At 41.2% G+C, this 72,089-nt stretch overlaps 3 protein-coding genes across 7 annotated transcripts in view; all 3 read right to left on the reverse strand.

The window, feature by feature from the left end:
• Positions 1–2,452, reverse strand: part of IL26 (interleukin 26) — a 6,998-nt gene extending 4,546 nt beyond the window's left edge. Inside the window, exons 1-3 of the mRNA XM_055712521.1 lie at positions 2,267–2,452; positions 1,831–1,887; positions 247–378 (exon numbers count right to left, since the gene is read on the reverse strand). Of these exons, the coding sequence (XP_055568496.1) occupies positions 247–378; positions 1,831–1,887; positions 2,267–2,437 (360 nt within the window). The 5' untranslated portion in view covers positions 2,438–2,452. The remainder of the gene's footprint in view (positions 1–246; positions 379–1,830; positions 1,888–2,266) is intronic.
• A 14,956-nt stretch (positions 2,453–17,408) lies between these two features.
• Positions 17,409–26,971, reverse strand: IL22 (interleukin 22). Its single transcript, XM_005431871.4, has 6 exons — positions 20,311–26,971; positions 19,974–20,231; positions 19,113–19,178; positions 18,871–19,014; positions 18,587–18,652; positions 17,409–18,181 (listed from the first exon to the last, which is right to left on the reverse strand). The coding sequence occupies exons 2-6, from the start codon at positions 20,175–20,177 to the stop codon at positions 18,068–18,070; spliced, it is 594 nt and encodes a 197-aa protein (XP_005431928.1). The 5' UTR covers positions 20,178–20,231; positions 20,311–26,971; the 3' UTR covers positions 17,409–18,067.
• A 4,271-nt stretch (positions 26,972–31,242) lies between these two features.
• MDM1 (Mdm1 nuclear protein) lies at positions 31,243–58,863 on the reverse strand. Of its 5 annotated transcripts, none has more exons than XM_014280843.3 (15): positions 58,629–58,851; positions 57,594–57,699; positions 54,817–55,178; positions 54,215–54,346; positions 52,014–52,169; positions 49,820–49,953; positions 47,577–47,676; positions 42,552–42,590; positions 42,015–42,190; positions 39,380–39,658; positions 37,458–37,606; positions 37,204–37,334; positions 35,967–36,225; positions 34,815–34,883; positions 31,243–32,537 (listed from the first exon to the last, which is right to left on the reverse strand). In XM_014280843.3, exons 1-15 carry the CDS (start codon positions 58,674–58,676, stop codon positions 32,431–32,433), a joined length of 2,247 nt encoding a protein of 748 aa, XP_014136318.2. In that variant the 5' UTR covers positions 58,677–58,851; the 3' UTR covers positions 31,243–32,430. The 5 variants fall into 5 exon arrangements, with proteins under 5 accessions (XP_014136318.2, XP_055567818.1, XP_027666006.1 ...); XM_055711843.1 differs by lacking the exon at positions 58,629–58,851 and adding an exon at positions 58,015–58,137; XM_027810205.2 differs by lacking the exon at positions 42,552–42,590 and having other exon boundaries at positions 58,629–58,863.
• Positions 58,864–72,089: the final 13,226 nt, after the last annotated feature.

Here is a 72,089-nt window from a genome sequence, read left to right on the forward strand (position 1 = left end):
GTGGTTTGTCTCCATGGTGTCCCCACCACCTTGCCCACACCCCCTGGGCTCACTCTGGGAAGAAACGAGTGGTGTTAAACTTCTCTGGCCCCAGTGAGGAAGCCCTCAGGAAGCTGGGTCCTCTGTGGTGTGGGGCACGCAATAACTGAATCACCCTTTCTTTCTATCTGCTGAAAAACTGTGACGGAGCCCTTTCCTAACCTTTCGGCTGAACAAAGTTAGTTTGGCTCTCAGGAATATACTTACACAGGCGTTCATGTTTGCTTGCAGGACCTGGAAGGCGTTAATAACATACAACTTGTCACTTCCTACTCCAAGATGACTGAAAACATTTTTCATATAGAAGGAGAGGAGCTGATCTCGAACACTGCAGTTTGTCTGGAAACAAAGCAGGTAAAGAGTTGCCAAATGAAAATCTCACAAGTCAACTTTAGCCTAAAACTTCATCCTCATAAAAATATGGGTCTTTAGAAAGCATACAATTAATAAAAACATTTTCATGAGGTTTGCTATCCCATTGGATTGCTTCCTTTTTTTTTAAGCAACTCAACGTGTGTCTGTGGTTGCTGGAGGAAAGGCAGGAGGATGTTGTGCTGGCAGCCAAAGGACTATGGGTAAAAGCAAACATGAATAGAAGTGACACCAACAAATCTATTGAACACTCAAAGAAGAAATGGAAGATACACTGAGGAGTTAAGCCAGACCATCTTGCCCAAACGGCAGGAGTCATTGTGGGTGTCATTGTTCCATTCCTCCACATCAGTGTCCCATACCATTCAAGATGCTGTAGGGTATCCTAGCGACCCCCAGCTGCTGCTCCAGAAGAGACCAGTCATCCTGTATACCCTGTGTCCTATCTGCCTGGCCTGTGGGATCTCTTGGATACCCAAAGGTATTTCAAACAGCTATTTTTAGGCAATGGAGCCAAGTATCAGGTGTGAAATACCCACCAGCAGGGTAATGCAACTGCAGATTAAGCCACCCAAATGCAAGTGTTGTTGTGTAGGTCCCACAGGCAGGCAGGGAGCCTTCACTCCCAAGGTAATCAATGGGGGAATTCAAAGGCCAGTGGGTCTCTGTTTAAGGATAAACTGACTCAGTTGGCCCTGCTGACTAGATCTCTGTGTTAAGGAAGCTAAAATACCTCACACACTTTGACTCACTTAAAAATGTGCACCCCAAGTTTAGTGTCTCGCTGCCATGCTGAATCACACACTGGGGACCTCTGATTTTCCTTTTCCAGTGCATCTGCAAATGTCAAAGCCCAGAGCAGCTCCTTGGGTGTCCCAGCTGCTCTGCAGCATCCCTGGGCTCTCAGTAGTACCACACACACTCAGCAGAAGGTGCCTAAGCTGGCGGGACAGTGGCTGTGGCCCTGACCCTTATGTGAATGGACTTGTACCTGAAAGTGTTGCTGGGGAGGGTCGCATATAGCCAGGTGCTCGCAGGAGGAGCAAATCCTACCAAGAACACACTCCCCCTGACACGGCAAACACCATCACCCCAACCCCCCTGGCAAAGCAACACTGCAACCACCTAGAGAGAAGTCCCTCCAGCCAGGCTTTCTGAATCCACCTTTCTCCCCATACCACACCCAACTCTCCCCTCATGTCCCAGGGGAATATCCCTTTCTATGGGGCAGAGGTAACACTCTTCCTCTAAGTGGAGGACTTCATTAAATGTATGGCTTTCATAAATACAACGTCCTTCCTAATTAAATACAAGTGATTTTTGTGTTGGCTGTCATTCCTTTAGATCATGCACTCCTACCTCTACTGACAAAAGGAAAGTTGAAGTAATAAAATGGAAAAACAGTAGTATAAATCTTACCATAAACAGCATTTTTGTTGTCTTTTTAAGCAGCCTTGTGTCCTTGATGAGATCCTTCTGCAAAATACAATGTTCTAGTATTAATTAACCTAAGCAGAGGAAAGGAGACAGAGTCTTAAGTCTGGTTTGTACAAAACTTAATAGTAATAATAATAATCAGCACCTGTATTCAGATGTAGGATGAGAACTCAGCAAATCTGTGTTCCAATCCCAGCCTAGCTACAAACTTCTTTCATGGCAAACTCCTCGGCAAACTCATCTCACCTCTCTGCATCTTCTTTTTTCCTGTCTTTACAAAAGGAGTAGCGGCATTACCTTGCCTCTCAGGACTGTAGAGATCATTTGGCTTATTAAAGTTTCCAGGTGCTCAGTAACGAAGCCAGTAAAGAAGCATCTATAAATAAAATAAACTTTTCAACCAGTGGGATCCACTTACAGGAACAGATGATTTTAAACTAGTTGCCTTGGTATACAGGTTCTCCGTCACTTGGGAGAGGAGTCCTTTTCGGCAGGTATACTTTCCCGTAGGTGACTTTTTGCCTTCCACAGTGAAAAGACAAAGCAGAACTAAAAAACGCCCGGATCTGAAAATAGAATATGCTTTCATCTTCGCTCCCAAATCTTCGTGCCTCTACAGTCACAGCAGCATATGTGATACAGCAAGACTGGTTAGATGACAGAGGTTAACCTAATTTTGTTAACCCTCAAAGCAGCTTCTGCACTGAGATGCTCACACAGATAACCTATTGCTCGTGTGCTTGCTGATCAGTATTGTTGCTATGCTTTTTTATACATCTTGCTCCACTTTCAACAGATTTGACCACAATCATCTGTGACGTTTTTCTAAATGGTATCTCCATATTTACTGGTAGCAGGGTCAAGGTTTCCAAGAAAGAAGAACTTCCCTCTCATATGAGAAGTCTTCTTTCATTTAAGTGGTGGTCAAGCCAGGAAAAAGTAGTTGAGCTGGTTAGTTTGGTTTCATAACAAAGTATACCAAATGTGTGAATTTTTTTTTATTATTATTTTCCCACAAAACCTTATGGCAGCACTTTTCTGAAAGGTAATGGCCCAGAAAGGAAAAAATCTTTGCTAATTTACTCTTAGAAGCATTAGAAAATCCATTATCTATAAGGAAGTTGGACTGTGCTGCCTTTAAAACTTCACTGTCCAGTCTTTCAGAAGTGTACAGGAGTAAAGAAGCTAGCAGCAAAGCAGCTTGCTGCCTATTTTAATCTCTGTAATTAGTCTTTTTCCAGGGCAGGATTTGCCCCAGTAGAAGCAGCAGGTAGTTTAGCATGAAAGGGAGGGCTCCAGGGAGGGCTCTGTTCAAGGTCCAGAGCATGCTTGGCTATGAAGTTGCCTTAAGAGTTCACCGAGAGCCACAGGCACTGGGAAATAATATGCAAAGTTCTAACGTACCCACCACAGAGATGTTTAAAGCAAAACCAAAGAGTCAGATGGCCACTCTTCTACAGAGGTGCTCAAACAGAGATTGGGCGATCTGTGGCTCTGGCCTGCTTCTGAGATAGCCAAATGCTGAGGGTTTCTCAGGTACCACTCCAGACATGCAAGGAACACAAGAATAGCCTTGGAAATCCTGAAGTGACAGAAGCACTGAGATGCTGTTAAGCCAAGGATGGGTGTAAGCCAAATGTCAAAGTCCCTAGAACTGTCTGAGGTGTGTGAGAAGAGGGAGAAAGCAGGTTTTGGTCTAGCACAGCAAGACTTCAGCCTACTGCAATACCATTTTTGTTGGAAGTAAAAGCAAGCTCTTGAAATGTTCACCCAGGACAGAGGGTTTTGCTCCTTTGATGTTTAAAAGTGACACAGAAGGGCTTAAACAGATCAGAGAAAATTACTTGAGCTACAACTCAGAGGGACCTTGAGTTGCCAGAGCCAGCAGCAGAGCTGTGCCCCTCTATGGCACCACCAGTGAGCCTGCGCCAGGGGCATGAGCCAGCTCTGGGAGGAAGAAGGGTGAGACAGGCTGGATAATAAACTCACCCCAGCCTTGATCCCACTGACTGTTCACACAAACATGCATGCAGCCTCCAGGCCAAGCTGGACTTGCATCCAACTTCAAGGACCCCACCTGTACCAGCTCTGGGAAATGCATTTTACTGCAGGACTATCCATACATTGCAGTAACTTCACCAGCACTGAAATGCTGATGGGGTCCATCCAAAAGGGAGACCAACAAGGGGAGGAGAGCTTACACTTTTGGAAGGTGGAGATGATGGAGACATGAGGCTCTATGTCCATTTTCGTGCTTACTTGAACTGTAGTCCGTACCTGAGCTCTCTAAATGCTGTTAGATTTGCCAGATGAGGTGCACCAAACCTCAGCAAACAAGGTATGTGGACAGCAGATTAGCCACTTACTCCTGGTTTGTTCCTAGAAGAGTTTCTCAGGCAACAGCAAGAGTAGAGTCAGAATGCAAAACCGCCTTGGGTTCCCCAAGGTGTGGTACCCCCCTCACTGGTCAACAGTCATTCCAACCTATAAATGGAATAAATGGGTCATGTAGCCAGTCTGTAATGGCTTTTCACAAGAAAATAATTTTCAGCATCTCTGAAACTTCTGATGTTTCTGGAAAACCCTTGAGCCCACAAGTTTCATTTTGTCTGTTCTGTGAGCTCCTATCACCGAGCTTAGAGGGCTGTAGCAGTGACACTGTTGCATTGGACTCAAGCCCTTCACATGTGAACCAGGAAACACCTTATTGAATCGGCTAACTTTTCAACTGGGTGGTCTAAAAGGATGCAGATGGATGCAAATACATGGTGACCATGTTTTAATAAAATAAAATAAAATAATAAAATAAAATAAATAGGGCTTTCCTATTTTTGTCATAGAAGGATGGTGGGTACCATTTAATACCTGACCCTGTAAAATCGGTTACACTTCCACCTTTTTTGATATACTGAGTTAATTACTAGTCATACAATAGCCAATATTCTTTAATCAGAGCAAAGGGTTTTTTTGGGGGGGGTCTGATGTAGCACTTTGTACACTGGATTTTAGTGCCACTTTGGCACTCAGACATGATTATGGTACAAATAATAAAGACAGAATACCAAAGAATCAGTATTATTCAGTATTTAAAGTTATATGAAGCAGAGGAAGAAATGAATTCAGGGACTCTGACTCTTCTAGCAATAAAGACAGAGAAGATCTGCAAAGTTCTGTATAGGCAGTGGAACTGTTATATCCACAGCTAGTCTGAGGACAACAACAAAACACACCACCAAGCACGCCGATTTCCAGACCTAGGCTGGGAACCACAGGAGCCGAAGGAGCCTGCCCTAAAGGAAATGGGCTCTCTCTATATGGGAAAATTTTGCATGTAGAGTGTCGATGAATACTTAAGGAACAATACGATACTGATAACACGTGTGAAGTTCATGTGTTACATTAATACGAACTGTGTAAAGTTTATGATCATGAGAATGAAAGAGAAGGAAAATAACTAAGAAAGAAAGAATAAGAAAAACTAAAAGAGCATCCAGCTTATTAGAGAAGAAAATCTTGCCTGATTTACCCTGGCTAGGGACTAAATTTCAAAGGAGGCTGTGTGTGATCTGTGCTCCACGTGAGTATATGAGACCACTAGCCTGGAGGATCCTTTCTTCACTGTCTTATTGTGAATCGTGGAATTACTTGATCTATATGAGTTCAGTAGATATTATTAATATTAAATTACCTTGCTCTATATAGAATGAACAGATACATCTACCACTGCTGCAAGCTTCTGATAGTCTATTTAAGGTAACAATCGTATCTACTGGTCCTTTTGCAGCTTAATTGTTTTTTTGATCTCCATCCATAAAAAGCCTCATCTAGTTTTTTACTTCTAAATCTTCTCACTTTTCACATTTTCAGTTTATTTCCTGTTAGTATAACTAGAACTAAATTAGTCGTGTATTTCCTATAAACATTACTCATATTTGCTTAGTTGCTGTTAATGTTATACTGCCTCTTAAGACTATTCTCTAGTATTGCTTTTGTTCCCTTATTCTGTTTAATTTGGTCTTCTGAAAAATAACACGTCTATGAAGAGGTGCAGTATTTGTGTCCCAAAATGTGATTTGATGAGTAGCAATGAAGTCTAGTGAGATCTTCCAGAAACTGAGGGTGACAATACTACTGTAGGACATAAAAAATTGAGATACCCTAGTGCCTCTGTTGGAGAGAGAAGTTTGGAATGCAGCAGCTCCTAGTGTCAAAAACTGATTCTGCAATGTTCTGAACATGATTGTAATGAGCATAGGCACATAGGTAAGCACAAAATACCCGCCAGTGTTTAAACACTGTTTCTTGTAACCTCCTAATATTATAATAGGGAACTTTGGAACTGCCATAGATTTCATACAATTACTGAACAATTATGAATCTATTTTTTTGGACACAGATACCTAAATTACCCATGCAAACTCAGCACATAGTCACCCAATGATTCACTGCCATTGGCTTCAATAGTCATAAAAGGCAGAGTAACAACAGAATAACGTGAACAGATGACACTAGGAGCTCCTGCCTAAATATTGTACATACACAGCTCTGGTTAGGAAAAATCCCTACATAACTGAAATCGGGACAGTGTAAATAAAATTAAAACCGTGGCTGCCTAGGGTTGGATGTCAGTCTGGTGCCTTTCTCATTCCTAAACACAAAATCACTACACTTGCTCCCATGACACACGCACGCTACATGGTACCTGTCCAGGAGCTCCTCAACTGCTTTTGTTGAGGAGCAACAAATGTTGAGGTTGGAAGGGGCCTCTGGAGGTCATCTTGTCTAACCCTCCTGCTCAAGCAGGAACGGCTAGAGGCAGCTGCCCAGGGTTGTGCCCAGTCTGGTTTTGAATATCTCCAAAGATGGGACTCCACAACCTCTCTGGGCAACCTGTGCCAATGTTTGGTCACTCTCACAGTAAAAAATTGTCTTCCTGTGTTCAGATGGAATTTCATGCATTTTAATTTGTGCCTATTGCCTCTTATTCTGTCACTGGGGACCACTGAGATGAGCCTGGCTCTCTTCTTTACTCCACCTCCCACCTCAGGTATTTATACAGATTGATAAGATCTCCCTGACCATTCTCTTCTCCAGGCTGAACAGTCCCAAATCTCACTGCCTCTCCTCAGAGGAAAGATGCTCCAGTGCCTTAATAATCTCCGCAGCCCTCCACCACCAAGGCCACATATCCACCACACTCAGAATTTTTTCACTCTATGCTTTAGACAAACTTCATAAAATTTTAAGGTGTTGAGTAAAGCAGAAATCCCTCAAGCTTAGATGAAGAAGACAAACAAAAGCAAACCATACGCACAAACAAAAAAAAAAAAACCAAACAAAAAACCTACAAAACCCCAATTACTTTTCCTCTGGGCATTTGCATCTCTTTGCACTTTATGAGTAACATCTTTTGAGTAAGCCTTAAATGTGAATTGCTATAAAACATATTGTTAATCTGCTCTCATCCTCAAGAAATGGCACAGACTGATTCAAGTGGTGCTGCTGTCCTGGTTCTGTGTTTTACTTCGGTGACAGATGGCCAACAATTGTCTGTCAAGCTAGTTTTACTTCAGCCATCTGACTGGAAGGTTTCAGCACATTCCATCTTTTCAGAGACAGATTACAGAGTATATTCAGGGTCCAGTTTGAAATCACCAAGGTACTAAAATCAAAATTTTGCCTCTGTGCACAGAACAAAGACAGCAGTTTGAGTTTTCAAAGCAGTAGTAATTTTTATAGCCAACAATTAGCCGCTTTGAAAGAATGCTCAGCACTCCCTGAATATCTCAAGATGCCTTTCAAATGTCTCCAGCTGTGTAATTAAAAATCAATAATCAACTCATGGCTAGACGAGGAGCTGAATTTGACATAAAACTTTCATGTATATAGACTTTACTAGTCACATTCTTGTAGTCTTGAGATTATGAAAGAAAGAGCTGTGAAAAAGTGCTCAAGCATGTTCACATTGTTCCCATCAACCAGTCTAGTGATCTCACTTAATGACAGAGATTCAGTCCCTGAACTCTTTAGAAAACATTTGTCTACTACCACCAAACTCGCCCTAGGAAACCCCTGTACAGCGCTATTACTGCAGTGTACAGATGTGCTCGGCAGTAGCAGACAGCTCAGCTTGCCCACGTAGGCAGGCAGCCATTCCAGACTCTTCGCGTTCTCTTGCGACATAGAGGAGTGTTCAAGAGTCTGTGACCTGCTTTCTCTTGTAATTTCATCATGGCTTTTCAAAAAGGTTGTGCTAAAATCATGAAAGGAAAAAGCCAACTACATGGAAACCTGGGCCCAGTTCTGGGGGAGGAGGATGCTCCCCCAGAGCAGCTGTTAGGCTGATAGAAGTGGGTCAGTTCGTACGGCACCACTCTTATACTGAAAAGCTTCTCTTTCCTTCTACCTTTGTGCACCATTTTTCAGTTTTCTCTCTCCCCTTGTTTTTGTTTTTTTTTACCTTTCTTGATTGCTTCTCTTTTCAAATTTAATTTTTAAAGGTTTTCCCCATCTGTTCTTTTAAACCAGGACATACCTGAGCATCTTGGCAATGCCAGCACAGGGTGCCCATACTGCTCTACGAGTAATGTCAACTGGGAGCTGACCAAGAAGATTGTGAAGCTGCAGAAACTACACCCTCCATCCTGGAAAAATTTCTGGGTGTTGGAAAAGAACATTATTTAAGATGTGAATTGACCAGACTGCTCAGAGGTAGCTGTGTCCTGTGAGAAATAAATTTTGAGATGCAATTTAAAATAGCAGTGAAATAGAATTTCTGGACAATATTCAGACACTACAATAAGTTAGGACGTACAGAGGTATAAGTAACCTAACCAGACACTGGTGAACGATACTGGCATTGAATCTTCCAGCTGGCTTGGCCATGGTAATGGCAGGAAGCAAAACAAACCACATTAAGAAAAATAATTACAGTTGATATTTATTCGCAAGAATAGTCTTTTATTAAAAAAAAAAAAAAAAACAACACACAACCTATTTAAGAAATGTTTGTTTGCAGTGTATTTCCAGAGTTTCAGTAGAGAACTGAAGTCACACACTTTGTTTGAAACTAAAGGTTTTCTGTTTGCCGAAAGCTGAATCTGTTTTAGCCTGCCACTTTTAAACCCCAGTTAAACCTCCAGCAAATACTTGCCAAGCCATCCCTCAGGACACTTTTCTCTCTCAAGCGAGATTTGTGCCAAAATCCTGGTTGCTGTTGGACCAACTGCCGCAGAATGGCCGCAACCTTCATTCTCCAGTAGTAGCACCAGAGAACAAAAGCAAGGGAGGCATCAGCGCGTGGGCAACACAATGATACAATGATGTTCCAGAGCATCGTTCCATTGGAGATGCCATTCTCCCTCCAGCCAACTTAAACCTATTGGTGTTAAATATGCTTCCCTCTGTTACCTTTCCCTCAGCAGTAGTCCTCAAGCCCTGAGAAGTCTGTGACCTTCAGTCCGATATTGCTGCCATGGTGCCATGTCCCCAGCTTTCATTCAACAGCCCCTTCATGTCTCCAGACTTCTCCACTTTCCACTGTGTAGTACCTCTTTTGTAAAGCGGTGTTTTCAATGAATCTCATCAGTAGGGGCATTTTCTGTGGAAAGTTTACTTACTTATCAGATTTGATCACATCTGGCACGTTTTTGCTAGAGAAGATAAAGCAGCCAAACAATTAATTACTCATGAAAGGTTCATTTTCCAAAGTATGTAAAATCCTGTGGCACAGGCCACTAGAGAAGTACTTGAGGGTACAGTAAAATCTGAGTTTCTTGTTGGCAGTACTTATAAAAAAGAGATTGTATTGTAAAGACTCCTAAAAGTTATAGAAAAATAAAACATTACAAAATATCTGTGGCATTTCAAGAGAAAGAGCAGATGCCACGTGTCAAAATATGCATTGAGATTTTCGCTTTAGATCAGGGAAGGTTTGATGGTTTTTTTCCAATTAAAATGATGGGGAAGCTTTGTTACCATCTAAGAGAAAGCATTGCTTATTGCAATTAATATAAATAAGTCTAATTCAGCAGATATTAATTATGACAGTGGTTAGTTTTAGAAACCAAGAAGATAATAATGAAGTTGATATTGCCTACATTATCAATATTTTATTTTAGAAACTTATAAAAAAGTAAAATACTAGTTATATCTACCTTTGGATAGCTTGCTTGTCTGCAGTTTCACTCTTCAGCCTATGTTTAGGCTTTACTCTTAGTCTTTAGCACAATATGTAAAATCATGTGCAATGTTATAAGTTATGGAAGACATGTTTTAACAAACACCTTCTTTAAGAGCTTCTTAAACAAATCAGAAATAATCCATCTTTTATCATTTGTAGATTTAGTAAAGTTTTTAGGGAATCCTTATGTGCAAAATTATAATTAGAGACCTAAGCATTGACCTTACAAATTCCCATACAGCCAATTAATTTTGTAACTGTGAGAGAAGTTTAAATCATCTAATATGCTTGTGGGAGTGAAGTGAAACTAAACAGAAAATTGTTGATGTTCTCCATATGAAAATAGCTACTTTTCATTTTTTAAAATATGGATCTATAGTTTCCAGTGAACAACCAAAGAAAACTCTTTTTCTTTTTTTCTCTCTTTTTTTTTTTTTTTTTTTTTTTTTGCAAATTAATATCAGTACTGGGCTTTTCAGTTCTTGAGTTTCCAGAAGAAAATCATCACTTATGTAGAAAAGCAGCAAAAGCACCAATTTCTTCACAAAACCAATTTTCTACCAGCAGAAAAAAGAAAAAATTCTAATGGAAAAAGGCTTCCAGTCTTAATCAAAGCTTCAAAGCTACCATTTGCTACAAAAAAAAGGAAAAATATTTCCTTTGCCATGATTCTTCTGATTATTTGTTGTTGTTGTTGTTGCATCAGCAGAAAGAGGTTACATCTACAGCCCTCTGCATGGGCTGGGAAAATCACATGGCAGCCTTGATTTTAATTACTTGTTTCCCATCTCTAATAAAAACTTCCAGTACCTGTATCCATTTGGGAAGAAGCTTTTATGAGTCTCATTGCAAACTTTAGTGAATTTTGACCACCAAATAAGCTCTTCAGGGACTATAAAATGTTTCCTCTCATTTCCAGGTTCAGATTAGATTATGTGAAACCAAATTTTTGCACATGAGAATTCCTTTGCTCAGGAAGGAGCATTTTTCTAGCAGATTTCCCTTCATTCAGCTTAGCAGTTCCACAAAAATCAGATTTATTGACTTGATAATCAGCCAACCTGTTTCAAATCTTGCAGGCAAGTCCTGAAAAGTATCCTCTGTCTGAAATGTTTGCCCAAGCCTCTGAACACACCGAGGTTTATTTTTACTAATCTATCACTTTTGAAAATCAAACATTTTATTTATCGTATACTTCTGTAACCACACAGCAAAGAACAGGAGACAATTTACCAATCTGCAACCTCTCTCTTTATCTCGGTTCTGATAATGAGGTTACGGCACAAACCCAACCCTCCCAGCCAAAACTTTGTACTGCGGCTCTAAGAAATTCTCTGTTTTACTTTTCAGAAGTATAGAAAAGATGAGTTGTTCCCTTCTTCCTATTTTCAGAGAAACCTCACATTTGTCTCACCTAAAACACATTCTTTATTATGTATTAATTTCCAGTGTCACTTGATTACCAACATAAATTGAAGTTCCTAACTGCTAGTGTAAAAAGTACCAACAGAACACAGTTAAGAAATGAAAATCGAAATCTAAATTCACATTCTTATTGCCAAAAGGTTTCCAAAGTAAAATGGCATTGAAAAAGCTGTTTGTTCCTGCTTCTTTCTCTTGCCAGGAGCTTGACCCACAAGCAACGTAAGACCCTGAAGTCTATGCCTGGGATTTGTCACACCCAACCATAGACCACTGGAGGTTGGACGTCTCAGTCTGACGGAGAGGACCAGGTCTCAGAGGACACCTCCCCTCACATGCCTAACACCCTTGCTGCTGATGGAGCCAGAGGTGGGCTCTGCAGCTGCCTGTGGGCAGCACCTCAGAGTCTGCTGGCTCGCTTTCTGGCACCAAAGCTAGGGCAGACGACTCATACAAGGCTGTTATCAAAATGAGGGAAAATTGTGGTGTTTTACCAATTCACAGCATCAGAGTTGGTCACTGATTTGTTTTGCTCTCCCAGTCACTGCCCAGAAGTCCTTGTCATGTAACAACTGAATCTCTGGCAGATTAAAAATGAGAGCACAATGCTAAGGCTGAGCAGCTCCCTGTTTTGGAGGCTTTGACCTCACATGTCATGTTAAACCAGACATTTCATGTGCAAGTAATTGTCTTGCATTTTCTGGTACACACGTGTCCCTTCAAAACAAGATGCTTTCATAAACTTAATGGAATCTGTTACATACAGGAGCAATGATCACCATGTTGAAATTGACATGTTAATGCCTACAAAACAATCATATTGTTTGCCAAATGCTGTGCTTGACAAAAAAGTATTCTCCATTTTTGAGTTAGCAGAGTAAAAAAGAGCATCAGAGTTTATAACCCCTCACTCTGGGATTACCTACCTAAAAATTCTGTTATCTTTTTTTTTTTTTTTTTTTTTTTAAATATAAAAAGAAAAAAGACAGAATCTGAATTTTCTTCTATTCAAGACTGGTAGGCGTCAAATTATAAACTGCTAAAGGAGAAAGGTTGTTCAAACCAGAAATTTTAAATTTTAGAGACATGTTTGATAAGAAGTATTAACCTAAGACAAAGCCTGGATAGTTTTAAAACAACAAAAAAAGTCAATGCAATGATAAGCATTGTCCAATGTTTATTTTGGAACTTCTGCTTCCCAAGAAAGTGTCAATATATTGGACTTTCTGGAACAAGCCTTTTATCGGAGCAGTCCAATTCATCACTTCCACCTTAATATCTGTGTTGAAATTTTTCATCTTTTCTTTGTAACATAATTAACTTGATACACTCACGAACTACAAGCCTGGTCTTACACGCTTTGAAGTCAGTAGGAGTATTATTTCTGCCTTCTGCAGAGCAGGGCGAGAAACATGATGGGCTAAACCATTGGGGAGCTCTTACCTCTCAAGGCCTAATGCAAAAGACAAATCAGAAAGTCAGTCTTCACGACTGCACAGCTTTTAGGCTTTACCACGGATACCTGATTTCCCCTATCCCTTTCACAGCGTTATGAACATCATCTCCACTCCTTACATGTGCTGCAGGCACCAGGAGCAACCCACTTTTGGAAAACTATCAGGCAAAATAGACTTTAAATCAGTGCAACTTTGTAGTTTTTGGAAAACTGTATCATTTTGAATGCCATCGCTTGAAACTAGGGCTACAGTTTCCATTGAAGAACCTTAGTGGTTCTTGCAGAAACAGCCATACAACAGTTTCAAGTCAGTTAGTCAAAGGCACGATTTTCAGTCTGTGTTTTTCAAAGTATTTTGATTCATGTTGCCCTGAGCAAAACAGAAGAGGTTTCTCATTTAGTAAGATTTGTCCTTTCTCTTTATCAGTCCTAGGGAAGAAAAATGGGCTGATCTTGGGAATATGTAATGCTGTGCCTTAATCCTTCATACTCAAAAAATGCTTACAGTTGGGTTTCATGAGTTAAGTTGCTGAAGATAGACAGTTAGTTCTCCTCAAAATTATTTTTTTTCTCCCCTTAAAGGAGGAAAGATGTAGGAATATCTTCTTTTCTAAACCATACATCAGTGAATTCCACATTAAATTATAGCAAATGGTATCTGCAAATTTGGCCAGGGATTTGGAATTTAAAAGTTAAACAGAAAGAGTGATTTCCTAGACTTCAGAAGAAATTTTTTCACTTGCATTGTTGTTTAACACTTTTGCTAGCGATGGTATTCATACAGTTCATCTGATAAGGTCTGAAGCTGCATGTTAACCAAGAAAAAGGTGTTACAAATGGAAATGTGTTAAGAAGCATGAGTAGCTCCAGAAATGTCATCAGCTTTAGCATAGTTTGTGTTTTGTAATTTACCTCACAAATAAAACTTCCTAACAAATTCTTGAAAGGCACAGCATCCTGGTCTGGATCCCCTGAGAGGCTGCATTACTTTCCATCCTAAATATGTTATTTTATGTAACATCGGATTGGGTAGTAGCCTGGCAAAAATACCCTGGGTCCCACGGAACTGCATTGTATGTTTTCCTTCTTTCCACGGTCATTACCTTCTCTCTGGCAGCATCATTCATAAGCCTGAAATTGACTGTAATGTCTCTGCCAGTCCTGCTTCGCATCAGCAGGCCAGTTCTGCTCCGGGTTACACCAATTCTACAAACATCGATCCAGTACTGATGACGGCTGTGACTGAAAAGGTTATCAGGCATTTGCTGTTGTTCAATTGCAGCCCATACCTTCTTCAAAGCAGCTAATTGTTTAGCTAATTGTGCTTCAAAACACAGACTGACTTAATCCCATGCCTCTGGCTTACCATCAGGATAGCTTCGGTTCTTTTTGTATTGTCTAGAATACACTTCCAGTAGCAAATTGGAAATATCAACCTTCTGTTATTCTAGGTCACTTAAGGAGTATATATTCGGGCATTAAATATGTAAATCTCATAACTGAGTAACTCTCCATGCAATGTATTTAAGAGAAGTTTCTTAAACTGTCACCAGTACTTACTCAGCAGGATGTGGAAACTTCTATTCATGCTTTGGGTTCCTTTATCTTCAAAATATGAAGTTTCAGAGGTAGTTTAAATGTTTTATAATTATCTATGCAGGAAAAAAAATGCCTGTTCTTGTCACCTAATGTAAGCAAAGGAGAGGAAGAGCCAACAAAATGCAAATTTAGCAGTAGGTGGCTCTGTCAGTTTTTGTTCTGGAAGAGGTTCTCCAGCCTCTGCAATGGAGGTGTCCTCGATGAAGGATGTGAGGCAGGTGCCTTCCCTAACAGTGATAGGTCAAGGACTTCTGGGAATTACAAATAGTCCATGACTTGGAGGTGGTGTGAGAAAAGGAAAATAGGGCAACGGAAATTAGAATTTTGTGAACAACAGAGTTTCTCTTTGGTGACCCAACTGAAAAATTAAACCAAAAAAATTCATTTTGGGGTCAACCCAAAGCACTTGTCCAACTCAAAACGAAACAGCTCATTTTGCTTTCAAATCTCTTTTCAAACTTTGAAAGAAAATGTACATAAAATTCTAAACCAAAACACTATTTTGAAGTGTAAAGCCGAAATAATTTTATTTAGAAAATGTCAGAACAAAACATTTCAGCATGATTTTCCTTGTTTGAGCTATAACTATTGACTGAATTGAAAATCAGCTTGCCTGACAGGAACTACATCTTTATTTTCTTTTGGTCAGTAATTGTTTGTCCCAGACATTTCCCCTGGCTGTAAGGGAAATCTCCTCCGACTTCTACTTCCTTTGTCTGTTCACAATTGACCATCACCTGCCATCCTTCACACACCCACAAGTCACATGTGCCCTGCAAGAAAACCTATGGTGGAAATTCTGCAAAATTTGCTGTGTGGCATTTCCAGGGCTCCAGCTCATGAAGTTCCCATGATAGAGTCTTCTAGCTAGTGGTTTTCAGGGTTGGAGAAGTTAATAAATAGTTGACGTGTTTACATTTTTGCAGACAAATGAGTTTTCATCTGGGTTTAGCCCCAGTGTAGAAAGCTTGAGAGATAGATTTGACATTTCTGAGTAGGACAGCCCAACAAGGACAAGGTGGAAGAGCCCTAAAGGAAGTAGAAGAAGGAAATAAGTTAATTATCCATTTGTGAAAGATGAGCTCAACAACGGACAGTATGTGTGGTTCACAGTCTAGACTCTTTATAATCAAGGAAGAAAACACGTACTTTTACAGCAAAGTCTCGTTATTCCGTCCAAAGGCACAATCTTTATAAACCTCTAATGCAGATGAGATGAATGACACCTGGATAATTCCTATTTCCCTCCACCGACTGTAAAGGGAACCGGGTGTTGCCTAGGGATAGGCAGTGTCTGTCAAAGGTCAGTGAGATGAACTCCCCGTTTGGTGCTTACCTTCCTCCTTTGCTGTCAGCTGTCACAATGATAAGAGAAATTATCAAATGATAAGAGAAATGATGTTGGCTAACAGCTCTTGACAACATCATCCCTATGAATGCTGTCTGTCACTGTTGGGTCATTTCTGCCTGGACTGTGAACAGGTATGTAATTCATATGTTGTGAGATGCAAATGGAAGTGTGAAGTAAACTATGTTGATTGCATCTAGTGTGACAGGTAACAGGCACCCATGACCCAGATGGATCATATACCAGTCTACTATGTGGGTTCCCACAAGGAAGTGTTATAACTTCAATTCACAGAAAGCTTGTTCACATTAGGTATGGGTGGATGCTTTTGTCTCAAAAATTGTCTGGTTCAGGAACAAGACAGGATAGTTTAATTTCACTTCAATGCCATCTAACTTCAATATCTGATGTAAGACGTGTTGAGACTATTTTTGGTCTAACTAATTTCTCTTTCAATTTAATTTATGAAGCTGCCAAGACAGGTCAAGGTAGGTTTCCTGCCAACATTTTTCTCATATTACAGTATCTATTCATGGGGTGACTTCTAGATAACCTTTTAGCAAGAATTTTTGCATTTGTATGTTCCAGATACTCTGTGTTTACAAAATTCACTCTCCTCACCTGCAGTGCCGCCCTGAGTCCTTTATTTGAGGATGTTTGCAGTGCTTTTTCAGACCCGGACAGGATGCCTGTTGCCCTGATAAATAAATGGTAAAGCCTTGCTGAAGAAGTTTTCACCAGTTGCTGAGAATCTGCTATTACATATTTCCTCTGGCTTTCTCACTATTTGTATGCTTTTCATCTCTTTAACTTTCCTTGGTCCAGCCACCAGTGTCCCTGGCTGCACTAGAGGAACTCCTTTGTCTTTGCCCAGGGGACATTGTTGAAGGACTTGTAATGATAGAATAAACTGTTCTTCAGTGACTTGGATTTTTTCCTCTGTCTGGGAACTTGTGTCAAGAGTAGGCACCAAGCACTTCTTTTCTGAAGCACTCTCAAATCCCTGATGCTGCAGAGCACCACACCGTTTGTCCTCAGCATGCCTATGGGGCACAAGAAGGCAGCACTCTGAGTTTTCAGTAGCAGCTGCTGCCTGACTGTCTCCATCTCATCTAACCCAGGGGGGACTTTTCACCAGCAGCTGTTCAAGATGGGATCTTGTCTATGGGCATACTGAGGCAGAATCAATGAACCAAACCAATGACTCTCAGGAGTGATGTTATTTTTCCCGCCACCCCGCACAAGAAAAGTTGACCCACATGTTCCCTGCTAAGCCCTGGCCTGTGACAAGTTGAAATTGCAGCCTTATTGTGAAGAAGCATGTCCCAGACCGAGCTCGCAGCCTTTCTGGATATAGAAATACCAGAATACATAAGAATACAGCCACTGGCCCAGTAGCCCCACAGGCACAGTAGCCCCACAGGCACAGTATGTAAATGACGCATATTGTGTGGCTGACATATATAGATGATCCTTTGCATTTGAGTAAAAGAGAAAAGCTCTGTAAATGGCAACATTTGAGGACCAAAATATTTATTATAATAACTTAAAGAGTAAGCATTTATAAAACAATCCATCTGCATATAAATATCACACAGCATTTTCTTTCTAATTTCATAGTTCACTTAAAAGCCTCTGATACAGCTTCATAAATACATTTCCTTGGATATTTTTCAATCAACTCTATAAATAAAATTACTGTATAATTATTACCTTAAAATAAGTTACCATATAAATATGAATGACAAAAATTCTCTCTGAATTAGTCTGAAATACCAGCTTTTCAGGTAAAGGTCAGAAGGGGGCAACATATGCAAGAGAGATTTTCACGTAAAAGGCTCCAAACACCCTGGCTCAGTACTGCTGCCTACCTGGAGCAAAGCTGGCTCCTAGGTGTCAAAGCTCAGCATATAAAATACAGAAACAATTGCCTTATTCCTATGGAGGTGAGGAGGACAGGAGCATGCCTTTGAAAATAACTAACGTCCCCTGTTGAAATGGAGCTGCAAACACTGTCCTGGAGTTTTCGTTCTCAAAGGCAGCAGCAGTATGTGTCCTGCCTGTGACCATTTAATTTGCTACTTCTGGCACAAGTGAAAAATATACTGCATCTAGGGGAGGGGAGGGTGGGGGGCGTCTGCAATAGGACATCAGTCCAGGTCACAGCAAGAGTTTCTTAGAGACATGTCTTCAAACTGGATCTGAAATTCTTTCAGTTTTTCATCTTTTTCCCTCCCTTCTTTGGGGCATCAGTACAGGCATTCTCTATGTAGTCAAACAGTAAATCCAGTTCTCCAATGGCTTTAGTCTTTCCATTCTCTCCCAACTAGAAAAGAGCAGAATGTAAGTTTTAGCACTTTGTTATTTTTCAGAAAATTGAAACCAGGTCTGTCAAAGCCCTTGAAATTAGAACTCACTCTCATTCTTTCAAGTACTTCTGTTTGAGTCATTATACCCTAAGATACAAACTAGCTCGTTCAGCTCTAGTTTAGCATATACAGCTACCTGCAATCTGACTTCTGAAGGTTTAAATTTCCATAACGTGTGCAGAGAGTTAACAGAAGTAAAGGGGTGCTGAAAGTGGAAACATCACTAATCCCCTATTTAATACCCCTGCAGGCTTCACTTCCTAAGTAACTTCCAGAGTTTGTTTCATAGTTAGGTCAGCCTTAATCCAACTAAATGACTGGGGTTAGGAACTGTTCTTTTTAAATGTTGGGGGGAAATGTACCTGTTTCATTTTGCTCTTCATTTCTTCCAGGTTCTTTTCTATGTGCTCTCTGTGTCCTGAGAATTCCTAAAAAACGAGAACATTCAGACGTTACATTGGCAACTGTATGCAACGATGTGCTTTTTTTTCCTTTTTCACACCTTTCTATCAGCCTCGGGTCCCATATCTTTGATCTGAGGTTTCCTTTCATATCACTGCCTTTTGCTGCTGTTTGCAGCATTTTGAGATTCAGGAGCAGTGTCAAGAGCCACAACTCAGAGGGAAAGAACCACAACACTACTCACACATTTGCTCAGCTCCGAGGTCAGGGATGCCAAGAACTGTGCCACCTCCTCAGTGTGTGGGTACTGGTCCTTGGCCTCAGTGAGGAGGACATCTTTCAGTACAATCTCCGTAATCGTCTTCATCATATAGCAGCGGTTGGTTTCCTATGTATGCAAATTATGTTAAATATGTTAAATCGTGGCAAGAGATCAACAAGTGCTACAGAAGGATGCACAGAGCAGCCTCCCAGTGTAAGGCTTACCTTGATGTTAGCATAGAGTTGCTGCCCAATGAGCCTGTTGTCCGTGTCCTGGTCCGAGACCCTAGCCTGAGAGGAAAAAAAGGAAATGTCAGGTGGGGGTAGGAACCTTACCTAAAAATTAATAATAAACCCTAAGTTTTTCATCAGTAATAGTGCAGGTGAAATGAGGGAACGGACACCACAGATAGCCTGCTACAGGTGGGTAAGCTTGGACACTGTTCCTGTTTCTCCCCTTAACTGGGTGAGACTCAAGGTTAGTATCACTGGAAAATAAATAAGCAGCAGTCTGAATTCCTGTGACCCTCTTAAACGTCATATGTCACAGTGGTTATGATGACTAAACCAGATGCCACAGGTGGCCGACCTCACGCCAGCCCGCAGCACTGCTGGGAGGTGCTGCAGCACTCCATGGAGCCCACCAGCGGCAACACACCCACGGTGAGAGCAGCCAAGGAACCTGCACAAACGGAGCACCGTAAGATGCCAGAGGAGCTGCCTGGCCACGGCTGGAATCATGGACAGGCCCAGGTCCAAATGGACAGGCAAACACAGAAATTTAACCTCATGTTTCACAATTGCCCCAGTCTAGTAGCAGCCACCTGGGAGAAGGAACTGTGCTGTGCCAGGGGCTGCCTTTCCCCAGGGGAGCAGCAGGACAAGAGGCAGCATCTTCCCCCAGCTACGCAACCCAAAAGCAACAGACACACTTCACATACCCGAGCTCTTCCTTACTGCAAATGCACGTTTTTTTATGGAGAAATGCATGAGAAAGAGAGAGGAATGCCGAAGGTGAGAAGCCAGAGTACTGGCAGAGGAGGAGGTCCTCAGATCCCACCATGAAGGACACACAGGTTACTGTACCATTTTAGCCAAGGTGTAGGTGCGATTCCTGATGTAGGGCTGCTGGAAGTTGATCTTCCTGAGCCTGCAGGCACGATGGGCAGTAGAAGCCACCCCTGCCCTTTTTGGAGGCAGAGGGCTGGTGAGAAGAAGAGGAAGACAGCAACAGCAGCAGAAGACAACCCATCCTGAGAAGCTCTTGGTCAAGGTCTGCATGGATGCCATGGCCCCCAACCCAAAATCGTCCGTCCCAGCACGTTGCAGGTACAGCACTCAGCACTGGTGAGAGAGAGCAGCGTTAGCATCAGAGGGAGTGGGCAAGGCACAGCGAGAAAGGCACAAAGGCTGCACACCTTACCTTTGCTGTGATTCTTGATGTGCTCTGCAGGAGGTGAGATGCACCTTATATAGGGCCACCAACATCTTTCTCAGCTTTTTTTCTTTTTCGGGTACTGGTGGTAAAATAAAAATGACATCAGCAAGTCTCTTACTTTCCAGTATCCTCTTCTGAGAACTACTTAACCACTACAAAACCCACAACTACAACTTCAAGGCCATTATAATCTTTAGTTTCTTATAAAATAAACCAGATTTTAATACGAGGCAAAAGCAGGGGCTTTTACTGGGGCAGGAATCCTGAATTCTTTTTGCATAAAAATGTTCAAGAAGTTTATGGGTTTGTGCCTCCTGTCCTGATTGTAACACACTAATTGGATTGGCAATTTGATGGCAGATAATACTACTTACATAAATTTTTGTTCATTTTCTGTGGTAGTAGACTGGTGCACTGCTGCTGCTGACTGGTATGCACAAGTGGTCAGAGACTGCACCAGACTTGAAGCACTGACAGCCTATGGTTCCTGCGATGCAAATACCCTTTCCTACACAATGGCTCACTGGAGTCACCGCCCACCTGCCCATCACTGCCCTTTCTGAGAGATCAGAAAGTGTGTAGGACCAACACTGCATTTATCACATCCCTGATCTCCAAATTCCCATTTTCCAAAAAATTATCCATATTCCAGGCTGTAACCAGGTGTAATGACCAGAGCTGTGGTCATGCACTTACATATCCAAGGGATTTCCGTCTTGTCAACCCTGTTCTACTAACATAAAGGCAGTGCTGCACCTTCAGTCTGCGATATTATGCAGGGTGCTAAAGGGAAGCTGTGCTCTCTTCAAAGAGTCATTTGCAGCCCAGCTGTCGACAGTAATACATGAGGACACAAAACCAGTAGAAATGCAAACTCCTGGCTCTCTAACACCCACAAGGCACACAGGTGACAAATGTCAGAAATCAGACCTGGAAAACCAAGCCTCCAGCTCTGCCTCTGAGAGTGAACAGGGGCATCCCTGGGGCTGGGCTTCACCCCTTCTCATTGAGGTTCTTGGTGCAAGAGCCAAGATCAGCCTTGCCCCTTTCAGTCAGCTGAAACGCCCAGCTCTTGTGCTTATACCTGAAGGGAAGCAGTTAAAGGCACCAGCTTCACACTTTAGCCTCCTCTGATGCATCCGCAGCACAGATTCATCTCTTCCTGCCTCAGTCCTGCCTCAGTTGCCCTCAGATATCTGCCCCACCAGCTCTGTGCCCTTGAAGCTGCACCCCCTTGTCCTGGAGCCATCATCAACATGTCCTTTTCCACGTCCCTCTCAGGTACCCACTCCCATGCCCGTTCTCCAACAGCACCCTGACTGCAACAGACAGCAGAAAGCAAGTCTGGGCTCAGGATGTCAGCAACCTAGTTCACACCCCAAATGTACCACAAAGCTATTCAAGAACATGTTTATAAACCCTTTTCCACAAATTTTTCATTTGCCGGGCTAATAGGGCCAGTGGGGAGCAGGATAATGAGAATATGGGAGGCTGATTTATACTTAGCCAAAAGACAGACACTGAAGACCAAACTGAGAGAAATCCAGAGAGGCTGTTTCAAAGGATTGGCCTCCCCCAAAGTGCCTTTCTGTGAACTCCTCTCTAGGTGTTAAACACAGTCTGATAACCAAAGTTTGCTTCTAACTGAGGTTTCTTGCACTTCTCCACCCGCTCATCCAGCAGAAGTCAAGTCCCAAACCCAGAACAAAAGCTGTGAATAGGCATCCAGACCCTACCTGGTCCAGATCCCCCGTCTTTCTGCCCTTCTGGCAGATCCCACCTCTCCACCCCTTTGGTCACTTACTCTTGTCAGACATGGGTCCAGCTTGCCTGACCTCTTCTTGCGGCTCCAATCCCATGGAAAGGGTTCATGACCAGGGTAAGTGCTATGCCACTCTCACCTGTTCAAACCGCTGCGAAGAGCCCCCCTGCTCCCAAGCTGCACACACCGCCTGATGGACGTTTATGCAACATCAGGCAGAGGAATGAGGAATTAGATGTTGAATCTCTCTTTTGCCCTCTTTTATGCAGTCATCACAGCATCCCTTCTGTCTGCCTTCTCTAGTATTGGAAACCATACACTGGGAAATACCTATTTTCAAAGAAAATGTTGTTAGACTTGAGAAGGCTCTCTTTCCCCCATCTATACTGTTAGCCACCTCTCTCAGTCATACTACTTTTTGGCTGTGCCATGATGTCCTTCTTCTAAGGCTTTAAAAAAAGCTTTGTTCAATCGTTCAGTTTACTCCCTGCCTCTAGTATTCACCTTCATTTTCCAAACATTGAAATGCTGAAATGCATATTGTAAGTTCATGAAGTTGTATTTCACAAAATCCTTTTTGATTACATTCCTAAAGCCTTCGCATTATTTAACCTTTTGTTCGCAGTTGTGAGTTGTAACAACTCATATTCCATCCCTCTAGCTTGCTGTGAGTATGGTCCAGGCCAAAAATGAACATTTAAAATCTTTCTGGAAACTAATTTTAGCAGATTGTGTGGTTCCCGTGCTCACCAGTCTACTCCTGCCCTCTTCCCAACCACCTTCCACCAGGTGACTGCTGGTCCTGGATGTACCACTGAGTAAGTGGCATCACAGCCATGGCTGCATTATTTCCCGTAGCGTGTCAAGAGAATTTCTTTGGAGGTGGAGATACGCCTCCCATTCCCAGGGTCTGCTATTTCTGTTACAAGATTGCATTGAACAAGGATGTGACCAGCTATCACTGTTAGCACTTCTTTTGACCAGCTCACCACACCCTGGATGGGAGATACACATCCAGCATTGCAACCTATAGAAAGATGGGACTAAAAACCTGTGCTACCGCTAGATCCCACTCCAGTTCCCAGCTGAAGTCTAGAGAGGGAGGAAGGAATCCCGAGGTTTTCTGCTACAGTTGAAGATGAAATTCTTTCTTCTTGAGATGAAGATACTATAAACTTCTGAAAAACAAGCACTGAAGGTGAACCTCGGGGAAGTGCTTACTTAGACACCTCTCCCCAGACAGGCTGCTCTGAACTGTAGAGCTGGCAGAAGAGATCAGTGTTAGGAAAGCTGCATTAAATTTAAAATGTGGTACCCTGGCTGAAACCATCACCGGTGGTCTTACTCTAGGGAGAAAGAATAAAGTAGAAAAAGCAAGTCTGAAGAACATGTCCTGAAAAAGCAGCCTTTCTCACTATTACTTTCCCGTGTTAACATCTAGCACGTGCTACGGGAACTGGTAATTTTGTAATTTCTCTTTGAGCCTGAACTATTGATGTCTTACGATACATAATAGTACCAAACTTTTCTTTACAAAACAATATTCTCTTGAAAACAAACAAACAAAAATGAACCCCCAAAAAGACCTCTCCAAGCTCAGGTGGCGGGGGGGTGGATGGGGGTGGGGTGGGAGTGGTAGAAGACTGTGAGGTAAAAAAGTTTTCCCTTTTTAATTTTATGGATTTTTCTAGGTTTAATGTTATTTTTAATGTTTAAGGCTAGTAGCAGTACTTAAAATACTAAAATCTTACAAGAAAACATACCTGCTATGCTTTAATTTTAATTAAAAACTACCAAAGACCTCTGAACTTCTATAAAGTATCCTCTGCATTGTTTTTTAAGTATAATTAATTTTGAAATTGTTCACAGATCGTATTTTCTTCCCGATGCTGTCCCACGAGTTAAACGTCTATCATATCACTGACCTTGCCGATAAACTTTTACAGTGTAATTACACGGGGTTTCCCTAATTCATTAAGAAACCATAGTGGTTGAATATTCTCGACAATGACTTTTGACCCATATTGAAGGCAGAGGATTTTTTGAGGAGGACTGGAACTCTACATCACATCTGCCTCAAAAGCCACAGACACTTCCTTCTTACTTTGAATGAGGCCACAGGTGAATAACCAATACTGTATTTTGATGTTCAGCTGTTCCGTATCAGCAGCAGCGTGCTGGCACACAGGAATTTTCTTTAGTACATTTACGATCAGCTTGGATTATATTGCATTACTAGAAATATCCGCAGGAGCGGACACCAGGCTAGAAGCATTGTCAAGAGTAGGCATATCTAAAAGTGAGCTTGTGTATTGTCTTGGATCTTTTACCTGGCAATTAAATTCTCCTCCCTTAAACATCTGTATGAATGGACCACAGGTCACATAATGCCTAAAACATGCAATCCATATGGAAACATCCTTAACTTTCAGGTCACACTCATCCCCATTTTGCTTCAGCTCATTTGTGAGCTAGCCCATTGCGTTTTACCTCAGTTCTTCTCTGCTTTTGCCTAGGCTTTCAAGCCTAAAAAGATGAAAGCAGACTTTAAAAATGTTTCAGTTCAGCTCAAGCTCCAGAGTCAGCTTTCTGCCCAGCAATGAAAATGCTAGCAAAGGAAATTGATTCTTTACAAAACCGGAACATAAGCTTTTCTGTAATTCAGCCATTCATTATGGAAACATTCTAGTACACAGGTAAGTGTCTTCTGGGCACGATCATTAGGAATGGCAGAAGGGATTAATTTTCTATGGAGGAAATTATATCAACACAGAGATTGGGAGAGGACATACAGCATTTGACCATTACATTTTTGCTTTTTTTCATGATAGGTTTAATGCTGTGTAAGACACTGCGAACCTTTTAGCAGAAGGAGGAGAAGTATTAAAATTGCTTAGCCTGGGAGTATTAGTTGACTTTGGAAAAGACTCTTGAGTCAGATCTCAGTACAGACACTGCTGACTCAAGGCTTTTTGCAGAAGATGTGCAGTTCACCTACCTACCCTGACAGTAACACTTTTGTTACACAGTGAGTAACACATTTCCTCTGACAGTAACACTTTTGCTTGTATGTCTGGTACTTCAACAAACATCTTTGTCTCTGACCTTCACTTGGTTCTGTTACATAATTTCTGGGTCTGCTAAGTATAAGATGATATATATAATAAACATCACAAACCTGTCATAAAAAATGATCTGTCATAAAAGATCATAAAAAAATCTAAGTGGAAGGGAACTAATATTTCATTGTGGTCTCAATTTTAAATTACATTCTGGGACAAAAAAAATCCTTGGTTTCAATAATATTATTCTCACCTCAGAAACATTCACGTAGTGAAGATCCAAGAGGAAGCCACCCAGAGACATGCCGAGATCGTACTATACAACTGCTACAGTTATTACTGCTACTCCAGGACCACTGATTTCGTAACTTCCACTGCAGTGCCGGGAGGATTCAGTGATCAATATGAAAACAAACAAAAAAAACCCACCCAAAAACCAGTGCCAATGCAAGTGCAATAGATGTTAGTCTAGTGGTCCTGCCTCTGCAGACAACTGCTGCCAACATCGGTAAAGCACAAACAAAAGTTTTAATAAGACATTGGTAGGAGCCATTACACAGACAGGAAAAAAGAGAATTCTTGCTGCACGCAGCCTCATGCCACCAAAGGCACCGCTATTAACACTTCCAACAGATGGCTCATTTTTTAAATTCAGAGTGTAAAATCACACACATATTATGGGACTCTGTCACTTTATCTAGTGACCTACATATATCCAACCATGTCTTGCGACTAGTCAGGTCAGGCGAACCAAAACTTCTGTGCTTCCTGTTAATGTGGTGTGGTTGCACAGCAGTGACTCAGTGACATGGCAAAGTGGAATTACTGACATAGCGTATCTCAAAGAAAACCACTTTAACTGGGAACGGAATTTTGCAAGCCGGCTTATAATCCAAAATTCAGTGACAGTTACTCAGGTTAAGAAATAGCCCCGGTATTATGCACCTTGATTTACCAAGTACTACCAGTTTTATCATGTAATAAATCAATACCAACTTGAGTAATTAAACAAAGCCATTTTGCAGGGAAGCAATTATTTAAGGTGAAGTACTTGTGTCCAGACACTGCCCATACATCAGCACTTCCACTGAGGCTCTGAGCTCAGCATCATCTCCTGAAGGTAGAGCCCCTGGCCGCTCAGTTATTCTGTGTAACAGGGCTGCCAGCGAAAGAGGTGACAGTTCCCATGTTGTTAACAGCAGTCTTCTAGCCAGTATCCATCCCTAGGAAGTCAACAGCCCTTCCCCTGCCCAAGGTTATGCTACTGCCCATCTCCCAGGAGAGCCTCTCAGTCAGCAAGTTTCCTGTCGGAGTGGGACTGTTGTCAAAAATACAAGATTTATGGGGCCAAAAGGAGACCAAAAAAAATGGCTACAGTCCAGCAATCAAGATGCTGTTTTCCTGTGTTATCTGTTTTTAGCCACATGTCACATCAGCTAAAATATGTAAACAGGCTGGAGCCAGCTTCCCACTGGATACATGAAGAGCATTTTCCTCACGAGAGCACTGTTCTGGGAATTCAGGGAACCACTCAAGACGGGGGGCACCGAGCCTTGGCAGGTTTCCCCAGCCCCACAAGAGACCTCAGGATGAGAGCTGGGCACCCAGCTCTCCAGAACAGAGTGCATCTGCAGATGCCTGTATCTATCTGTTACACTAACCCAGCAACCTGAAAGGGACTTAGGAACGAAGAAATCCAGAAGTACAGGCTTTCTGCATCCTGTCAGCCATTCCTATTCTACTTTGTCTTGAAGAAAGTGCTTTGGAGACACCCAAGCACATGACAGTATTAAACAAACTCACCTTGAAACAAAAACTATTTTATATATACATATCTATATACATACACACACACGTGTGCATATAAAATATGTGCGTATATCAGATATAAATAAAGTTTAAATGAAAGGCCTGCTCAAAAACTGCACAGGTCACTGCCTTAGTTACCTCAGGAAAAGTAAACTGGCATAAATGTGCATCAGTCACATTTACAAAGTTGATGCATGATTACCAGACTTTATCAAGACCTTTGAAGAAAGTGGGGAGTGAGCAGCTTTAGTTGACCTTCTCTTCTCCACTAAAGAACTGCCTGCACTACGGAGGATTTGCTGCCACAACCGTACCACCAAACTCCCCTGCAAAGAGCAAGCTCATACCAGCAAATGAGTGGGTTTGCTCTTATACTTTTATTCCAGCCCTATGAATGGAATAAACTGACCCAGCAAAAGATGTGTGAGCTGTAAACATCATCAGGCCTTGCTTGCCTTCCCAAAAGGACCACCATCCTCCAGACGAATCTTGAGCAGGTCTCAGTCGTCCACCCTAACAAGACACTGCAGGACCACTGAGTGCCGTCGTTCAGTTTCTCAGGACTCTTCCCACATGCAGCACATTTGGCATGCCAAGTTCAGATCTGCTAGGCAGGACCCAGTTGCTCCGCTGGCTTCTCTAGTACACAGCCTGCGAAACAGACACCTAACAAAGCCAGCTGACATAGGACACAGATGAACTGTAGCAAGTATCAGACTATTTAGGAAGCTCATTCCCTTTTTTAACATGGAACTCCAGATGTCCTTCTTCAACACAATATTAAACTAGATCGAAAAGCAGAACAAAACTTGGATTTCTATGAAACTGGAGATTTCTGGTTAGCTACCATCCAGTACTCTCTCTCCAGCTTTTGTGGTCAGTGTGATCACTCCCAAGTAACACTTTCCCACCAGGTCCCAATGCAGAGCAAAGCCAAAGAACTGACTGGGCCCCAAAGAGTTAACCACAGCTCCACCTTCCTCTCCTCTCTTCCCGAGGCTCCTGTCTGCAAAGGTTTGAATAACTGCCGAAAGCAGGACGTAAATTTAGGTGTCATCACATGAAAATTACTTGCTTTCTTTATCACATACTTGTGTGCATCTGGGTAATGGAACAATTTTGCTTCAGGCTATGCTAAAATTTGGTCAATGAGGACACAGCAGAACTCCCACTTGCATCAGATGGCGATGGGGGTCTTTGCTGACAAATTTTACCGGATGGTAAGAACTGCTCTGATATCAGAACATTAGGTGCCAGCTCAGCCTTGCAGGAGCAGGCAGATGTGATGAAGCAATCTGGCATTATGCAAATGAGCACAGACTAAATTGTTCACAGCAGCTGTGCTTCCTGCCCCATCTTCAAGTACTACGAATTTACTTGTCAAGTATCATAGCTAGTATTTAGAAATCCCTTTTTCCTCCACTGCTATCTGCCAGAAAATGATGACACCAAGTGTCAGAGAAGGAAGACATCTTGGTACCCGGAATCAAAGAATTTGTGAGTGAAGAAGAAAGCTGGTGGCTGGTAGGTAACTCTGCTTCTTTTCACCTTCCTGCAACATAAAGTAGGTTTCAGGCTGTGGTCCGTAGGTCCAGGAGGAACTCAGGCTACCTGCAAGGCATCGGTGAAGGCAAACCTGTTTTCAGGAGGTTGTTACTCAGTATGTAGGGATCTATTAACTGAAAAAAAGATGAAAAAACCCTATACAACAACATACCCATAGTGACTTAAGTACCACTGGAAGAGCACTGGGTGGCCTTAGGACTTAACCCAGACTGTACGTCTGAAAAACATGCCTTGTTGCCTACACCTTCCTTAAATGCAGTCCAGCTCTGATAGCTACACAAACTTGACTGCTTGCATTTGTAAGGTTAACAACATTGATATACTTCACATTATGTTTCAGAACTCACCTTAGTAAGGCGTTAAAATTTGAAAGCAAATTTATTGCAAAACTAATGCATTTTAGCAGGATTTTTTTAATTGATGGGATTATCCACGACCCCCAGTATTCTCCCAAACTTCCCTGCAGACCTGGAAAGCCCCAACCAATTCCTGTCAAACCGTTCAATCCGGAGTTTCAGGGGCAATTTCAGCATTTTAAGTAGAGAAAACCGATGTATTTGTGAAAGGCACTGGAAATTGAGACTCTCAAATGAAAACCCAGAGCCATAAAAGGATGCAAGTGCCTAAATACTATCTTGCTGCTACTGTAAGCATTTGCGTAAACCCTCAAAACCCCTCCTCATGCCCAGGGGCATCCAAACCTCCCTGGAGGAATTGCCTAAATACTAAGAAAGGTGCTTCATCCCTCCTGCTGAAGTCATTCCAGCCCACTTGATTGGGCCAGAGAGAGGATGTTAGAGTGAGCACAGCTTTGGGAATATGGAGATCATTGTTTCAACTCCTAGGCCACCAAGCATTTTTATCAATAAAAAAAAAAAAGATTCAGCAGAAGAAACTGAGAGCTTGCTTCTCATTCCACAGACAGGCAACAGGCTTATTATCTGGCAAGATGGGAAGTCTTTGAGAAGTTACAGACTGGAATCAAGTCTGCTCTTTGTGGGTTTGCTGGGGGAATGCTTTATTGGCAGGAACATTGGGTAAAGGCAGGCCTTTTCCCAGCTGGCAGCAGTCAGTGAGGAAGAGCCACCTTATTTACTTGTACAGTGGTTGAGAGCTGTAAAGCCCCAGCAGGTATATGCAACTTGGGAACAGCGGCTGAAGACATTCATTTCAATACTTACTGACTAGGTCCATTATTAATGTGCTGGTTTTGCAAATCTTGACCCTAAGTCAACAAGCTCCCAAAGCTGTTTATTCCTTTGATGTATCTCCTATTGGCAACTGCCTTCCCCCTTGTTTGTCTACTTGCTCTCTCCACTTCAAGGCTTCTAAGATTTCCCTGACAGAAAACAATACACGTTCCCTGAACAGCACGCACTTGTAATTGTTAATAAAGGGTGCACTTTTGAACCCTTTTTCCATGTTCAGCTTGCTGGAAAACACAACAGGAAACATGTTTGAAGGTTGGTCTGAAACATTCAGAAAAACAAAACAAAACAACCTCTTGAACTAGATAAACAACAATAGCAGAAAGCAGGCATAAAGAATTTTACATCTGCCTTGAAGAATACAGAGAGCATCCTTCAGAAGCCTTGCACTACCGTTACTCGAAAAAGGTATTTTGTCTATGTTTCCTTTAAATACTTCTGTCCAAAAGTAAATTCAATTAGAACATTTCAGGGAAAAACTAAAATTTGCTCAGATAGGAAAATAACGTCATGATGATGCGTGGGACACCAGGGGCTTCCATTCTCATCTCCAAATTGGGCTTGTACCCCTGTGCAACAAAAATGTCTCCCTCTTTTACCACGTCTACTGTCTCCCTGGCAGAAATCAATATGTATGTAGCATACAGCACACATCTAACAAACTCAGAGGTACCCAGATGCATCACTCACGGTGCTAAGCAAAGCTGGCACATATGCTGTTACAGTATCTATGACTTAAAAGCCTCAAAATCGGGCCTGCACACAAACTCTGACAGAGCTGTCAGATAGCCAGGCAAACCTAGAAGATTTAAAAAGAGGACACAGTACAGGTACTACAAAGGGATGAGAGCTCCTGGCCATGAGAACATGTCGAATATGAAGAACGTAGACAGAAGACACCCAAATTAACCCACCCACAATACATTGCAGCAATATTCCCTCCTAAACAAAAATATTTCCATTTTTTAGCCATTGCCAGAAGAAAATTGGCGATTTTCATAAAGGCTGTTGCACACAAATACAGTTTCCCTTTCAGTAGAAACTTTCTGACCAGTTATAACTTATATATTAAGTGCATGCCACAGAATAATCCCAGAAGTCCTCAAGATAAAATACCTTGATTTGTTTCAAAAAACTCCACTTGTAGAAAGCTACTGCAATGCACAATTTCTGGAAGAAGTAGACACTAATTTCTAACACGATCAGTGCCAGATAGCACTCACTTTTCAAATCAACACCTTACTTGTTGCAGACTGGCCTTTTGGGCATTGCAGCTTTCCAGCCTGCGTAGCACCCATCTGCCCTGGGTCACAATTCCAAGTACCTGTACGGCATTCATGATTCCAAGTATCCAGCTTTAGTAACTTAGTCTTTCTGAATATCAGTTCTGAGCTAACACCTTGTCTTTCAAAAGTCTACAGATACTCCAGCTGAACAGGTGAAACATAACTAAATAGACAAGTGCCAACATAAAAGGCTCTATGAATTTATCTGGCATAACCTGGACAGAAACAAATCAAACAACCTTTTTTATTTTCAGTAATACACATACATTATTGTATACAAAATCAAAATGTGAACAAATGTGTACAAAATTAAAATATTTCTTGTATAAAATTTCCAAATTAAGTAATATTAGAACCTGAAGCCACACAAGAAGAACCAAACTGCCTGCTAGCTACCTATTTCCTCTACTTCATGTTAAATTGTTTGCATCACTTGGAAAGATAAAACAAGCTGTCAGCATAAATCACAAACATTTTTCACTGTGACAATGTGACTGACACAACAGTATGTCAGTCTCCCAAAACCAGGGAACTAGGAGGAGAGGTAATTAAAATGTCAAAGTCAAGAAAAAAACATTCTTCTGCATTTACTTTCAGAGATCAACTACTCCTAAATCCCTGAGTTTGAAGTGGGGCTGGAGGAGGCCACTGTTTAAGGTGGCTGAGGTTGCTTTTTCTACAGAAGTTGAAATTAACACCGAACACAGATCTTGCCCACAATAAGACAAATGTTCACATCAGTACATCTGACAAACTGCAATACTGTACACATTGAATTGTAACAGTCATGCTGGCCAAAAAAATGTGGATCGTGAACAAACCCTAGCACTTAAGTGTCCTTTTCTTAAACTCCTGTATTTTCCATGCTAGCTTCATTAAGAAATAATTTTTTGGTAACAGGTTAAAAGTACCAGTAAGTAGTAACCTTTTGTTACAGCACTGTGTTGTACTGACAATTCATAAAGTAACATAAACAAACATACCACGGATAGCTGGTTAAAATCAAGGGAGGTGTTTGGTGAATGATGGTGTTGCCCCTGAATACTGTCCCAGGTCATACTGCACAGCTGCAGCAGAATACCTTGAAAAGTAACACGCAGGTTGCATAAAAAAATAATTATCTCGGTTTCAAGAGGTGCCACTGTAAAAAAAATAAAACCCCACATGGCTGTTGTGATATAATGAATTAAGACATAACTCTCAGATGTAAAGGACCTACATTTTCAACACTGGTTTAAATATTGAAATTTTACATTGGGATGGCAAGTCCTAAGCGTTGGGCCACATTAGTCATAAGTGAAAGGATGCTACATGATATCTACAATGACAATTCTTTGAAATGTACACTACAAACTATAAAAAAAAAAATAAATAATTTTACAGAACAGCTTCTGTACAACAGGTGGGAGGTATTATGTCTTGCCCCAGAAATCCTTCCTCTTCTGAGCTCGTTCCAGTATCTGAGATGCAAGAGAGCTAGATGCTGCCGAGCGAGCAGAAATCTGAGACAACCTGTCATCTGTGATGAAAAGCAACAAGGGAAAAAGTAAATACGAAGATTAAATATACATATTAAAACACAGTTGACATTCAGGGCAGGCTTTGAAAGTGCAAATATGTTTATGCCCTCTTTCACAACAGATGCTAAAATAGTACCGCAATACACTTTAATTGTATTACTTGGTAACCGATATGCTGGAGAAGAATCTCACTAGAAAGCTACCAGGGTGCGAGGTAAGTTTAGGAGAGCTACATGCCCAACTCTTGACAAACTCAAGAATGAGAGAGATCCTTACTGTCACCTGGGAACTGCCCAATTCTCCAAGTCATCTTTACATTTACTCTCCTGTGTCAGAAGACCTCAGAAATTGCTCCTCTGCCACTGAAGTCTGTATGGACTAGACTCTGATAATAACGTATTCATGAAAGCAACCCACTGTTTCAAGCAAAGCAGACAACCTTAGAATAACGCATGACTAGAATACCAGAACCTATGTTGCCAAAAGAGCCCTTCTATGCCAAACCTGGCTACTGTGTCACAAGCCGAAGAAAACAGGAAGTTTAATACAAAGACAAGAAGAAGCATGCTTTAAAAATGTACTTTTGAAAGGTCTTCCTTTTGAATACAAGGTCCACTTCGCACCCAGCAGAACTCTTAAAATTAAGCAGCTTGGACGCTGCTTCTCTGATAAAGCACAACATTATACTTTAGCATCATTATTAAAATGTTGCTACAGCTCTGTCAAGATGCTCTCTATGAAAAATGACCTTAATTACACCCATTCTCCTGCAACGGATTAAAAAGAACGGTATCACTACTTCCCAGTCCTGTCCTCCACCACCAAAAAAATTTCCAAAAAACAAAAAAAAAACCCCGAAAAAATTCCACAACTCACTCCTAAGAGGACCTGTACTTTGTCAGTGTTTCAATTAACTTTTCAACAGTATTTCTAAATTCTTAAAATACAGTGATCTAAACAGCCCGTACCCGGCTCATACACTATGCATAATAACTATATTCCCATGTACGAGAAAACTGCTAAATGCACTTCTGCAAACAGACGTGTCATTGGAATAACTCCCAGGTTGTATGTACATGAACAAATATGGGCATATGAAATATCTGTAAGTTGGCACATTGCACCTGTTTCTGAAAGCTCATACATCATCTTTCGGCTCGTAAGGGCAAAAAAAGGGGGAAAAAAAAGAAACAGCAATTACAGCACTTAGTCTGTGTGCAGCAAGCTTGTGGGAAGCTGCAGACTACTATAGGATTTTGCATGTTTTATGTAGACACACAGATGCTTGGCTGAGCCATCTGCACAACCCACACATTTTCCAGTCAACTGCAATGAGTAAAATAGAGAATCAGCCAGAATCTTGGTTAAAACCAAGGAGCAAACAAGCACAAGGCGTACAGAAAAAAGCTTTTGGTTGCTCTGGGGTATATCTATAAATAAACTGCAATCAGATACAAGCTTGCTCTGCCCATACTCTAATCTGAACTAAACACAGGTGATTGCAACTAGCACAGCACCACACCAAGCTCAGCCTCATATACCATGCAAAGAAATAATGTATAGCAGATCAAGCTAATGAGGCTACAGTGCTCTTGGTTGACTCACGCTACTGAGTATATTTTGTCTGCCCACAGAAGGGCCAGGAAGATGCACTGGTGGGCTGTGCACTGGCTGCTCCCCTAGGTTAACTTCACAGTAAACAGAAAAAAAGGCCAAAACAGCAATCAGAATAACAGGATGCCGTAAGCACCACTAATGCACTGAGCAGAAGAACAGGTGTGAAAATTAAAGCCAGAGAAATCATTTTATGCTGCATATCTGGTGCTGAAGTCTCACAAGTAAAATCTTTCATTTAAAATTTTTCGATACCTTTTTAAAGTTGCAACAGAAGTTACTGCAGTTGCAACCTCGGCTGTGATCATTTTGCAGTTTGCTTCTGTTGCTATCAACAGAAAGGCTTAAAAAAATGTGTGAGGAAGCAACAATTTTAGGTATGGAACCGAGCAAGCTACAGCAACTATATTGAGCTACAATTGTCTATTTAATTTTCAACCACATTTAATGATTTATTCATACTAGAAGACACCTTCATATCTACACTTCAGATTACTAGGATGAATATTTTCAATTTTGATGAAATAATGAAGTAGTTATTCATGCAAACACATAAACTAGCATTACTTACTGCATTCAGAAACTTCTCACAATAGTGCAAGAGTTAAAATTAATCTAGGTAATATACACATGATACAATAATACTTTGGGATGAGAAATACCTTGATCATTATAGTTTCTTTCCTGAAGGGGTAACTGGAAAGATCTCATTTTTGGATTGCCAACATTCCCTAAGACAGAAAGTCAAAGGCACAGTTTTGAATCATTTCAAAATAGACAAAGGATAATACTTCATTTTAGCACATTTAAAAATGTTACAACACTATTTCCAAAACGTGAGTTGTATAAGTGGCAAACATACCGAAAACTCCACAAGACTCCTTTAGGTTAAGGTAAAAGAAACTTACTCCACTGTATTATTCTCAAGGTACATATCTCTGGTAGGTGCTACAAGTTACCTTAGTGAACTGTACTTAAGGTGGAAAGCTAGAACACAGCACCGATTCTAACCTCTTTCCAAGGAAATTCTCTGGATTTCACCATCCTACCTAACCTGAGAGCTACTTGTTCCATTCTAGAATGGAAATGCTACTTTAGTTTAGCTAATCTTCATAGTAAAAGGACCAAGAACTGTGGGACCTTAAGCAGCTACAAAAAGTCTTTCTGGAAGGGGGACTTAAGCACATAAACTTTATTTTGACAACAGGGTGAAGGGTGCTTTTCTTTATCAAATTTATGTCCCCAGTACCCTAAACATTGTTTAAAATCTTTGAAATGCTCCAGCACAATTTCCTTCTCAGCCAAGAAATGGCTTTTTTCAATATCCAATAAACCTTTCATATATGCCTTTTTTGTTTGCATATCCTGCAGAAACATTTAAGGAGCTTATCTCTCAGAAATCCAGAACTCCTGCAAAAAAACATGACACTATAAAGGTCCCCAGTTACGTACCACTGTTGGTAACTGCAGCTGGAAACGCATCCAGTTGTAGCCTAAAGATTAAAAATTACAACTGTCCATGCTAAACCAAATTACTCTCATAATGAGTAAGTACTTCTTGAAACTAGTAAGGCAAAATTAGACAACAGACAATTAGAATACAACATTAGTGAAAGGTGAAACTAAGGTGGAGAGTTGTGCACAGTTCCTCAGCAAGACTAAACATATAGTAGAAAAGCTTTTGTTTACAAACAACACATTCTTTGTAGAGTCTGTAAGGCAGCAAGCTCAGCACTCTCTTGTCCTGAACACTGCACAGTAGACATTTCCATCCTGCAGCACTCTATCACAGCCAGTTAATACACAAAACCCACCATTATGCTGGAATTCTGGATCCTTGAGAGTCCCTTGAATACGACGAGAGGGACTCCAGTAAGGCATAGAGCAGCTTTTGGCTGTCTTCAGCACAGGAGATGTAGGTGAATGCTCTTGATGGGCTGCAGCAAGAGGAACTTGCTCATCAGTAACACTGTTAGGAGACCACTGATGCTGCCTAAGTGGCAGAGGATCCATAGTTCCCAGCCCAGCAGGTGGAGAGGTAAGGAGTGAAGCAGCTTTCACTTCCACACCAGGCTAAAACACAATAGAAAAAGGGGAAAAAAAAAAAGAGAAAAAAAATCCCAAACAAACAAACAAACAACAAAAAAACCCCAACCACAAAACCCCAACATCTCATATACAGCCTTCCAGCACAGATCCCTACATATGCACCAAATGTTGGCCTTACACTGTTACACTTCTCATGAAGGTACTGGAAGAATAAGTATTTCAAGCTTGTGAGACAACTTAAAGAAAATGTATTCCTAATAACGTATTTAACACGGTCTGAAAGTAATCCAGTCAGGTCAAACCAAAGGCATATTTTTTTCACAGCAAAAAACTGTGTTTGTATATTTTAAACCTACATAACCAACTTCTCATGCAATTGTGTCTCCTTCTATTACAGAACTTAAGTACAGAAGACATACACAGTGAAATGCTAGCTGTGTTTGTAGAATGCAGACTAAGTGCAACTTGACAAAAAAAAAAAAAATCACAATTTTGAGAGGAAGACAGTTAAACAACTCCTATATGTTTCTATTTTCCTTTTAGTAACTATGCAAACTGCGAAGTAAAAGAAGCACAAAAGTAAGGAGAATGAAACTATTATGGCACATTCACCTATCTTGTACATAGGCAGCCAACCTCTCCTTGAATTTCTTCCAAGTCAAGGAATCTGGAGCTGTGCCCTATGTCAGTGGCAAGCTACAGGAACATTAATGGGGAAATGAACAACTCCTGATGGTAACTTATCTACTTTTTTTTTTTGAACAGATCCTGTGCATTTAGCAGAAAAAACCAAACTGGAGCTCACTCCAAAATTTTTAACTCCTTGCTTAACACTACAAAAAAAATTATTTATTCAGACATCAGCCTTTTATAGTCACAGATGCTGAGAATTTTAGAATAGTAAATGGCAACTCAATAAAACGATTTATTAAATAGATTATTCATAATTACTTAAAAAGCACATTCCTAAATGCATAATGGTAAATCTCTTTTCTGACTCACCTGGAAGGACCTTCTTTTTGAAGCTTCTCTTGCACCTTGCTTAGCTGAAGAAGGCTCTGTTCCTAAACCTTGTGTTCTCCACTGTGAAGATGAAGACTTGCATCTTGGAGGAGATACTAGAACTGCACCTCCTATTGTAGTGGAGAAGATGAAAAATGCTTTATTACCTTAAATAACCTAATAAATCAATTCATACATGTCCTTTTTTTTAGTTAGTTCTTGAAATACTGCTTTGCATTTAAAAGTCTTTTTACCAACGGCTGGGGTAGTGAGATCATGATGAGTCCTCTGAGCTCCACCAAGTGCTCTCAGCTTTGGAGTAGGAAGCCTGCCGCCTGTCCTCGAGGATACAGACGAAGAATCTGACACAGCTGCAGAAGAATTCAATACTAAGGCATTCTCACTGGAAAGAAAAAAAAAAAAAAAAAAAAAGAGAAATAACTAAAATATTAGCTAAGGACTCAGGTTCTTGCACTCATGCATTTAGTTTCTAATACATTCCTACAATGAAGCCTACGGCAAGACAGCGCCATAAAACACTAACAGCCTGTAGCTAAAACATATGTTTGCAATGGGGAGTCCTGGATTCCAGCCCCTGAGCCTCTAAAACACAGTTTCTGTATTTTATTTTTTTTTTAATGTAACTGGATAAAATACATAAACAGTCTCAATGTGCAAATTCTGGCTCCCTCTGTCCCAATAAACTTTGAATGTATTGCTGCGCATTAGCAGAAACTCAACAGGAGGGCTGGAAAGAGTACTCAACCAGAAAAACTTTGAACCCGGTGGCCACCTTAGAGGTGGGAATCTGAGTTTGACTCTTTTCAGTCAATGTAGTAGAACTGAAACCAAGTATCCCACGCTTATGTAATCGCTCTAGCTCCCAGGTTATTAAACACATCAGCACTACCACTTCTGTCTTCTTCCTCCAGGTGCATTTCAAAAGCAGGTGGTTGCATATCCACACTGTGCAAGGAACCTGATCCTATCAGTGCATGCTAGACAAGCTCTTAGGACATGTAGGCAAAGAATGCCTCATTTCTAGCTCTCAAGCGGGCACAGGTAATGCGCAGGTGTTCAGCTGCTCTGCACGGCCAAGTCCAGAGCATATCTCAGCACACACACGACCACACTGCGGGATGAAGGAAAATCTTCAATGTCAATCAGAGACTCAGAGACACACCTATGAACTAGATAATCTCTAGAATTAGAAAGAAACTTAGAAACGTTTTCAGGATGATGGTTGTGAAAGCCTGAATTTAATTTCTATATGAGTCTAGCACCTCAGTCTTTTCTTTGCCTGGGTTTTACATACAGAATATTATCGCCAAAGGAGACAATTAAAATTCCTTACCTTTAATTTGTCCTGAAACACCAAAGATAAAACCCAGTAAGGAATACAAAATGCTTAGATAGTACGGTGACAAGGGCCAAAGTTATTCAGATTTAAATATCGACCAAACTAAAATATTGTTCTACTGAAAAAAAGTATGCAAAATTTGCACAGTAAAATGCCAGAGACTTCTGTAATTAGATATAAGATGGGTCCTTCCACAGTCAAATACAGTGCTACGTACTGTACTATGCACATACTGAATTGACCTCTTATTATTTCTGTATACTGCTCCACCATCTTCTCACCTGTGCTCAGTAACATAATCACCTGCAACTACTGGATGCTAGTTATTTTTTTTCCCCAAGCCCTTTATCTTTTCCCATGAATATTTAAGAAAAACAGATGCTTAAGTACAATATTAGCATGCGTCCTATCCTTTCAGTCCTATCAACACTACACTTTCAATTTGAAGCAAATGGTAAGCTTTAATTTTCACTACACTTGGCTGCTGTGTAATGAACAGTCTGTTCTGAGAGGCCCATACTACAAATTTTATAGTTTTGGGAAAAAAAACCATCAGCATTGTTCATGCTTCTACATACTTCCATCTTGCAAGTTAGAAATCCAGTATTCCTAATGACAGATCCATTTTCATCAAGCAGCTCAGTGTCTTGAACCTTCTCATTCCTTAACATACTATTAAAAACAAAAGTAATGTCACACCAACTTATACTCTCTTAAATAAATCTCATTTAAAACCAAAAATGAGTTAACCTACAAATTGTTGAGATGTTAGAGGAAAAAATTACATATATACACCACAAAAAAGTTCAGCTTTACCCTTCAATTTTCTTATCTTCACTGGCATCCTTATTCTTCTCTTCTAACTGCTGAGCCACGACTGCAGTCTGTTCATCTTGGTCTTCTTCCTTTTCTGTTGATTGTTGATTCTCCCTTTCTTCAGTACCTTCTTGTTCACTCCAAACTAAACGCCTTTTGACAGGAACAGTTAAAGCATCTGACATGTCCTTCTTCTCAGTGCTGTCCTGGTGTGGCTGTTCTTGGGAGTCAGGTTGCTGCAGAGTTCTGGGGCTTGGTGCAGTCTCTTTTTCAGAAATTCTAGGTAAGAAAGAAAGCAGTGTTCCATACTATTGACTTCCACAATATGTATGTGTCTATGCAGAATACATTCATCCAGTTCAGTCCTTTGCCAAAAGTACAGCTCAGATATGAAAAAGTGGTATAGTAGACATGATGAATGGTTAAATTTACACTGAAGTTTTACCTGACGTTTAAGCACAACCCATTTTCAAACTAGTCTATGAAAATTCTTTCTGGATTACCATTTCCAAAAATGCAATGTAAAATTAGGGCTCTTCTTCCAATTTAAACAAGTTAGATTATCAGAAGTGCTCAAAAAATAACTAGTTCCGTGCATAGGGACTGCCTGACGGCACAATTCTGAAAGCCAAGCAGTTTGAAACTACTCTTTAGGCACAACTTAAAACTCTCAGCTGCTCCCAGAAATCTGCATAAATTAGCCCAGTGCACAGAAATGAGATCAGTAAGAGGATCTGTTTAACATCTTCCAGTGGTGTTTAACATCTTTGTCAACAACACAGACATTGGGATTGAGTGTGCCCTCAGCAAGCTTGCCAACGACACCAAGCTGTGTGGTGTGGTCGGCACGCTGGAGGGAAGGGATGCCATCCAGAGGGACCTTGACAGGCTTGAGAGGTGGGCCTGTGAGAACTTAATGAAGTTCAACCAGGCCAAGTGCAAGGTCCTGCATGTGGGTCAGGGCAACTCCAAGCCCAAATATAGGCTGGGCAGAGAATGGATTGAGAACAGCCCTGAGGAGAAAGACTAGGGGGATGCTAGTGTATGAGAAGCTCAGCATGAGCTGGCAACATACACTTGCATCCCAGAAAGCCAACTGTATCCTGGGCTGTATCACAAGAACCACAAGCAGCAGGTCAAGGGAGATGATGCTCCCCCTCTACTCCACTCTCATGAGACCCCACCTGGAGTACTGTGTTCAGCTGTGGGGCCCCCAACATAATAAGGGCATGGATCTGATGAAGTGAGTCCAGAGGAGGACTACAAACATGATCAGAGGGCTGAAGCACCTCTCCTATGAAGACAGGATGAGAGCATTGGGGTTGCTGAGCCTGGGGAACAGCAGCTTTCCAGTACCTAAGAGGGTTACAAGAAAGCTGGAGAGGGACTTTTTACAAGGGCATGTAGTGATAGGGCAAGGGGTAATGGCTTTAAGCTGTAAGAGGATAGATTTAGATTAGATATTATAAAGAAATTCTTTACTGTGAGGGTGGCAAGACACTGGAGCAGGTTGCCCAGAGAAGTTGTGGCTGCCCCATCCCTGGAAGCGTTCAAGGTCGGGTTGGATGGAGCTTTGAGCAACCTGGTCCAGTAGAGAAGGTGTCCCTGCCCATGGCAGATGACGTAGATGATCTTTAAGGTTCCTTTCATTCCAAACAATTACATGATTCTATGATGTGTATTTCACAGATAAAAAATCAAACCAGTAAACCAAAAAATTTACACCATACTTAATATCACACATTGTAGTGTAATAAATAATGTTTTCCATCACATCATCCACTAACCCGTATTAGAGCTACAGTCATGCACATGGGTAGATCTCTCTCACACACAGAGGACTACTGTGTGTACGCAGTCTAAGTGGACTACAAAGAGAGGCACTCAGGGCGCTGTTTTTAAATCACATCTCAGAGAAGACAAATTGCTTTTATTTTCCTCCTTGCTTCAGCAATAGCAGCCTGTACATTTTACTAAAATACTAATTCTGAATTTTCCTGGCAAGGGATTTAACATCTGCCAATTCTGATGGCCTTCAAAGAAAGGAGAAAATGGATGTACACCATTCCAGTTCCTAAGTCTACATCTCAGAATTAAATGGTGTCTGAGACTTGACCACAAGTTTAATTAATCTGCACAAGAACATTAATAACATCTGAGTACACAAAACATATTTCCTTATCATTCCAGTGGAAAGAAGAGTATTACTTCAGTATGACTCAAGTGTGAAATTCCTCCAGACTTGATGAGACTAAGGTTGCCACACCAAATATGCACTTGTAGACAATTATAAAGGAGTAACTTTCTCTTCTTCCAGAAGACTGAACTTTGCCTCATTTTCAATTTGAGCACACATCAACTGATGTACCTGTGAAAAGGCAAATGCCCTCATCTGTTCTGCAGAATTTACATATCATAGAACTGTACAAAAATCTAGGTTGGAAGGGTCCTTGAAAGACCATTTGGTCCAACTTTCTATGGGGAAAGGGAGCCTAGATGAGATGATCAAGCACCCTGTCCAATTCCATCTTGAATAAAGTCAAACATCCAAAATCTCACAACTATGCTAAGTCTATATTCAGCATTTTACTCTGTTTCAAAGCTGAAGAATAATAGGCAGGAACGACAACCTTACCCAGCAAGATCTAGTGCTCTGATGTTGTGGCTGATGCCTTCTTCTGAACTGGAATTTGAGGACACATCCCAAAGACTGTTATTATCGGACAGGATCTGATTAAGATGATATCGGGAGAAGTGTGTTCCCTCTACTCGTTGCCTGTAAGCCTTTGCTCTTTCTCGAAGTTCTCTCACCTACACATCAAAGTTTCATGAGTTGCATGTCTGTTTAAAGTTCACTAATAGGCTATTATAAAGTATTTGCATTAGCTAATGGCAGCTAGAGGAGAAAGGCAAGTTACTCATAAAATAGGGCCACCCACAGCACAAACACTGCATGCTGCAGTAAATGCAACATAAGGAAAGCAAAAATAACAAAAGTATGTATTTAGTAAGCCTGTTTGAGCCACGAAGACAAAGCAAGACTGTCAATTATTCATTCAATTAGCACGAAAAGTTATGCAACAACTATGAGTAAGTTTAGTGCTGGATTCTAATTTTTCCATCAGCAGACAAGTGCTCCAAACACTGAAACAGGAACTTAAATGCAACCAACCTCCATATACCACATGGAATTTAGGGTGTTTTGAGATGCCTAAAAAGAGGAATACAGAATTATTTTTAAATTTCTTATTTGTCTTTCAACACTGTATTGTTATTATCGCCCTTGTAACTTTATTACAGTCTAAGTGAGAAATTAAATACTAAAAATCTGTCAACATAGCTCTATGCTGCCTCCCTAAGATTCAGTTTAATAGCTGTAAAACAAGTATCAGCACTGGTATTTCACCAGTTCTTGCCAAGCTTGAGGAAACTGATTTAGGTTTCTATGCATTAGCACTCAAAAGTACATTCACCACTAATTTATGATTATTTCAAGTCAACAGGTCTATGTGCATGTGTAATACTGAGTTTGCAAACTGTGAAAACTGCAACTGTCTCTAGCTATATTAAACTTAGCAAGGAGCTAATGATAACATGAAAACTCTTGATGCGACTGTAAGACATAATAAAAAAATCATTCTTTCTAGGCTACCAGTAACTGTAGTAATGAGATACAAAACTGTTCAGATGTCAGGTTTAGTCTTAAAATAATAAAAGTGATGAGCCCTCTCTTTAGAGGTTATACTGCTGATTATACACTATCGTTTTTATGGTTAAAACTATTTAAACACTCACACCATTTGTGTCCTCCACCCAAACACAATTAAAGTGCAGGAAGAAAAAGCAACAACAAAATTTTATGGTTTAAGTTATTTAAAATAACTTTGTGATATTGTCTGAATTCTGGCTTACTAAAAAATGGTTCACAGGAGAAAAGTATTTTGTCAAAGAGCAGGAAACAAATACTGACATTCCCCCATTTCCCCTAGCACATTTACATAGCTTTTCTTATTTGGTCTTCTTTCATTATAGACTTTGCATCATTCTTCCTGTAACGAACAGAGTTAGCAGGCCAAATTCTGCTAAACCCACTAAAACTAACTGGATGCAGCAGATGGAAACCCACTAAGCCCACACCAGCTAACATCCCACAATTTGACCCACAAAACTTCCAAAGAAAAGCCCATTAAAAATAGATGCTTCTCATTTTAAGAGGACAGTTTAAAGTTTGAGGTGCAAGTGATTTACTGGGTTATTCACTTCAAGAAGAATGAAAAATTAATTATGATAGACACAACAGAAGGAATATAAATCCAGAGCAACGGGACACTGCAGGGGGAGGAAGAATACCATGTTTCCAGTAAATTGTGAAGAAGTACAAAGGACAACTGTGTCCTTCAGTGACTCAGCGGGCAGCATTATCTCAGCAGGACACAGGCCCCAGAGAGTCCTACTGTGATTATGTATTGTCTGCATTAATTTTTCAAAAGCATAATTCAAAGAGATTTTTTCATTCAACTGCTGAAAAAAAAATAATATATTGTAGAGTAGCAGTCCAGGAATAATTGCTACAGCTAAGGTCATACCAGGATTCTATTACGGTGTTCACCTGTTTGGGCTCAGAACTACAGACCCAAAGTTACCCATGTGTGGTCGCAACTGAGGGGGAAACCAGACTGAATCAGTCAGAGCTTATCATCTAATCACTTAGACTAAGTGAGAGATGCTCTGCAGGCACCTTTGGCAGGGGTGAGTCTCCACAACCCACCAGATGTAGAGGTTAGATACAGGTTTGAAGAACATTTCATGTCTGTGCATTAGCACAGGAACCAGAATCAAGTCATGTAGAAACCAAAAGGACTATTGGGCAGCCTATACTGTGAATGGCCAAAGTACCTTTGTTGCTTTACAATAAAACCAATGCACTTAACCTGCTGTTAACATATCTCTCAAATGGCTAGATTCTTTCTTATATCTCAACTGTGAATGAAATACTTTATTCAGTCCTGCTATTTTAGCCATGCTGGATCCTATCGTGCGGTTCTTAAAACAAAAAAGTTGATGGATGCTACAAGAAAAACAAGTTTGGCCAAGAATCAGGTCTATCACAATTTTTATTCTTGTATTATCAGAGGTTTTAAGAATTAACCTTGTTTTTCTTCCAACCTGTCTTGAAGACTGGAAAATTCCAAGCTTTAACCCGGTTCTCTGCTTTTACGACACCCACAAGAAGCTTCTTAAGAATTATAACCCTCAGTGATGCATATGGAAATACTAACAAGACAACAGCAAATTTTAAAATGCCATATAGAAAAAAATCCTACACGGGAACACATTTACACAAGCTAAATGTTAATTCTTTGCCTACTAGCAAAACTAGTTTGATATGCTGTACTGGTCTTGGCTGGGATAGAGTTAAATTTCCTCATAGCAACTCCTATGTTGCTATGTTTTGGATTTGTGCTGAAAACAAGAGTTCGTAAACAAAGGGATATTTTAGTTACTGCTGAGCAATGCTTACACAGCATCAAGGCCTTTTCTGCTTCTCAGACTGCCCTGCCAGTGAGCAGGCTGGGGATGCACAAGACACTGGAAGGGGACAGCTGGGACAACTGACCCCAACTGACCAAAGGGATACTCCATACCATATGGCATCACACCCTGCAAGAAAAGCTGAGGGAAGAAGGAAGGAGGAGACATTTGGAGTTGCAGTGCTTGTCTTCCCAAGTAACCATTACACACGATGGTACCCCACTTTCTGGGAGGTGGCTGAACGCCTGCCTGCCCACGGGAAGTAGCGAGTGAATTCTGTGTTTTGCTTTGCTCATGCACACGGCTTTTGCTTTACCTATTAAACTGTCCTCATCCCAACCCACAAGTTTTCTCACTTTTACCTTCCCAGTTCTATCCTCTATCCCACTGCAGGGGAGTGAACAACTGGCTGTGTGGGGCTCAGCTGCGTGCTGGGGTTAAACCACCACGCATGCTCACAGGCATGGGGTTTGAAGTCTAACAGAGACGGGAGAAATTCACGTAATTCCAATTACAAAAGGCTCTTCTACATGAACTCATACTAAGATCTAATGTAAGCATGCATACATAAAAACATGTATGTAATCACAAATGTGTAATCTAAGCACATTTGTCATCAATAAATATTTGTTATTATAAAAATTAGTTTGGTTCTTCCAGCTACTCCTTCATTTAGAAGGCCATAAAAATTCTGATAATTCTTTTTCTAATTCTTCATGTCTACTGCCAAGTGACTTCTTTCTAGTCTCCTGTAATTCCCCTGTCAGCTAGAAAATCTCCATGGAAAAGTCTACAGTGTGGGAATCTGTTGGTTCTCATACATTCTAATTAAATGGTGCACATACGTACTTCCAACATCTCTGAAACACAACCTCTAAAGGATCCTGCCTGGTAAAACAGAACATCCATCCTCCACTTGCAGTCCCCTCATTCCTTCCCTCGACTGTACTGCAGTGACTCCTCCCGGCAGCTGTGCCGCAAACACAACGTACTCCAAGGCAACACATCCCTTTCCCTTTACTTGCCTACCAGTTAGCTGCTCTTGAAGCTGAGCACTGCTCCTGTTTTGAATGTAACTGATGCAACATTCAATCTTACATGCCATTAAAATGACATAATATTCTACAGAAGCATTCTGTATACCACTTAGGCTGAATGCAATAATTCAGAATATTCTACAGCCTTAGTTACGGTAAATCTAATGCATGTATCAATACATAACAAAAATAAAAATATTGCTTGTTTTCAGTCCTCTAATATCCTCTTGAGGCTGTTTGCACAGAACTGATTACCTGATGCACACATATACAAAATTTGATTACAAATCAGTGAATGCTACGATATACTTTAAACTCCAAGACCTATTTCTCATTATTTTGTATGTATTCAATATATACCTCTTTTTGCCTAAAAATAAAATTACTTGCTAGGTTAAGTCCAATGAGAAAACACAGAACTGAACGCTACCACACTACTACTGCAGTTCTCAGAGAACTTTATTTTAAAATCTCAAAGAGCAACACCCTAGAGCCATTTGCTCCAGTTCCACCTTCCACATCAGCTTGGTCCCAAGTGATGAGGAAACTCACATTTCAGCAGCACACAGTGGATGCAGAGATAAACCCATCTGGACTGTTGCATTGTGGCAAGATGTCACTGCCCTGGTGGAGAACCTTGTGAAGGTATGTCACGCACATGCTCATGCACCCAAGAGCTGGGCCACTGAAGAACATCAAAGCAATCAGCAGATAGATCAGGCTGCCGAGACTGATGTGGCTCAAGCAGATCTCAGGCCATCAAAGAGAAGATGCAACACAGATGGGTGGACTTGACCATGGAAACTACTGCACGGGTTATCCATGAATTCGAAACATGCACTGCAATTAAGCAAGCCAAGCGTTTAAAGCCTCTCTGGTATGGAGAACGATGGCCAAAATATAAACGTGGGGAGACCTGGCAGATCAACTATTATCACACTCCCACAAACCCATCAAGGCACGTGCCATGTGCTAACGGTAGAAGCAACCATCAGATAGATAGAAACATACCCTGTGCCCCATATCACTGCCTGGAACACGATCCTGGGCCTTGAAAAGCGAGTCTTAAGGTGACATGGTACTCCAGAAAGAATTGAGTCAGACAACCAGGCTCATTTCCAAAACAACCTCATAGACACCTGGGCCAAAGAGCATGGCAACGAGTGGGTGTATCTCACCCTCAGTCATGCACCAGTCTCCAGGAAAATCCAACAATACAACAGACCGCTAAAGACTACACTGAAAGCAATGGGTGGTGGGACCTTCAAACATCAGAACACACATTCAGCAAAAGCCACCTGGTTAGTCACAGCTAGAGGATCTGCCAACCGAGCTGGCCCTGCCCAATCAAAGCTTGTACATACTGTGTAAGGGAAACAAAACTCCTCCCTCACTTTGGATGTCACATTAATATATTCTTTAAGTCACATCATCTCTAATTTTTTTTTGCTATATAGTATACTGACTTGTCAGGACCTAATTGTCTTTGTATACTCATGTTTGGGAGCTTAGTCATGAGCATTACAGTCTCAAAACTGTATCTTATAAACACCACAATTCAAAGATTTTGCATCTATAAATCAAAATACAAATCATACTCAGGTTTCAGATTTTTTAAGAATACTCACCTGGTTGGGAACTTTACTCCTAATACGATACCAAGCTCCATCTTTGTAGAAATACTGGGCTGGAGACAAAAATTTTGACCTATATTCAGTGTTCATCTTCCTAAGAAATCAAGAATGAGGGAGGGAAAAAAAAAAAAAGATGGAAAAAGTAAAGCTTGCTATCCAGAATACTCTTTAAAAGAGTTATATCAACAATCTTAAGTAGATTTGCATTTAAATGCCAGGGTTGAGATGTGAAAGACATGCTTTGAAACACAATTCATCCATACCAACACAACTAGGAAAGCTGTGAAAAGGCTCAGAGCTGGTGGCTCTTCCCGTAGTTACTCCTGTTGGTTTTTCCTCACAACCCTTCTGCCAGAAGCTTTTGCCCTGACAGCCGTATCAGCAGATCATAACACACGCATCAGTCTCAATCACTTCAGGCAAAGCACAGCACCTTGGTTTAAGTCACTGATGGAAGGTGCATTTAAGTTAAAATGTCTGGTTTGCACTAACGTATCCAAGCCCTTTCTTTCTATGAACTTCACTCTAGAGGCACTCTGCATATCAGAGCAGAGGGGGTATGTGTGTAAACTCTTGGGGCTAGAAACACCTGACTACCAGAACAATGATCAGTAAAATTCATGTAGGTCCTACTGGCTTTGATCTTCAAAAGGCCTCAGCACTTGAAAAGATGGATTCTTTTTCCCTACTGCCACACACAGAAAAATTAACATCATCTAACCTATAGCAGGCAATAAGCAATACTTCAAGTCCTTAAGCACTGAACTGTGGATTTATCAGCTTAAATCTGAACAGGTTTTTGTTTTTAATCTTGCTTCAGAACACTACTAACTTTATTTTAATCTCTCTTTTTCAGTTCTTCTTCCGAAACGGATCATAAAGGCCTGAAGTCAAAGAATAAAATGCACCTTGTAAAAAGAAAAATACCAGTACAAAAAAACCCCTTCTTTCCATATGTGCTGTTCTTTGAAACTGACAATTTCCTTCAGTTTTGATTGCAAAATTAATGGATTAGCTCAAAAAACACATCACTGCCATGCCTTGATCCCAGTCATTCTGCTGCAAAAGCAGGTCATGCAATACAGCTTGCATACAAAGTGACAGTCCTGTCTGCATATTGAGAACCTGCACATTTTGCCAGTTACCTGCCCAGTGACTGTTTTAGAAAACTTTGCCTTGTGCTACCACACTGAAGGCGTAAAGGCAGAAATTTGCCCTTAAATGAAAAAAGTCATAGCAAATGATCAAGAATTTTACACACTGCTCACTGCAAAACTGACTACAATCTAATATATCAAAGAGCTATGAAAACTGGAGTTAAGGGTTTTGCCTACATTATAGCCACTCACTTTTCCAAAAAAGCAGTTTTATTTCATAGAATTCCAGGTGATCATTTTGTAATTATCTCCTGATATCCAACAGCATTCAGACCTAGGTAAGTCTCCTCTCCTATCTTTAATCTAATGCCTTAACGCTGCCAGAAAGTCATGCAAATGAAAGCAATCACTGGGACATACAGTAAGCACAAAGACAGCAGAGATGGATTAATTTGTGCATTTTAAAACCTACATCCACTCTGGGCTTTTATTTCTCTTAGCATATCTCAGATATGTAGAAAATGGAAACGAGTTCAGTTCCTGCAATGTAGGTGTGTGGCAGAAGAAAAAAGATACTTTGATAGTGCTCAGTAACATACAATTTAATTTATTTCTATGCTTGTCAGATTACCCTAAATGGGACAGATTTCTTTCCTCCCCTTTACGTCATGTGTTTGCTTTTGTTACTCTGGGACAGGTGGTGGTACAGACTAGAAAAAACATACGTGAAGTACAATCACCACAGTTTTAAGGTGTGACAAACAAGCACGGGAGAGCAGTTTCAAAGGTGACTACAACGTCCAAAGCACTCACTGAAGTAGCAGCACTACACCAGTGTAATTTCATGCACGTTAAATTTATTAGTAATATTATTATTGCATCAGAAGACTCAACTGAACGAGTGTGGATAACCACACTCTCACTCACGATAAGCTTCCACTCTCACTGCCCCAAAAAGGGGATGGAAATTAACACCATCTTTAGATGTACCCACAGGAAGCTCAATCCCAGTACTGCAAGGGGGCATTTGCTCCTGCAGCTAGCTGTAGTATGGTGTTGTTAAAATCCATCATCCATAATTCTAAACATCAGGCTGCCATATACCTATTCACTAAGCTATTTTTCCTATTTTATACATACCCACGACTTGCATGTACAGAGAAGGGCTTTGGATTGGTATGTTGCTTATTTTTTTGTTTAGGATGTTTCTGTTCTGATTTCCCTTGTTTTGCTGCATCTTCTGCTGGCTTTTGAAATGGTTCTTCCCTCTTATTCTAAGGCAAAGATAATTTTAAAAATAACACATTAATTAACAATCTGAAAACCCTCATATTCCTTTTGACATCAAGTTTTCACAAAAAGATTATTTTTAGTGTTAGCTGTTTTGCATATTTAATGCAAACAAGAATATTACGTTGCTTTGTTAATACGAAAATAAATTAGCGAAATGCCAAAGCTAAGGTTCCGAGTACAACATTCAGCCAGTTTGACAATCCATTTTGTATGCTTTATAAAATGAATTTAACACAAAACACAGAAATAAAATGATAGCTGTGCATTCTAACCTGGTGTAAGATTTAACATGTATATTTCTGGAATTTGTAATTAAAAAAAAAACCACAACCTCTTAGCTTTATACTCAAGAAATATAAACCCATTCATAATAAACCAAAAGGCAACTTTTTAATTTGCTGCCATTCTGGTTAATAAAGGGTCAGACTGACTCCTTCAGTTTTCACATCAAAGATATTTTTTTTCCTGCTTATTTTATCCTCTTGGAAATCTCAAGCATGATTTCTGATTCAGGTACAGATCTTCACACATAATGTTCAAATTCAAGAAGAAGAAAAAAATAAAAAGAAAAAAAAAAGCCCACCAAAATCCCCCAAAACATTTTCAAATTATTAATCACAGAAGAGACACCAGTAGAAACAAAAAGGTTTTGACACTTTCACCAAAATTCCCTTCTCATGCCTTCTCTTCCTTCATTTTGTTAGCTCTCTTGGGAAAACATAACCTGAATTTCCAGTATTACAAAGAAATGCTTCCTGAAAGCTTCATGCCTTTCAAGCTTTCTTCACATCTGCTAAAAGAGACAAAAGGGACATAAAATTCCTCATTCCCAGATGAGATTTATGAGTTGTAAATGATCAAGTCTCTAAGCCAACAATTGTCTTTAAGAGCCTCAGAAGTACCAACGGTTTAAACTGAGCTACAGGCAGTCCACATTAAGTATGCATTTTGCTCAGCAATGGGCAATGACAATGGCTCTTTCTGTTTTATCAGGGAACAGAAATGGGTACTGAAGAGACTTGTATGTGGTCCTTCTACCTGAAGGATGGTTAGCTAACCTGCAGAAATTTAGACAACACTACACTTGGCAACTTGCTACAAACATAGACATTCATATGTCCACCTTGCAAAACAGGTTAGCTGTCATGCAGTCTAAATTGCTCTCACCTGGTTTTAGAAGGTCTCAGTCTGAAACAATTCCATTTTCATTAAATGTATCTGGTAAAACAGCCGTAGCAATGTTTCCTAAAAGTCCACTTAAGTTTGTCCAAGCCAACAGCAAGGCAAGGAAATGCAAGGCCTCAGCCAAATTACTTTCACAAAAGACATTTTAATGTTCTGAACTGAGTAACAGCCCATGTAGGCTACACAACGCCCTGTTACAGCCCTGTGCTAAATACAGTTACTTACCTTGCAACTTATCAAGGCAAAGGGAAATTAATTGTAACCCTGCCTCCATGTTTCTTCAAATTACTACTGACTGAAAATCAGTTCCAATTGTGGCATCTTCCATTCACCAAAGTATTTTTTTTTAATTCACACTATGTCTGATTTATGAGATCCAAAAAGTTCCAGACCTCCCACTCAGCCCTCCTGCATACCAAGAGACTACACTGGTACCAAAGAGAGCATAAATCCAAGATTTATATTTTAGAAACTATCCTAATGACTAAAACCAGTATTTCGATTTTCAATTTAAAAAAAAAAAGAAAAAAGAAAAAAAGATAAAACAAACCACTTGAAAACTCATAAATTAAGGTGACAGGAAAAACACACTTAAAATGTCATTGTACACTGAACAAATGCACTACAGAAACTACAGAACCCGCTAAAGAAACCCCTAAGAGCAAACAGAGCTGTACAGTGTTGTTTTCAGTCTTTTATACTAAACCACTACTGAGTCCAGTCCATTAGCAACAGCTCTAAAATGTAACTAAAAAATTTCTGAATAAACCCACCCCCACGTTACAGAAAAGAACCATCAGAATTATAGAAGTATACTAATGTCTTCTTTTTTTTTTTTTTTTAGGGAAATATTTACTTGTTCACAAACTGGAAATTCTTTCTCTTCTGAACCATCTCTGTCTTGTGGACCTTTAACAGGAGAAGACTCTTTGAAATTCCTCTCATATGCAGTTTCAGAAGCAATTGCAGGAGATTTAGATGGAGGCATGGATTTACTTGTGTTGCAAATAACCTTAGGGGGAAAGAAAACAAAAAAGTATACGAGTGTGAGTTGCTTAACTTAAGGCTAAATTTTCAAAACCAGTTAAATAATTCATGCAAACACACTCACATATGAGCAGAGAGATGGCCATGCGTACAAATACAGCACATGCAGACTAATTTAAGTTCTAGGACAAACTGAAGAGAAACTTAATCTGATAAAAATACATTTAAAAGTGACCATGTCAGACACCATTAAACCTGTGGTCAAATGCTGTTTTTACTATAGCTCACTAACAGAGGTTTTGTTTATTTCGTAAGACAGTTCACCTTCAGAGTTGTATGTAGGATCATATTTTTTAAAACATATGCCGTGAGTCCTCAGTACATGTCCAGTCCATAAGTAACAGACAACTGTTCTGTGTTTTAGAACTGGATGCTTAGGGCTTGGGCAATTTGAGCCATCCACTATTTTCGAAACAATATTGTATCACAAATCAAGGTAGAGAATTTGCCCAATACATGGTCAGGTATCATCTCCTCATGGGGGTGCCCAATTAAAACATCATGCCATATGTCACAAGCATACATTTTCCCCAGCTTTGCTGTGACAGTTTAGGTCTGACTTATAACCTACCTTGGATACTTTCACTGAATCTCTTCAAGGGAAAGGTATTATCATTATTCAGTATTCAGGTATATTCTCCATCACATCAAGAGCAATGAAAAGAGTATCAGTTGTTTAAGATGTATAATTTTTATCACTAAATTCTCATCTTAAGTTTAGAACCTGCAAACATTCATATATATTTAAATTTTTGCAAAGTTCTATTTATCTAAGGATTTGTAGTCCCTACAGACTTATTCTTATGGCGTCTTATTCTGTATAAGCTGTGAAAAGAAGTTTGCTATTTTAGATTCCACAGTCTTTCTTCTGAAATAGCACAATGTTCACAAGCATCAATAATGAAATTATCAAACTGATTTCTAATAGAATCAAATGGAATTCTCTACGAAATTTTCCATAAGGTGACTTTCTGGCACCTGCCTCTTCCTCAGACGGTCCTTTGGCTTCTATACGATTGTCATGCATTTCACTGAGTTTTCCTTGGATAAGGGACTGCTGGGAAACAGGTATCTCACAGTAAGTCCAACAGAAAAAGACAGGATAGTGATTGATCCTACTTATCAACATTTATTGCCTCTGCAAGCCATTACAGAACAAATCTGCTACCTGTGGGTAAAAACAGAAAGTGCACCATCTGTAGCAATCCCATTAATGTATATGCTCCTAGTGAAGAAATAGAAGGCAAAATAAGAGCAAAGTGCCCATTTTATACTGAAGAATGACCAAAAGATGGACTGTCTCTCCTAAGTCCTGACCCCAGTAACAATGAACTGAAAACACATCCTTGTGGTCTAATTAGAAATAACAGCATTTCCAATCCTAGAAAATCCTAACACTCATAAGACGTATTAAAATGCCACAGGAGGATCTTAAAATCAGAAGCCTCTACCTATAAACACAAGCAGTCCTCACGACAGAAAAAACACTACAGAGAGGCACTTTAGGGCTTAGAAGCATACATGCACAGAGATGGAGACTGAGAGTAAGAAACTGTGTTAACCCATAAAAGACCATGAGAATAAATAGCGAAACCTGAATGATTTCAGTGGCAAGATATGTTATTACAATACAGAACACCTGAACATTCCTCTGCTGATTAGCTATATACTAGGTAACATGAAAATGATAAAAATGAAGGGTAATGTTGAGTAGGATCTCAGTCCCTAAGGTAAATTAACGCAAACAGAAGAAAACAGTCCTGTTAGAAAGGACAGAATACAACCAGGCGTAAGCAGAACAAGTAATTAGGCCTGACTACAACAAAGAATAACAGGGAAACAAGTCTAATACTTCCGTGTATTGGGAGGAAAACCAAAAATAATAATCATGTAACAACATTCAAGTCTGTCATTCCCCCATTAAAAGAGCAAGCAAGGAAATCCTGGAAGACAAGCAACTTTGCTGATATATAAAAGAAAATATTTACTTTTTGGATTCTTTAAAGTTACCTCTTCAGCCGCAAGTATTGGTGACTTTTCATGAGGGCTCTTCCAAACAAACTGGCTTTGATATTCAGAATTTCTGGGGAAAGTATTTAAATAAATATTCATGCCTGCTTTCCTCTGAAGATCTCTGTGAAGCTGACAACATAAAAAATAAAAAACAAAAAACAACACCAATTGTTCCCTTTCCTAGAATGTTTTGCAAGTCAGGTATCTTTCGATGCATACTTTCAAACCATTGGTTTAGCTTTCAGTTGTATGAATTACATGAATGTAAAGCACATTTTCTCATTACAGCCAACAACCCCAAAAAGTCTGTAACTATTGGCTAAATCCTTGTTTAACTGAAATCAGTAGTGATGGCACATGAAGGGCAAATTCCTATTGACCTAAGTGGAACTAAAATCTGGTCTCAAAAGTACTGTTCTCCCAACAGCGAAGCTGCAATGTAGAATATCAAAATACAGAACTAAGACAAGAGTTACACAACACAGGCTGGTGTATGTGCATTAAATTACTGTGAATCATCAGATTAGTAATTTTTATACTGGTCAATTAAAAAAAAAACAAACAACAACAACCAGAAAAAAACCCAAATCTTCCCTTACCCCATTACCCATTTTTTCTAATTCCTTTTTTGGAGATGAAAATGCTTCATTTTGATTTGGTGGAGCTGCAGAAGGTGATCTCTTCATGTTGTTTTCTGCAAGGGCAAAAGCTGTTTCACCTCTACAATCTACTGAATGTGACTGAACTTTTGGGGGGAGTCTGGGTCCTTCTGGTGTTTCAATTTTTTCCTGATTCACAGCACTGTTATTGTCATCTGTGTGACCCTCTGCAGTCGTAACAGCTTCAGCTTCAAGTGGGTCATTCAAATCACAATCTGCTGTCCATTCAAAGAACTTTGAAATCTGTGGATTGTGGTAAGGTACCCTTCTCTTGGAAATGAATTTTGGTTCCCTTGCAATTCCTGAAAAAGACACATTAGGTTTAACAAAAACATTCTATTGAACACATAGTACTACAAGAATAAACTGGAAGTTTATCATACAACTGATTACTAGAAAAAACTATTTTAGGATCTGAACAATGACAGCCTATGAATTATGGGCATGTCTATGAAATTCTGCCTTCCTTCCTACCTGCAAATGCCTTTTCTTTCCACTAAAGAGGGATGCGAACATGGTGCTCCAGGCCCATGTTGGATAAAACCTTAGAAAGCAAATATGGCCCTAGGACAATCTTTTGCAGCTTGATTCTGGGAGCCGAACAACAACAACATTAACAGACAGTGAAAAGAATGCAGTTAACAGAATAACCAATCTGCAGCAGTAAGAGTATGCCACAAATACTTCTCATTACACATGGACAACACAACTTGTTGAACAGGTTCTCACCGATTGCAATAGGACACTGACAGATCCCTATCCATCTAATACAACTGTGATTTAAAAACATCTCAGCTGGTGACTTTTTACAGTACAAACAAAAAAACAATTAAAAAATTGTAAAAAGACTATGTAACAAAACTAGGTATCAGGTTATTGTAAAGAATTGCTGGCCTTCGCACATGCACATGAAAATAACACTACCTCACCATTTTAAGAAAAGCATTGAGTAACTGAGCACATTTAGAGCAGGAAATCATAATCCAACTGCAAACCGCTCAACTGCAACAGAAAAATAAGTGAAGACCCCTAACTGGCTGAAAGAAACAGTTTCTTAGGAGAGAGAAAAACCTCCATCTCATGAAAATGCAATGTAGAAAGAGAGAACAACCTACAGTGAAAGGTATACAGAATGTCTGGATGCCCAACCACACATACATACAGGTGGTAGGAAATAATTCCAGCAGAAAAACACTGGAAAAGCAGCAGGAAGGAACTCAGAGCACCTGCTGCTGTTAACTTTTTGTGGTGATGTTCCAAGTCATTCTCAAAACTGCTAACTGTGTTTCAACAGGAAGCACCTTAAGTGAACCATCAATAAAAGCCTGCAAGTCCTATGAGGTGACAAGTGACATTTGAAGACATAGCTCGTTAAATGGCCAGAAGAGGTAGGAGTGAAAATGAATGCAAAGATGCACCAAGCATGACAAAAACATCACTACAACGTGAGGAGGAAAAATTGCTGTACTGCTAACTCATGACTTTATTGCAAGTTTTGTAAAATTTGCAGTTTTGTTTGACTAAAAAAGAAGTATGGATTACAATTTTACAAAGAAGTTAGTGGTTGGATGCTTGGGTGTTTCAGAATTCGAGGACATTATACTCTTAAATACAGGCACCCATACACAGACCAATGCACTAGGGAAAGCAAGGTTAAAGAAATATGTATTTTGCAGTAATGGAAGAAAGCAGTAATATATATAAAGCATAGTGTTTAGCAAGAAAAGATTATTTATTAAAATGTCTAGCATCTCAACTAAAAACAAGCCCTACTCCCAGTAGTCAGTTCTTAATTACTAGGCTGTAATTTAGAAGAGTTAACACATCGTGGGAATGAATATACTGGACTCCGACTGCACAGTGCCGCTGCACTGAACTGCACTCTCTTGTTAATCTGTCTTGTTCCACTACAATAATTCCTACTTTTTACCGCTCCTTTTCAGAGCGCTGCAGTTGTCGTCATTCTCCACCCTACTCCTATGCCTCAACTCCCTACGGGTCGTTCAATCCAGATGCTACCTCCTTTGTCTTTTGCTTCCAGTCCCCACATTCCCCTGCCATAATGCCTACAAGCCCTAACTCCTAGACTACAGCACAAGTTTTTTCCTTTAGTGCTCATCTTTTTCAGTTAGTTGTTCCTGTTAAGTCTTCACAAAAATCTTACTTTGTATAAGACTTTGCCCAAAGTTAGTCTCTTAAATATGGAATTTCACTCACTGTTTCCATCACTACAGGTAATGTATGGGTTAACACGGCATCTGCGCTTCACCTTTGGGACTCAACTTAGGCCGCACCTGGGCAGCAACCACGTATTTTTTCAGGTTTTACTAACACTAAAAGCACTAATATGCAAAGAAAGCTTCAGCGTAGCCAGAAAGAATACGGCACTCAAAAACATATCCTAAATCAGGGGTCCTCAAACTTTTTAACCAGGGGGCCGGCGCGCGGATGCAGTGGCAGGCAGTCATCTGCGGCTGCTTGGTTCCCCCCCAACCCCCGGCGGGGGCGTCTGTAAATACCGGGGGCCGGACTGAGGACCCTGGGGGGCTGTATCCAGCCCATGGGCCGTAGTTTGAGGACCCCTGTAAATGATGACGAGGAATGTACTTTTAACTGCGTGAAGCGCACGAACTGCAGGCACCAAGGAGCCACCTTGGTCACCGACCCCCGCCGGGCCCAGGCTCGCCCCGACCCCAGCCGGCTCGGGCTGCGCTTACCGAACTGATCCGACCGCAGTCCGGCCCACAGGCACTTCTGCTGCTGGGAAGGGCTACAAAACTCTGGGCTTTTCCATTTGAAGTTTCTCTTATATTCACTGAGCCCCTGCAGCAGAGAAGTACCGAGAAGTACGCAAAAGGCCTGTCTGTATCTCCGAGTAAAGTTTCGGGAACAAACACAGCCCGATCCCTCCCGAACCCCCGCGACTGAACTCGTTCCGTCTGTACTGGGCAGCGCGCCTCGGGGCACGGATCTCCCCCTTCCCGCCTCGCCGGTGGCACCCCCGGAACGGCTGCACCCCCTCCTCCTGCCGGCTGCGGGGCGCCACCGGGCCCGCCGCCCCCCAGGCCCAGGGCCCCGCCCGCCCGGGCAGCGCACGGCCCGCCCCCGACGCGGCCCGGCAGCCCCACGCCGCCTCACCCTGAAGCGCACGGGCATGGCGGGGCGCGGGCCTGCCGGGCCGCGGCCGTCAACACCGCCGTTCCCTGGCAAAGCCGCCGGGCTGGCCCGCCCCGTCTCCCCGGGCGCCTGCGCGGGGCCCGCCCAGCGGGGGCGGGGAGCGCCGCGGCCCGGCCCGGCCCGGCCACATCCCCCCGCCACATCCCCCCGCGGCGCTGCCCTCGGGGGCCATGTTGGCCGGGCGCGGCCGCTGCCCGCCCTCTACAGCGAAGCCCTCTGGGGCCTTGCGGGTCGGGGCCGGCCGTCGCCCGCCCTCACAGCGCTGCCCTCGGGGGCCATGTTGGTCGGGCGCGGCCGTCGCCTTATCCACGTTAAAAGCCTTTTCCCCGACCTGTGGCAGGGTAAGGACGCTGTGCCGCCCGTGCTGCCCGTCTGGAGGAGGCTGACGGGCAGGCGTGTTCGCCCAGCAGCCTGTCAGCCAGCCGGGCAGGGCGCGCGGAGCTAATGCAGCGCAAGGCCAGGGGAATACTGGCTGCCCGGTTAAAAAATAACACCAAAAACCAACATGCCCGTGCTGGCAGCGTTACGTTGGCACAAAAACAGCGTTTAGAGAGAGGAAAAATAAGACCCCTTACCTTTCTGGAGCCTGTGCGGTGGCATGCCAGCTGCAGATCCTCCTCCATCACCTGGCCTGACCTCGCCGCGGTCAGCAGATCCTAATCCACCTTGTGCAGCTCGTCCCTCAGGCTCACTTTTGTGGCTGCCTTCCCACTGCTATTCCATCCTGACTCTTGGATTGCATCAAATTAAGGTGAACCGAGAAGGTGGTAAATTAAGCGGTTGAGATAGAAGTACTAAACAAAATGGTATAGGCGATCTGTCTACAATCCCTCTGCTTGTGGCTGCAGACCCTCGTCTTCCTTCTCAGTAGGGCCTGACTCTGGTTGCTGATGCCTCCAGTGCAGTGTAAACTTTGTGAGCAAGGGCTTTGTCAAATCTGCATCTGCACCCTGCCAGGCATGGGAGGAATGATTCGGTGCCAGTCACACTGCCTTAAGTGGAGTTTAGGTCTGGTCAGACCCTGTATAAAAGGTGAGCAACAGTTTTTTACATCAGTGCAAGGGAGGAGAGAATACCAATCTCTAACAAAAGGCTGGCGATCAGAGTAAAACATTATTCTGCAGCATAAACAGTGGAGGGGGAAAGGAAGAAATGTGCTGCATTGGTAGTGTTTCCAAGTTTCACACATCTTTACTAATGAATTTCAAGATAAAGACAAGAATTTTGTTATTGCTGATTACCCTTGAAACTGCAAAGTCCACCAAATAGTTTGGTTTATTATTACAATTGTTTATTTCGCAATGTTCAATCAGGTCTTGTTCAGTACATTTTCTAAAGTAATGTGCGAACTTGTTACAGAATGTGAAAAGCCAGCTGGCATACTCCTTGTTGAAAATACAGATTGCAGGTTTGCCAAGAATCTCTCCTCTTTGATATGTATGGAAACCAGGCCAAACATAATTTTAGTATGTTTTTAGGGTGTTTTCCAGTTAACCAAACTATAATAATGCGTTTAAAGGTGGTTTGGGGCTGTCTGGATTCAGACAGGTCTGATTCTTTAAAGCAGAAACATAACATGACACCAACACCATCCTGAAATGCAGGGTATTGTATTTCTTAACAATGTCTTTTCCTCTTTTTTTTTAAAGATAAAGCAAAATAAATTAACCTGAAGCAATGGAATTCACATTCCTCTGTATGCACTGATTGATTTAAGTTGCATTTTAAATCTTCTCTTTATAGCTAAGAGATATGTGGAGGAAGCGCTTTAAATATGTCAACCACTGAGCTACTGGGATCTTTACCTCATGCACTTTATCACTGCTGATGAATACTAGCTACTTCAAGTTCGATGTATACAGATTACTGAACACACAGTTATTCCAGGTAATATGATGTAAGAATTCTAAAATGCTTATGCTGGTAACAATATTTTAATATGAGTGCTGAATAAATAATGAAATCATAAAAATGCATCCATGTGTAGAAAAAATTACAGTGCATTCACAAGATCATGGTCTTGAAAAGAAGGAAAAGGTTGTTTCCAGTTTTGTGGAAAATAAACTAGTTGGGACTGACATGAATGTGCATCCCTCAGTAACTGGTCAGTATTATTAATTGGATCCCATTGTTTAAAAAAAAAAGCATTTAAAGCTTGTGTTGCTACATAACACATTTAAATAGTTCTGAGTTCAAGTCACTTCACATTTCTGTAACACTTCAGAGGTTGGCCATCTTCCTCCTTTATTTTCTATACAGCAAATATAAGTATTTTATTTTGCCTTGCTGATACTTACTCCAGATTTAGATCTTCTTGTTGCTGTTCTTCAAATGAATCGACAGATGTGGTTTATCTTGCTAAACCACATATGAAAATGCTTTCAATTTTTTATGTATGTAATTTGAAATGGATAATTTGTGACCCATATATTTTTCTTTTCATATCGTTTGTTTGCCCTTTATCTTCAGTACATCTTGCTGCATATACAGACCCTTATCTTTGACCTTCCCTGTCTCTTGACCTCAGCCCCCCTGAGTCCTGACTTCAAGTGCTTAATTAAGTTAAATTTTCCCTGAGCACCTTGCACTCGAATTTCATTCAGCCTGTGAATAGCTATTACATCTAACTAAATGGGGGCCTTTTTATGACCTGTTTCTCATGCTGCTTGTAAACTCCTATCACAGGCAACCCTGCTTTAAAGAGTCGGTAACCTAGAGTCTCCTTCTTTCCTTTTGCTTCAACATTGATGGTCCCTCCTGCCAAAATTCAAAGCATGATGTATCAGCAATCTTCCCTCCAGCCAAAGAAGGCTAGATACAGCTTGCAGTGGAGCCTGTCAACTCCACCCCATGTGTCAGCCTGAAGGAATCAAATGAGAGCAATGAAACATATTTTCTACCTCCAGTCTGTAGCCTCTGGCACTTACTAGTACGGGAGCAAAGGAGGAGCAGTAGCACAGCTGGCCTGGCTCAAGTCCCATGGTTTTACTCTTAATGTTTCTCGTGCAAACTTGTCCCAGATTATTTTACAACTCATTTAGAAACTGCAGTGTTAAAACTACTTTAGGTTTAGTAGTCATTTCAATCCGCTTTTCAAGTGACAGAGCTGATCCAGCAGTTGTTGAAAGGCAGTGTTTTGTTGCTTATAGAGGTCTAGGTTCAAAGGTATCCTGGCTTCACGTCTCAGTAGTGGTTCTTGAGCTTGGCAAAAGCATTAACTGTTACCATCTCCCACTAGTCTGTCCCTCTGATATAATTTCATCCTGAATTGCAGAGAAGCCTATGTAGTTCATCTTTCTAATCATAAAAGAGGTTCATAAAATGAATGTGAAATGTGGATAGACAGGTCTCAGCCCACCATCCACTTTTTTGTGTATTGTGCACTATCTCTTAGGGCAAAACACTGTCAAAAGTGACTGTTGCCTTTGACAACTTCATCTTTTACCCACCCAAGGCCAGACACATACAGCAGTTTTCCATAACTGATGGCTGCCGGCCGCCATGGCAACTCAGGGTGATCTTGAAACTCCAAAATGTCTCAGATAGGACCACTTTTGAAATCAGCACCCTTAGCCTTTCTTGGCATTGCTCCCTCTCTAAAGTGAGAATAATATGAGATTTCTAACCATGGTTTAGTATCTGCTAATCATGAGTTTATTTTGATTTATAAAAGCACAAGATATTTTTAAAAAAGTGTAGAATTCAGGTTCAGAAACAGAACAAGGTATCTCAAATGTGTGTAGCTGATGCAAGGGCAGCAGTGGCTAACTTTGTTTCTTAGATTTGAAGAAAAAGCAAAGTAGGAAAGCGTATGTCATTTTGATCTAATTTTGATCTAATGTTTGCCTGGAGAGCACAGCAAAACCACAGCTGCTCATCCTTTAGCAAGGAAGCGTGCACCAAACTTGTAGCAATAAACAATAGCGATCTCTGTTTCTGTAGGATGCACAGGATGTTTCTTTGTGATATTGGTGCAGCTCTACACACTCACTCATTACCAGTCTACATGGCTGTTCATAATGTAGAAATAATGTCCTTTCAGTTTTTAAAGGTGCATAAGATTTACACACTGCAGTAGCAAAATTGTGCAATGCTGGCATAAATAATCTGTTATGACAACCCCTCAGGGAGTAACTCCTGTTGGCAGGATGTGTGTAATTCCGGGATGGTCTGTGCGTTGGTAGCTACACCGTAACAGTGGAAACAGGATCTTGGTCTCGGGTATCTCACGGCTCGGGTAGGCAGGCTCAGCTGTGTTGGCAAGGTAATGCGGTTCAACTTCAAAAGGGGAGGCGAAGAGGCTAATAGTCACTATAGAGGGCCATCTGCTAGACAGACAAAACTGTCTATGATGTATTAAGAAAACGTTTTGTAAGAGACATGCTGAACTTTCTGATAAATGAAACCTGTAATTTTTCATTTCTTACTCTGCTCTGCATGCCATCTGTAACAATAATCTGTTATCACACTGTTGGTGCTATATACACCCATCAGTAAGAAATCACACTTCTGTGGTGCTGACTCATAGCCATTTAGAAGGGAAGGCTCATTAAGGAAATTAGCCACACTGTCCAAAGGAGATTGTCCTTTACTTTTTGGAATACAAATGTGAGCAGCTCTGCTTCCCTGGCACACCTGGTGATGTCCTTCAGGAGGTGGACAGACAGAAGTCTGTTTCAACAGCCCTGTAGGACAGAGTGAAAATGTTCAAACAAGTTCAGGTTTTGTGTATTTAGGTCAACACAGTTCCTCTGGCAATACTGTGGCAAAAGAACATCTAAAAATTGTTCTTGCTCTGGTAATAATGATTTATCAGCGCAGTTTGCCACAGTGTCTGTCATCTGTGCTGGTATCTGTATCTTTTCTATAAAACTATCAACTATAAAAAAGTTGATAATGCAATAGAGTCATGTTTTGAAAAAAATAAATGTAAAACTACTGTGTTTTATAGTACAAATATTGAAAGAGATATTATTAATAGCTTGAAATACCCTGTACCAGTTAGCCGGAACAGTGTTGAGGACAGGCTGGGAAGGGGACAAGCTGCAGGAAAAGCCATTAGTGGCATTTGCATATTCCCTCTCCTTATCAGGAACTCATCTGTGGTGGAATCCAGGGGTAGTTGGCTCCAGACAGAGAGCTTGTTACCCCCTTTCTCCCTTACTGGTGGCAACTGGAGAAGTAGCATATTACTTTGTAGTATGCACTTCTTGGGTCACCACAGCAGCTTATGGTGATGGTTTTCTGTCACAGAGGCAGAGAATTATTTTTATGAAGTGGCAGCAGTTCTCAAGATCCTGAATCATATCAAATTTTTTATCTGCCATTGTGTCCATTAGCCCTCCAGTAACTGCAATGCAAATGTTCTTGTTCTTCTTGTTTCCACCTTTTGTTAAACAAAATATCAGCAGATAGCAAGCCTTCACAGCTTGATCATATACCTATACCAAACACAGACCAGACTTTGATCTTCAGCCTTTTTCAATGGTGCCTCTTCCATACTGACTCCTACGAGCACACAGGATTAACAATAATGCTCCAGCAGTTAGATTTATCCACATTTATCCACAAACTACAAAAATTGTTAGATATTACTGTGCCAGCTACATCACATCTAGGAAAACTAGATTTGATGCACACAATTACTTGACTAGCTCCAGTGCCTTCTAATGAGGTGATTTGAAGGCATCGATGAGAGCAGCGTAGCAGAGGTACCCAAATTGTATTCATGCATTCTCCTCGAGTTTTGCAGCCAGGTATAGGACCTGCTGTCACTAGCAGTGGCCACCACCACTGCTGCCACTGGTGTCCCTGCCAGTGATGGTACCTGGCTTTAAAAGCCTGTGAAACCCAAATTGAGAAACTTGTCTCCTCTCAAAGAGTGCCAGTAAATACAGCAAGCAGGACATCTGAACGTGCCCTGCTCTAGCTGCCCTCAGTAGACAGGCCAACACAAATCTGCAAGTAAACAGGATCTTGTAGTCCTGGACTAACCACCAGCCTGAATACCTTGGTCTTCCGGCATTTTTCTGCACTAGGTACACACAGCAGCTGATATACGTCTCTTAGCTGTATTCAGGTATTGCAAGGAATCTGTTTGTGTACCTCGTTCTGACACATGGTTCTGTCTGTTCACAAAGACAAGAGCTTCTGAACAATCTGTATAAGCCTTTGGTTACTGCAGCTCAGCTTTTCAGTTGGAATTATATTAGGAAATACACAATAATATTTTAGGGCACTGAATACTGAACACTGGAGCCTTATGGTGCAAAGTGCTGCAGGCATGTATCTGAATGTGCTAAAGAAATGTTCCAGTTTATATTGGTTTGAGTATATTCTGTCCATACCATGCCAGTTTTATGCTGGACTAGATATTACCAGTTCCCCCCAGACAATATAAAGCCAGTATAAACACCAGATTGCATACTCTGGATAATTCACCAGAAGTGCCATCATGTGTTCCTGCCCCATCCATTTGGACTGGTAGGTGATCCAGTGGCACACAAACCAGATTTTAATGATCTTGTCAGCATGTCCTTACTAAAACTGAAGTTTCTTAATTGTCTCAGCCTTTCTTCTGTCTGGCATACATATGAGCACAAAGAAATCTAATATTTACCAGTGCAGCTGTTTCCTACCTCCTTCCCCATCTGCAGCCCCCTGGGACACCATGCTAATAGAGTTTTGTGTAAATAGCAGTTGGCAAAAATACTGAAGTCCCTCCTAAGGCAGATATGACATCACTGTGACACATGCATCTTGAGTTTCTTTAGAAAATTATATCCAAATAATATTATAATCCAGATAATGCCCACCTGAGAAACTGAGCAAGCTGAGGGTGTTCCTGGAGGGCCTCATCCATCTCCAACTGGAGCTAGTGTCAGTCTTTGGGTGGGCTGCAGGGGAGGCAGGTGTGGAGCCACAGGCAGAGCCTGGTCCTACTCTGGTGCTCCTGGGGAGAGGCCTGGTGGTGGTCCATGTTGCTCTTTGTGGACTTGCTAAGTGGGCTTTGCCAAGTGCACAACTTGCATGATTGATCCTGACTCTGCACTTTCCCAGCTGAAGGAAAGCCACTGCATGGGGATGGGCTGAGGCCAGGCAGCATCACAGCGGGAACTGTCGCTCAGGCAGGGACCAAGCACCGTGGCCTTGGCTGGAAGCAGCTCCCTGAGGACAGGGGTGGTTCCCAGCTGCAGCCTCCCTGTGGGACCGCCTGAGGACCTCTTCCTTGGCTGCACTGACCTGCATTGTCCCCAGGCCCTGGCAGCCAGGCCTCCCGGTGGGGCGATGCTCTCAGGGCCTTTACAAAATGGGCACAGTGGGGCCTTCCCATGTTTACAGCTGCTTTGCACACACACGATGCTTTCTCATATTTTTTTTCAGTCTGGAGCAAAATCTGAAGTTCCCAATATTGTTGGAAAGGAAAATGCCACCCAGCCAGAAATCTGGTCCTTATCGCAGCTGCTCAGTCCTAGTGCCCAAAAGTCCAGTTTCAATCGATTTAGTCTTGGATGCCTTTTTCAATTTCAGATAAACCAGAGCTTTCAGTACTTAACAGCTTTTAGAAAATATATGCAATTAAATATGATATATTTGATTCATTTCAAAATACTTGACTTGCAGTGGTAGACTTCCAGATATAATTTAATTAGGTTTTTCTTTCCGTGACAGTACCTGGAACAAAATCCTGCAATTACCTTCTCATAAGTAGCTCCCACTGAAATCAGTGGAGCAACCTCAGAGGTATGGTCTGCCGAAGGTATCTCTTCTCTTTCCACAGACCAGATTAACTGCTTTACAGGCCAGATCTAGACATAGGGTCATTGGTTGATCATCTCTGCTAAGAGATCTAAAAAGGATTATGTATTATAACCTATGTTCTATTCAGTAGCCTGAACTTGGCCCACGTGAGCCATGCCTTGATGTCATTCATGGGAGCAGTGTGTAGTTGTGAATTCTGGCAAAGCTTTTTCTCAAGTAAGTAGACTGTCTCAGGTAAAATCTGAATAAATTTTGTAGTTTTTTAATCTGAAATCTGGAATGGTAGCAAAGGGTTTTGTAATCAAAACGGGTACCTCCCCACCTGCAGATGTGTTGGGTGTCACCATCATCAGCTGGAACAAGCTGTCAAAATCCAGCCCTCGGTTACAATATACAGTAAAAAGATAAAGTTGTAGCTGTGATGTCCAGAAAGTCCACTGACATAAGGAACAACATTCCTGGTGACCTCAAGAGGAGGAAGAGCCATCCTGTTCTGAAGACGGGGATGGTGAAAGCATTAATGCAAAGAGCAGTATCATAGCGACTGAAAACCAACAGTGGTGGTACTTAACTGTTTTTAAACATTACTTCAGGTAGGTCTTCTACCACTTCTAGTAGCATAACCAAATTTAAATGCTGTCAACAGAACAAAGCAGTTCTTCATCCCCACCAGGGTGTAAAAGTTGCAGGAAAGAAGCCATGTGAGTAGTAGGTAGATTTTAAAATACTAATTTAAAAATAGAAGCACATAGGAAAAAGCTTATTCTCTTGGCTGACTTATTCTGGAAGTTTCCATTTGGGTTTGGATTTGTGCATACAAAAAAGTAGGGTTAACATTTTCAGAATATCCCATTGGTCCCTTTTTTTTTTTTTTTTCTTTTTTTTTAATGTGTAAATACCCCCCTGACTGCACAGTCTCCAGTGCAGCAGCATGGTAAAGACAGGCTATTTGTGACTGCTTAACACCCATTCGCAAAACTGTTGGGGCCACCAAGGCAAGCAGAAAACTACCACCTTATATTTGGAGAAAAGTGTCCAGGGCAAAGCACTGCAGAACTGTAGTAAATACTTAGCTATGTATCCATGTGTATCCTCCAGTGTGACATTAATCTCCCACAAAGTATTTTCTCTGGTGGAGACATGGAAATAATTAGAAGTTAAATATTTCTTTTGCAATCACCTGAGGAAAAAAATCCTAAATTTTCCAATTGAAAGTCTTCACATTTTCTAAAAACTTTACTTCTTTGTTGGGGAGAAAATTAAAAAGCAATAGGAGTCACAGTCCGCTCTGGTCTTAGCAGAAATTAGACTTTATAGAAATAATATCAGAAAGAAGTTTGAAAATCATTAGATATGTTAATTGAACAGTAGCAACAAGATCCAAGAAGGCAATCCAGCTTGATTGCATCAGCACAGCTGGTGTATTGGTCTTACTTAAGAAAATAGGTGGGTTTGGTTTTCTCTCCATTAAGCCTGGGTCATGCTGGCAGTCTCTGTGAAGCTGTTGACTTTTCAAGCTTAGAAAAACTATTTGACAGTTAATGTTTGATTTTTTTTTTCTGCTCCCTCCCAGACATAGCCATCCTCAAATAAACAATTTGCTGTTATAGAGGATGTTAGTTGGTTTCTGTCACAACATGCTGCATCTGTTCAGACTTCTAACTTTAAAATGTAACTCTAATGCAGCAGCTCTTCCAAGTGATTTTCCTCCTAATCTTTGTACATCTGTACTTGCTCCACCCCTGACACTCACTGAACACTGAAAGCATGGTATTAAGACCGCTTAAAGATGACATATTTCTCGCATTTCTTCTGTCTACAAAATACTTAATCCTCAACAAATGATGCTTTTCTAATCCATTTTTTACATTCATTGAGAACCATGGCTCATCTCTCAGACATACTTCTCGTTGTGTTTTGAATTGGATTATTTAAGAAGCACTGATAAAATGCCTTTGTTGGCATAGCGTCACCTCCATTAGACTGAGAAGTTTTATTTGCTTCCTGGGCACTTTGGCTAATCCAAATGGCAGAAAGGCTTGCTGGAAGAGGGATGTGTGGCAGAACACAAGACCAGGGGCCACACATCACACAGAGAGCAGGACCAACTACTGAGGTGCTGGAGTAAAGGTTACACATTGACAGGAGCTTTTTTCAACAGTTTCTGTCAGAAGAACTCATAGGGGATCCCAGTATTAATTTAAAGCTCAGCTCCTAACAGCTTCCAGAAGAGACTGGCAGAAGTACCACATTCTTCTGTGCTCATGGGGAGTGACTTGTCAAGCAGCTCAGGGTTTCAGATTGCTTCCTGCCTCCTCACCAGGGCAAGTTGAATCTTCAGTCTCTGAATGGGGACAATGCAGATTTTATGGCATGATGGTTTCTCTGAAGACCTGAGTGCTGAGTTTCTTTTCAGTATTGGCCTGAATCCGTTAAACCGTATATTAATGCACAATACTAGAAATCTTCTACTGTAATCTAGTCATTAAAACTGCGGTCTGTTCTGTGGCTTGCTCAGTGCAGAAAGACTGAAGTCAACAATTTCTTCTGTTGTGTTTTGGTCAATAAATCTGCTGGTCCAGATTCATTCCTGGTACAATTCCAGTGCTGCAATGTGGATAGATGTAGTCTTTTTTTCTCCCTCCCTGAATTAAATTGTCCAACCAAAAATATGACAAATCTTCAAAAGTACTTTGCTAAAGCAAGGCTGAAAATATCATTGAACAAAGACAAATGGAGGAATTTTAATTCAAAATTTACTGCAGGTTTGCTGACAACTGGTTGTTAGGCTGATCTATTCCAGGTTAAGTTTAGACAATAATCATAAATCAAAGTGAAATACAAGATGAGTTAAATAAAGCTATTTAGAAACATTTATTTTTTCAGATGTACCTTTCAGGGCTTCCAGGCAATGCATGGACTGTTGACAACTGTGTGATGACTTGGGCAGATGAAGTGGCAATGAGTGAGAACTGCCTGAGTAAAGCACTTTTCTATTCTTCTGTTTTATTACTGCATTGCCTCTGGCTTCAAAACCTAGGCAGAGGCCAGCTGGAGTGGGCAGGCAAATTTACAGATGTTAGTGCTTGCCTTTGGCATTTTTTTTCACCAAGGTCCAGGATATCATCTGCAGTCTTCTAAGGGCTGATGTTCTGTTCGGAGGTGAAAGGCAAAACGTGCCGGAGCGTCCAGGGTACCGATTGATAACGTAGGACATTGTGCTTCATCATTTGAAAGTATATTCTCATTGTTTTTCATTAAGAGAGAGATGTGAAAACCACAGCCCGCGTTGCCACTGGGACCCGGCACGATGGGACTGTCACCACTAGGTGGCACGAACCTGATGCAGCAGAAAACATGTCTGAAAAAATGCTGAAACGTTTAATGCTTTGCCGAGCAGCTGCCATCCAGTAAGTGAAAGGACGGTACCACCACCACGCTAGCCATCAGCACAGGACTGGACCTGAAAGTGCACATCTTTCTGGTTTGCACAACAGTCTTCTAGATAACGGGGGAAGGAGGATGTGTTTGGAACAGAACCTCTGCGTTGCCTTCTCCCCCTGGGGCAAAATGAAAGTCCATTACTACTAATGAGCTTTTTCTGCATTTCTGCAGCCAAGTATTTAAAGGACACACTTTTTTTTCTCCCCCCACCTGGAGCTGCAGTGATTTGGACAGCTAGGACCACATCATAAAAATGAGGCTAGCTGGCTGCTATTGCTGTCCCATTCCCTTTGGCCATGGCCACACAGTTCACTCGGTGCAACCTTGCTTTTAGGCCTCAAGGTTGTAAACTGAAGTGTCTCAGCTCTGCTTCACCTCCAGGCCAGCGCTGACACTGCGTTGCAGGTCCGGGGAGAGCAGCTGTCATGGTGTCCTCTGAGTGAGATGTCAATCTGGAAGCTTTGGATGGTTCTGCCAGCAGGTATTAGATACTTCCAGTTAAAGCAAGTGATCCTCAAGATTTTTGTAGGAGTATGCACTCTGATGTACTGCTGACTTTTTATTCAAATTTGCTAATATCTAATCCATTGCTTTAAGCAGCATTTTTAGGTAAATGTGATAACTGATCTCAAAATACAGGAAAACTGGCCTCACTGTTTACAACAAAGTTGACTGAGAGCTACAGAAGTATGTTCTGGTTAGGCTTACAACTCTTGGTTAAGCTTTTGTAACAATTTTTTTATTTCTGCATCGTTATAGATGTGGAATGCACTTTAAAGAGTGAGAGTATGTGCTTTAGATGTGTTATCATATATGCAGAAGGCACTCAAAACCAAGAAAATGGAAGGTCCTGGTACTAAAACACCTATGCTTTAAATGAGATTAAGTGCAGGATAAGATGACAATAAACAAAGGCCTGGATGGAAGGCTGGCAATGGTGAACAGTCAGACTTAGTAATATGACCATATCTTATTTCCTCCTCAGATTTTTTTAATACAGTAAATTTATTGTAATAGGATTTCTGGACAGCATCCACTTTGAAAGCTTGTGCGGAGGTTAGCAATAGAAGATTGTCTGGAAAAAAATTGAGGCATGTCAAAGGATTTTAAGGGAGTCTGAGGTTTCAGGAAACAAAAGAACAGAGACTATTTCTTTAAAAATACTTTTAAAAATTCCCATTTCTTATACAGACAGCATGTTTTAATACATCACTCTTATATAAGTTCCTGAGTCATTCGTGTCAAATGTGAATTTGGTTTGGTTTCCTGGAAGTCTGATGCTACACCCAGACACTACAGTGACGGAGGCTGTACACATGAAGCCAGTCAAAAACTGCGTGCAGTGGTAAGAAAGAGTTTCCTTACAGGAAACTTGATTTTTGGCATAAAACAAAGAAAGTTCTCAATTTTGGCCAATGAGTTAAAAAAGGGGGGAAGTGTTCTTTTTTATATAACACGGAGGAAAGCAAACTATTTCTGAGAAAATCTTCATTTTGCCAAAGCCTGATTTTTCATCAGCACAAGTTTCAGGTGACAATTCTCAAACATTTCTAAAGCATGTATGTGAATTCTCGCACTGTATGTCCCTTCCCTGAGGAGGACTGCAGTTTACTTGTGCTTGTCAATTACATGCAATTTAGACACAGATTTATTGCGGACAGCACTTACAAACAGATGCTGGTAGCCACAGAAGCCCTGAAGCTTGAAGCTTGCACAGGGGCAGGAGTTTTGTTTGAGGGTCTTTGCTTGGAGCGGGCTTTCTCCTCAGGCAAAAATGTTTCACCATCCTTTTCTCCTGTCTGTGGAGCCAGAGCTTGGTCCCACCGTATTTCCCCTTGGCAGTGACCAGCCCTTGCGAGGCACGGGGCTGCTGTGGCCACGTGGCCATTACAGGGGCACAGCTGATGCCGGGGAAGAGCCCAGGAAGCAAAACTTACCTGCAAAATTGTAACCGGTTTTTGAAACAGTACCTGCAAAGGCAAAGAGTGAATTACTGGGACTCTGTATTTGCCAAATAAATAAAAAAAGAATGAGCCTACCAGCTCATATCAGGGACATACGATCAAAACTCTGCAAATTCAAAACATCCAGTATTCACCCTCTATCCTTTCTAAAGAGAGACTGGAACCGGGGATGTTTCGCAGTCAGTCGCTGTGTGCTATTTCAGAGGCCAAAAGAAAGTCAGGGGGAGGCACTCGTTGCAGCTAGATACCAAAAAGCACAGCCTTGCACTTCCTCATAAAAATCTGCTTTGCCCCTTTCCTGCCCAGCCCTTCACAGGCCCCCACCCAGAGTGAAAAACATTTCTGCACCACTTTCCTGAGCAGAATGGCATGTTTGTTAGTGATGGGCCTGTTACATTTGGATCTGTGTTACAATCAAAGGAAGTAATTTTGACCAAATCTTCCTGGGACAATCCCCCAGCTTATTAGATCTTTTTCTCTAACATCTGTTCCTTCTAAAAATATATCTAAAGATCAGCAACTGGAAATCTGTTGTACTAGTAGCAGCAGTTGAATTATTAGTATTTTATTTTCCTGAAGGAAAGTGTTTTCTTATGTCAAAACATGGCATGATAGTGCTGTCTGAGGTGCTACACAGAACATCTGTACTCATTTCCATTAACTGCTAGCACTCTGGATCAATATTCAAACGCAGGCATTTGTTCTCTGTGATACCACCAAGCATCTAAAAACTGTCTCTAAAAATTGGGCGGTTAATGTGAACCAGGCATTTTTAAATAGATCAGCCAGCCCACCCATGATTATAAGCCTGAACATAAGGGAGCATGTTTTACAAGGTCAATTCCAATTAAAGCTCCTCTCCCAACC

The sequence above is a fragment of the Falco cherrug genome, chromosome 5 (assembly GCF_023634085.1).
Source record: "Falco cherrug isolate bFalChe1 chromosome 5, bFalChe1.pri, whole genome shotgun sequence".
NCBI classification, from domain to species: domain Eukaryota; kingdom Metazoa; phylum Chordata; class Aves; order Falconiformes; family Falconidae; genus Falco; species Falco cherrug.

Coding starts and splice junctions, on each gene's coding strand:
- MDM1 (XM_014280843.3), bottom strand. CDS start 58,676: ATGGAGGAGGATCTGCAGCTGGCATGCCACCGCACAGGCTCCAGAAAG. Junction 55,179..57,593: donor ACTGCGGTCGGATCAGTTCG/GTAAGCGCAGCC, acceptor TGTCTTTTTCAG/GAATTGCAAGGGAACCAAAA. Junction 37,607..39,379: donor GAAGATAAGAAAATTGAAGG/GTAAAGCTGAAC, acceptor TTTTCTTTCCAG/TGAGAATGCCTTAGTATTGA.
- IL22 (XM_005431871.4), bottom strand. CDS start 20,177: ATGGCATCCATGCAGACCTTGACCAAGAGCTTCTCAGGATGGGTTGTC. Junction 19,179..19,973: donor CCTACACCTTGGCTAAAATG/GTACAGTAACCT, acceptor TTTTCCTCTCAG/GCTAGGGTCTCGGACCAGGA. Junction 18,182..18,586: donor TGAAGAGCAAAATGAAACAG/GTACATTTCCCC, acceptor GCTCTTTTCTAG/TTGGGAGAGAATGGAAAGAC.